The sequence below is a fragment of the Saccostrea cucullata genome, unplaced genomic scaffold (assembly GCF_032062105.1).
Source record: "Saccostrea cucullata isolate Sc308-1 unplaced genomic scaffold, CSIRO_AGI_Scuc_v1 ctg344, whole genome shotgun sequence".
In the NCBI taxonomy this organism is placed as follows: domain Eukaryota; kingdom Metazoa; phylum Mollusca; class Bivalvia; order Ostreida; family Ostreidae; genus Saccostrea; species Saccostrea cuccullata.
Genome location: NW_026933830.1, coordinates 1 through 66,450, shown reverse-complemented (window position 1 = coordinate 66,450; position 66,450 = coordinate 1). Strand labels below are relative to the sequence as shown.

At 33.1% G+C, this 66,450-nt stretch overlaps 4 protein-coding genes across 8 annotated transcripts; 2 read left to right on the top strand and 2 right to left on the bottom strand.

The window, feature by feature from the left end:
* Positions 1-8,337: 8,337 nt before the first annotated feature.
* Positions 8,338-18,495, bottom strand: LOC134239430 (uncharacterized). 2 transcript variants are annotated; one of them, XM_062721615.1, is made up of 3 exons: positions 18,416-18,495; positions 18,232-18,277; positions 8,338-10,927 (listed from the first exon to the last, which is right to left on the bottom strand). In XM_062721615.1, exon 3 carries the CDS (start codon positions 10,875-10,877, stop codon positions 9,216-9,218), a length of 1,662 nt encoding a protein of 553 aa, XP_062577599.1. In that variant the 5' UTR covers positions 10,878-10,927; positions 18,232-18,277; positions 18,416-18,495; the 3' UTR covers positions 8,338-9,215. The 2 variants fall into 2 exon arrangements, with proteins under 2 accessions (XP_062577599.1, XP_062577598.1); XM_062721614.1 differs by having other exon boundaries at positions 8,338-10,924.
* A 7,783-nt stretch (positions 18,496-26,278) lies between these two features.
* On the bottom strand, positions 26,279-30,666 carry LOC134239401 (out at first protein-like). The gene is made up of 4 exons (XM_062721573.1): positions 30,434-30,666; positions 29,857-29,997; positions 29,017-29,194; positions 26,279-28,868 (listed from the first exon to the last, which is right to left on the bottom strand). The coding sequence occupies exons 1-4, from the start codon at positions 30,632-30,634 to the stop codon at positions 28,591-28,593; spliced, it is 798 nt and encodes a 265-aa protein (XP_062577557.1). The 5' UTR covers positions 30,635-30,666; the 3' UTR covers positions 26,279-28,590.
* Positions 30,667-37,945: 7,279 nt separating this feature from the next.
* On the top strand, positions 37,946-49,156 carry LOC134239400 (tetraspanin-1-like). Of its 4 annotated transcripts, none has more exons than XM_062721568.1 (9): positions 37,946-38,060; positions 42,680-42,764; positions 43,449-43,679; positions 43,844-43,918; positions 44,234-44,347; positions 44,474-44,677; positions 46,367-46,450; positions 46,619-46,683; positions 48,348-49,156. In XM_062721568.1, the coding sequence occupies exons 2-8, from the start codon at positions 42,699-42,701 to the stop codon at positions 46,679-46,681; spliced, it is 837 nt and encodes a 278-aa protein (XP_062577552.1). In that variant the 5' UTR covers positions 37,946-38,060; positions 42,680-42,698; the 3' UTR covers positions 46,682-46,683; positions 48,348-49,156. The 4 variants fall into 4 exon arrangements, with proteins under 4 accessions (XP_062577552.1, XP_062577556.1, XP_062577555.1 ...); XM_062721572.1 differs by lacking the exon at positions 37,946-38,060 and adding an exon at positions 39,984-40,008; XM_062721571.1 differs by lacking the exon at positions 37,946-38,060 and adding an exon at positions 40,133-40,180.
* A 3,406-nt stretch (positions 49,157-52,562) lies between these two features.
* Positions 52,563-61,042, top strand: LOC134239399 (uncharacterized). Its single transcript, XM_062721567.1, has 8 exons — positions 52,563-52,627; positions 54,394-54,464; positions 54,881-55,117; positions 55,214-55,285; positions 57,020-57,139; positions 59,949-60,149; positions 60,263-60,346; positions 60,760-61,042. Exons 2-8 carry the CDS (start codon positions 54,408-54,410, stop codon positions 60,922-60,924), a joined length of 936 nt encoding a protein of 311 aa, XP_062577551.1. The 5' UTR covers positions 52,563-52,627; positions 54,394-54,407; the 3' UTR covers positions 60,925-61,042.
* The last annotated feature ends 5,408 nt before the right edge of the window (positions 61,043-66,450 follow it).

Genomic DNA, 66,450 nt, shown 5'->3' with positions numbered 1-66,450 from the left:
GAAAATCAGGCATTGAGTAATTGAAAATGCTCACAAAGATGTCTTTAAATCCTCAAAGTAAAATGTATTTACCCACGGTGTTTCTTGAAACTTCATCTTTAAAGTTAATCATAATATATAGGGAAAATTAGTAAATCTCAAAAAAATTTTCAGGAAATGCGATTAGAACTACCTACTGCATATTTTCTAATTGATCAAGAAATACATTTTAGGAATAAAAATCATAGGTATCCAGGCTTTAAAAGAAAATTGCATAATTTTTTTTTACTTATTCGGTACTTTCCTTTCTCCTACTTACTTCCATCGTTTCATAATGCATAGTGTATGAAGTGTTTCCTTTCCAAGAAAACACCGTAAATCACTTCTAATTTCAAACCATGCTTATAAACATTGGTAGCTAAGGCTTAATTAAAAGAACTTTGATTTTTTTTTAAATATGCAAATTTTACTTAGTTTTATGAGATACAAATGTCAACTTTTTAAATACTGTTTGTTAAAACTTTAAAGAACATTGGATCATACTTAGAGGCATAAATGAAAATTGTTGCATGAAAAAATTCCAAGCTTTATTTTTAAGACTTTTTGAATTAAATTATAAATTAAAGAGTTATCCTTCCTGGCTGAGGATCGGATATCCTTAAAAAACTTTATTTGTTTATTTGATTCTTCAAAGGTTCTTTGCGTAAGCAGAATGTGTAGAAATCCAGTTGCAATAAAACTGAAAATGCCAATCTTTAGTTCATTAATAGCAACAAAAGACGGTATTTATTCAAATCAAATTCCGATATGAGTATAATCAGATGAAAGTGCAAGATGAAAAGTAATCAGTTAAAATGAATTATCGTTAAGTTCTGTTTGAAGAGAAACATTTATTCACAAATAAAAGAAGCTCATTTTGTTATAATCAGGAAATTCCAACGGTAGAGCGACATCATTTATTTGAGCTATCTAAATTTTTAATAATGACAATGATAATAAAATGACAATAATTTTTATTCGAAAGATGTAAAAATCATTTATCTTTACATTCCGATTATTTACAGACGTAATTTTATGTCTTTCCCTTAGTGACAATCATACACTATTTTGTTATCATTATGTCGCGTTACTTGTGTAATCAATTGTCGTAATTAGTTCTTTGAGCTATCCTAATACCCTTTTAAAGTTCAAAAATAATAAAGAAAATGCTTTTTCAACTAAATTAGATTCATCGTTCGCAAAGTAGACCAAAAATCTGAATACAATAGAAATAAGAGCCCCATGGACAACAAACCTCAGCTGATAGACTCTGGTCTTGCAGACTCTGGAACTTTTCAAATCTCCCAATGGAGAAAATAAGGATTGAATGAAAAAAAAAATTAGTTCTTAAAAAAAGAGAGAGAGAAATCTCGCTTGACCTTCTTGCTCAAGTGAGCTAAAAATATCTAAATTGAAAATCAGCCAAACTACATGTACTGGAGAGTGACTGATTCCTAAAGACCGATTTCTTTTGTTTTCGGTATTTATGGGTATTTACGACCCCAAATTCTCTACATGCAATTAATTGAAGACTTATATATTTCTCATTTATAATTTGTAATAATATTTCGAACATCAAACGTTAATGTTTCTTTTCTTGGAGAACAAAATAAATGTCCTGATCAAAGACTTCTTTTTCTGCACTTCCATGTCTCGGTTGAGGATTCTGTCACAGATGTGATGTAGATTCAGATTTTTAATCAACAGATGACGGCTGCTTTTATTGAAAGGAAAGTCAGTCACGAAAGAAAGAAGCCAATTAAGTTATCCACTGGAGATTAAAAGGGAAGAAGGAGATTAGTTATGAAGAATAAGACTCGAGAAATAGCTAGGCTTTCCTTGATCTGGATTTTATAAATATAGAAATGGATATTTCCTGAAGCAATATTTCATCTGAAATTAACAAAGAGGAATAGGAAATTTTCGGCAACTTACCTTAATTATAAGGCAATATACAGTACCCTTATCACCTTCATTTTGGTTTAATATCTTTCACTTGATTTGATATGAAAGAGTATGCTCAACATTCGAACAAGTTTTAAAAGGAAGCAAGCTATTGACAAACAAATTGATGAAAGAAGAATATGAGCAGTTTCGTTTAAAATCATTATTTATTAAGTTCTGTGGTCAATAAATCTATTATTAGGTCCTATGGTGACTGATATTTCTTTATTCTAATTTTTAGGTCATTATTTACACTTTGAATTGTCTTCATTATTTTTACGTTTTCACGTCCATGATTAGGAGCACATGGCGGATGGGATCGGTCACAAGGGATACTCACTCCTCCATGGCAGTTGATCCCGCCTCTCATGTTTTTAGAGGTCCCGTGTTAGCTCTGCCCCCTATTTGTATTATTTGAATGGACTTTGAGCTTGATTACTGTTTATTTTTTCTATACATCATATAGTTCAAAGATTTAATGCAAAAGCAAAGATTTGGGCAAATTTTAATCCTTGTTAAAATTCAGGTCCAGTTCTCTTTTTTCTACATCTTTAAGATAAGCTTCTAACTAAGTTAATACCTTGAATCTGTTTCTCTTACATACTTCAGTACATGTCTTAGGTACATCAATTTATACACTAAAGAATAAAGATCATTAATTTTTCTATTGAAATCGTAGATCAATCCATATCTGGGTAGAAATCTTATAACGAAAATTAAAACAAGTCACGTTGACTAAATAATCGTGCTGATTTTCCCAGGAAACATATTTTGAATTCTTTATCGGTTTCTTCAACAATATATTCAGTCGTATTCAGTTCTTGGGAAAGAACGTCAGTTACAGAGTCTGACACATCTATTTCATATTTAGATATTTTACATTAAAAGGACGTTAATGGTAGTCTAACAAACAAGCTCTACGAAGGCTGTTCAATAAATAATGTCCTCGGTGCTCAGAAAGATGCAAAAGATGCTTTTCAATGATTTAGTCTTAATAATTTAACTTAAATGTTCTCTTTCAATTAAAACACATGTCGATAAAATTTTTTATCCAACTTCTGATTGTTTTTAGAACTCTTTTGGGTATGACCCTTAGTATACTGGAAAATGGCAGATCTCATGATTTCCTGGACTAGTTTCTTCATTCTGAAAGGTGTTTTTTCAAGTTTGGAAAATGAAACAAGTCAAAAGGTGAAAGATATAGCGAATATTGTTAATGTGAAAAAATCACTTTCTGTTTATCCCCAAAACTCCTTTACTCTTCATGGCGTGCGGGTTTGGACGCTGTCATGAAGAAATTTAATGTAGTGGATTTCTGATTCTGGTTCCTTCCTCTCAATAACCTTTCGATTTTTTTGCAAAAAAATTGCTTACTTGACTCTGCCAGAAATTAAATTGCCTCCCCGAATACGAATTTTAACAAACAAGAGCACATATATTTAAGAAAATTGCATAGAAATATGTCTTTGTGCTCTTGCAATTCTTTGCTTTTCTCAGACCTTTGCTGTTTTTGTCAAGTACACTTATTGTAAATTTTGTTTCGATGGTTTTAAGCAATAGATTCAAGTTTCATTATTTGTCTGAATTTCAAACAAACTTGGATACCTACTTTTTTCATTTTTTAAAGTAATTGTTTAGATATTCTTACATGCTGTCGTTTTCACTCATTTTTCAAAACATAGGGTGACCTTTGAATACTAAGCTTTTTTACTGTCAAACATTTCTTTAAAACAGTGTGAACTACTCCCGAAATGATGTCTATTAAATTTGCTATGTGTCTTAAAGTCAATCATACTTCATCAGTGATTATTTGTTGAAAATTGACAAACAGTATCATGAGTTGTTATAATTTTTGTTGGCAAGGACGGTACCCATTTTTGATGCCCATTATATAATTTTTTTTTATCATTTAAATCCGCCTGCTCATTTGTCAATAAAACAGACATTGATTGCTGTAAATGTTATATATTTCAGTGAATATTTCTTTGGCATTCTTAACGAGTTTTACAGCAGCTTAAATGAAGTGTTTAATTTCACACTAGTTTCCTGATTCTTTACCATTCATTTTACATGCAGTGTCTCGAATAGCCCTTGTTTTCCAGCTTCTCACAATGAAACTATGTGATGAAAAGTGGTCACATAATTTGTTATAAATTCATTAAAGATTGAATAATGCGAAAAAGTCAAGCTTAATGTCATATGATATCTGTATTGTATGTCATACAGTTCAGGACATTATTTATTGAACAGCCATCGGATGACAAACGTGATGACTTTAACTTTTCTACCGTCAACTTCCCTTATTTATGCAGCAATATACCTTCATCACCTGCAAACGGATTTTTTTATTTCTCAGTTGATTCGATACGCAAGAGCATGTTTTGAACATTTAAAAAAAAAACTAGTTAAGATATTGAAAAAGACATTAATGGTAATCTAACAACCAAGCTCTACGATAAAAGTGATCAGTATACCTTTATTGCCTGTATACGGAGTTATATTTCTTAGTAGAGCTTGCTCTACGTATGAACAAATTCTAAAACGAGTAAATTATTGACAAAAAAGTTGATGAAACAATATTATTAGCAATCACGTTTAAAGATATCATTCCGTAAGTTCTATGGTCGATACAATGACCTTGTCAGGAAATACAGTTTATCATTGAGTCAAACGCTGACTGACATTTTTCATACGTTTTGTTAGTCCATTAGTTATACCTTGAATTAACGAATTTCTGTTATTTTCCAATCATGACAAGGAGCGCACGGCGGGTGTGACCAGTCGGCAGGGGATGCTTACTCCTCCATGGCACCTGATCCTACCTCTTATGTTTAAATGGTTGTTGTTTGCTCTGCTCCTATATTGTATTGTTTAATAGACTTGCTTGAATACTGTTCGTTAACGCTTGCTCTTGTTTGAATGATCTACCACTGTTTGACCGTTCATTGGTACGGCATAAAGCACACCTCCAAGTACTACATGTAAATACCCACAGTATTGATAAAATTGTATAGAATGGTTTTGAGCCATCTTTTCGCCCTTAAATCTATCACTAGTATTTTTTAAATACTAGTATAGTATTCCATTTGTATAAGTGATGGTGCATTTTGGATTTTTCATTCATTTATTTTTGATTTTCAGGAAGAAAGTGACGTCACAAATAACAAACGGTGACGGAGATTGTACATTTCACTCCAGAGCAAGTGTTCGCATGAAAAAGCGGAGTTTTTGCAAAAATTGCTAACTGCAGTCAAAAGTTAAACTTTATTGTAGAGAAGGTTCAATAGCCGTTCATCATACTTATTCTGTTGTTTGATTTTGTGATGCAAAAACGATAAATGTATTAGCTTGTTTTGGTATCTTTTTTATCACCATGTATTATTGATAAAATACAGAGAAATAATCAAACCTCTCGTCTTTCATTCTCAAGAGTGATATTAAAAAAGTTAGAAATGTAAATTTAAATGCTCTATGGAGATTCATAAAAACATCTATCGAATCATTAGAGTGGGTTTATGTAGCGCTTTGTACTTTGATAGGAAATTGATATGCAGCGCTATTTGAAGGGCTCATTTCTCAGTTTTGGCAAATATATTATTCACTTAAATAGATAAATGTAATAATATAGTCTATTAATACATCTCTATTAGTTGAAATTTAAATTACAGTAAAACATGGTAAAAAATACAGTTTGTAGATGTAAATCAAAACCAATAATGGTAATTCCTCTATTTTATAAATATGCAAATAAAAAATAAAAAATAAATAAAACTTTCAACGATATATTGTTTAACGTTTTGCATGCTACATGTACATGCATATGCAAGGTGATTATGGCATGTTGATTAAGCGATTAACATATCTTTCTATCCCGCGAATCAAAGAAAAAAATTCATATATAAATTTACTATTTTTAAGCATATGTCATATTTTTAATATATCGAACTTTAACAAAAGTTTGTTATTCCGACGACAAGGCAGGGTTAAAGTAATTTTTTAACTTTTATTGTATATTTCTTTATTTGCTTTGTATAAATTTTATTTGTATTTTATATACTTTTAAATTATATAAAGGTTTTTTGATAATTTTTTCCAATATGTATTCTTTTTAATTTTCTTCGCGTCATTTGTATTGTTTAATTTTTCAATATTTTTTCATGAATGCAAATAAAAAAATTACTTGTATATTGATTTTTCATATACAAAATCGCTATTTCATTTACAAATAAATTTCAATGCAACAAAGGATCTTTTAAATATATTATTTCAAATCAGTAGAATCGAATGCTATTAACGACATCTAAAAAATAGGCTATTTATATGCCAGTTTGTTCTGCACTTAAATTTTAAACTCACGGATTTGTAATTTTTTCTGCATAAATTAAAATTTTATATACTTTGGAAACTGAAATATTTTAATACACTTTCGCTGCTTTTCCTGAAATTTTATGTGGGTCATTTATTTGAGTTTAACAGTCATTTTTTTTATTAATTTGATTTTTTGTGTGTGTGGGGCGGTTGGGGGGGGGGGGTTTTTTTTCTTAATTATTTAACGTTGGAGTTGAATCTTTAGAAAAAATATATATTTTAGATGAAGATATGTATTACATTAAATTCTAGCATTTGAAATAAAAGAAAAAAATTTATTTAAACATTTGAATTTTATTTCGCTAAAGGTATGGCTATAGACATTACTACGGAAGCCCTGGAGGGACATTGACTTACTTGTTATGACTTATTTGTTATAACTTTTTTGTTTTGACTTATTTGCTTTGAGATTTTTTTTTGTTAGTACTAACTAAGTGTAAGTAAGCTATTGAGAACGATTAATTGTAGTTTTGTAGTTAAACGTGCAAAACTGATTTGATTACTATATATTGTTATCTGTTAATTATTACATACGCCCTTTTGTCAGGGATATTGACTTATTTCTTATGACTGTGTTTTTATTTTGATTTCTTATGTGTTTTGATTTATTCTTATGTGTTTTGACTTTCAAAGCATTTCATCCAATATTTAAAAAGTTACGGCTAAATTTGTATTCTTGTTTTTTTTTTTTTTTTTTTGAATTTATTATGACAGGTTTAGTTTACAAAAAGTGGCGTGAAAAAAAGTGGAGAACAACAAAAAATTTCAGAAAAAGTAAAAAATGTCCCAAACTTGAATTTATTTATCTTTAACGAAATAAAAATAAAAAAATAAATAAAAACTTTTGATTCCTTGCCTAATGTATTATGCCTTTAAACTGGAAGTTACATATAAGAATTTACAATTTGTAATAATTTTTTAAAAATCTCTATTGTATATTTCTTTATTTGTTTTGTATAAATTTTATTTGTATTTTATAATTTTCTATTTATATTGTATAATTTTCCATATGTATTCTTTAATTTTCTATTTGTATTCTTTAATTTTTCATTTGAATCGTAAAAAAATTACTTGTTATTGTTCTTTCATTTACATTTACAAATGCACGGCTCTTTTACATATATTTTTTCTTGTAATCATAAAAGTTTGTTTTAAGGTTTCCAACTGCAAACAAAATTTTACTAGGTTGCTCAATAGCTTTCTCATTTTTTTTTAAACTTTTTTTTTTTTTTTTGCTTTTTTAATAACTAGTCTTTAGAAAAATATATCTTTTACAACAAATGTTTACAAAAAAGTTTATAAACAAAAAAATTTATTTAAACATTTAAATTTTATTTCGCTAAAGGTATAGACATTATAAAGTGTATAATTAGTAAACAACCAAATTTTGACCCTGGTCCGTGACCCCATTCTGGCCATCTTAAATCTTTGATAATCAATATATTCCAATTTGTTCGAATCCGTTGCAAAACACGTGTTCCAAATTGGGTAATGATATGATGTTAACAAACTTTTTGAATGGCCCTCGTACATACAAATTACGCGTCGGATTATTTTTTCCTTGGTCGAATGAAATGTTTTGATTTTTTTTATTGGATAAAAAATTGAATTTTAGTTATGTTAATTTGCCTAAAAAGCCTACATACTTTATATTTTTATTCTGTGACGATAATCCTACAAGGACATATTTCGCAACTGTTATTGTAAGTATCCATGACAACACTACATAAAAGAATTCAAAATTTAATGGGGAATTTGATCCACAGAACTAATGTTTTCCCAATCGATAAACAAAATTGTTTTTACTCATTTGTCACACGCTTTTACTTTCCTGTTTTAATGAATGTTCTATCTCTTTACCTTCGTTTTTTATGATTCTTGAAAAAGGCCATTCTGCGTCTTTAAAACAACGTTTTTCTTTATTATTTCAAAGACAAAGAAAACGTTTTCAAGTCACAATTTATTAACAGTAATAACAATATCACAATTAAATATATTTATCTTTGCGCACATCTAGATATTGGGAAATCTTTCTTAAATGGAAAATTTAATAAGTTTACTTTCCCGTTTAACGACAAGAGAATCTTGGTGACATGGACTCAAACATATCATTATATACGAATTTGTCGACATGAATACGACATGACAAAAACTTCATTATTTGTTATATGTGTATATCAGTCGACTGCCCATTGTGTCTCGCATTCGCTTGGCAATTGCCATACCCTGAGCAGAATCGGGGGTCTTTCATACAAATGTTTTAAATTCCATCTTTGATCAATTTGACAATATTAAACAGAACTGTTTTTTTTCTTTTAATTAAAATAGGTAGCACATGAATGTGTGGATTTGTGTAGACCTATTGTTGACAAGCTGCAATAAATTTTGATTAACTACTAATGAGAATAAAATTTCAACAATCCCCGCGTGTCAGATCTGTTCTGATGATTCTATTGAGAGGGAAAGGGAATGTTAATTAGTCTTAATTCTGGAGAAAATCTGCAATGAGACCTTGTCTTGGCACAGAACGTTACTCACTTTCAGTTTATTAATGAATCTCACAGAGATTTTCTTTTACAAGATATAAGCACCATTGTAACTCTCAGTTCAAACACACAATAAAAACTGTTTATATCATAGACTGAGCTGGCAAGAGTTTTTCAAATCGTGCTTGAGTTGATGTATATGATCAACAATTACAACACTGATCTGCTTAATTATATATATATAAAAAAGTTTTCAGAGCACTTGGAATGAAAAGCGTAAAATAAAATAAATGCATTGTCTCCACGGACAAAGAATTCAGCACAATTGTTAAAAGAAACGTACAGCAGTACTGTCTGCAGCACAAAAAAATATAAAGTGATGAAAGATTTCTGTTTATTTCAGAAATGCATGTTATCAAATTTTACTAACACTGGTTTCAGTTTTCTGGGAGGTGAGTTAGGGGCCTTGACTTCTAACAATGGTGGTTTTTCCGTCTGCGGGCGAATCTTCGGCAGGCTCAGTTGCTTTCCTGTTCTCAAATAAGGGTGCCTGTATTTCCCAATGACAGGAGAATTCTGAAGTCTGTCCGCTTTAACTTCTGATGAGTTATTTTCCTTCGTCATCACACTGTTTATATCCTCGGAAAGAGGTCTCCTGGTTGCATTATGATCACGTGACTTAATCTGATTATGGACTTCCGGTGCTTTAGGCCTAAAGAGAGGTTGCTGGTTCGTTACATTTGATTTGTGTTTTGTCAGAATCGAATGACTATCCAGCGTACGCCCTGACGGAGTCCATTTCTCACTGAACTTGTGACTCTTCTGGTTGTCATGGAACTTTACTGATTGTTTTCCGCTCACCGGAGATCTTTCAATGTTCAATTCCGAGGGCTTTTTTGATACACTGTAATTAGGCGAGTTATGGGAATACTCTCGTAATCTGTTATAAGAACACTTTTCGCGAGACTTTAAGCGACTATTTGAGTCGTCCCCAGTCAGATGATTATCCAAATCGCGAGTAATCACGCTGTTTGTTCTGTTCTCCTGATCTCTATCAACTACTTCAAACTTTGAATTAGACAATCCTGATTTCACCAATGTATCATTTTGTTTTCTTTTAGCGCCAAGGTAATTGATTTTAGGGTTGGAGAAGGTGTCTCCGCGCTTGTTTGGCGCCTTTGTTTGCTCTGTTTGAAAGTCGTGCGACCTTAATGATGAATTGTTTGCTAATGAACCCATCTTTGTTATTTTCTGTTTCGGTTCAAACAAATCCCTGCGATATTCGATATTTTGAACAGGTGGAGTGCTATCATGTTTAGGTATTGCTTTCTTAAACTTGGGATTTGCAATAGGGACGGGGAGACGACTGCGAGGGGGAAAGGGATTTGCTTTTAATGAAAAATCACTCACGGGTTTGGGGGTTTTAGGATCCGTGCTTCCCGTCTCATTTGTTGTCTTGGAAGACAAAAAGTTATCATTTTGATTTTCTTTGGTTTCAAAATCTCCTTTTGAGGGATATATATTAGAATATTTCTTTGGTGTCTGAATTGTTTTTGACTGATTTTTCAGTATGTAGCCATAAGGATACAAATCGAACACTGGGCTGTAGAAGTATTCGATTGGGTCCATATCCAGGTAATACTCCTCGTCGTCTCGGATATTACCGGTAAACTTCTCAAACTCGTACCCAGGACTGTGGTTGTAATAACTGTTTATCAGGGTCGGAGCATGTGTCGGGTTTGCTCCTTGTATATTTTTCATATTTCTTTCCAAAGTATGATATGACGTGTTATTTGAACCACTTTCATCCGTCGTGACGAATGTTCGACTTCTTCTCGATATGGGTCTAGCGGTCATTGGCCTCTGCAGGATACTGGACCTTTCTGTGGCCATAGATTCCTGATCGGTCCAATCTGCTAGGTCACGTGGTGTTATGGACGGCTGATCCGTTTTTGGTCTAGAGGTACTAAGCGCGAGGCTGTACCGTTTTGATGTCGGGCGTGACATTCCGTGCTGGTTAATCACGTGACCGCTTTGCGGTTGGCATACTTCACTTGCCATCTCTCTCGAATTAGTTCTGTGGGTCTCTTTTCTTCATGTCATACAGTCTACTTAAAAGAAAACATGAGAATAATCCAGGTTATTATCATAACAACTGACTAATTACATTCATACGCAAAAAATTAAAATGCATGCTTTCTGCATTCCTCATGCATAAATGGAATTTTACAAATTAGGATTACAAGGTTCTACCTAGCAATCGATGTCAGTGAACGCGTTAGATGGTGATTAAACTGAGCTGAGCCGATACTGACATTTAAATAGGAATTTTCATTTCGTTTATGTTTTGTCTTAATGTTACTTCCTCTTGACCTGTGAAGTGAAGGGAGTTAAACAATGATTGTTTTCTTGCTAGAATTGACAGTTGCAGCATCATCCTGCAAATCCATACAACAATGACTCCTTAATAACATTTCTGTGTTCTCCTTTATTGCACAAGTACATTAGAGAAAGGACACAATCACTGATTCACAATACAGAATTGCTTTGCATCAGTCGTCCATTAGCGTGTTAAATTTGTCTTTTGCTTTAAAGTAATGGAACAGTCGACGTGTGGGACCCCGGGATCTTTTGTTATTGAAATGTCTTACGTAACATAGCTTAAGTTTGACAACTTCATTTTCTAACACAGTATTCAAATACATTTTTGCTATTTTAGATCTTTTTTGTTGCTTTGAACCTTAACCTTCGAGGACATAAATAAAGCGTACTCGCTGAAGTAAGTTAATTAATATATCAAATTTTCTTCCGTAAATTTCTAAACATCAATGGTGTAAATATTCCCCTTACATTTCAGTCAATAAGTATAGGGGGTAAGCAAGAACACTGAACTGGACATGAAAGCTCACCTTAACCCCCTCCCCCCTTTTCTGACATACTTTTGGATAATTGAAAAACAATAGCCTTTCCTCTTGCTTAATGGACATTAAAATCATAAACTCTGGATAGGATTTTTATAACATTTGCTTCAATTTTTTAATTATAATTGTTTCTTGCTTTGGAACACTGATTGTTGCGCCAATGGGAATACGATCAGGACAAACCTGATGCTTGCATTCTTTGACTTTCTACAGTTTATAGCATTTCATAAACTTATATTGCTGGTTCTGATCAAAGTTATTTCAGTTTGACATTTACATGATATTGTTTGTGTTACTAGCATTTTACTCAAATATCCTAAACAATATACATGTTCACACTAAATTGTGGACGTTTTTCCCGTTATTTCCAAATCATGACAAGAAGCACCGGCGGGTGTGACCGGTCCGCAGGGGATGCTTTTCCTCCATGGCACCTGATCACACCTTTGATGTTTAAGAGGTCAGTGTTCGCTCTGTTCCTAGGGCTCGTTTTACAAAAGAACTTCCGACTAAGACCACAAACTCGAGATGATTGAAAAAGGAGATGGGTGAACTTAGCGTTCAGAAAGCCCATTAGCTTCAGACATATAAAAATCATATTCAAATTGTGAATTTTGTATTTAGAATTAAGTTCTAATAATTGATTTTTATGAAATCATGATAAACAAAAATTTTTGAGGAAAAATTTTCGTTAAAATTTATTCCAAAAACCTATGCAAGTTTGGTTCAATTTTGAAACGTGAGGAATTCGACCGACGGGTTGTTATCCATCACGTTAGAGGAAAAGAGAGAAAAAAAAAAGAAATAGAAAAAAAAGAAAGAGAAAAAAAATTATTCTTTTTAAAAAAAAAAAATAATGTGGTATCCATTGGGTTCGAACCATGGCAATAAAAATCCTGAATTGCATTCTCTATTGAGACTAGCACGCTAACCACTACGCTACACAAGTTCTGTAAAGTATAAGTCACATTATCCAACGATGGGGTGTACGATGAGAAACCGATGCGTTTTTTGATGAAAATGGCGTGGTTGCCGGCCGGGCACCACTAGTGATCGGACGGTGACTGAGTTTTTTTGCGAATCGGTGGGGTCATCGGTAGGAAATAATTCGTTGTTAAAATTCAGCGATGTCTCCAACGATGCCTCACATCGCTCCTCATCGGCAACCCATCATTAACACATCTTTCAAGGATAGGCCGATGTTTGGCCGAGCGTCGTCCAAGATCTGTTGAATCTGAGGTCATCGGGGAGTTTAGTGGTGTTCAACAGATAACGACCGATCATCGGTCGATGTTCGACCAAACATTGGCCCGTAGTCGAACCGATGTACAAACAATGTTCACCAATGTATAAGCGATGTAATATACATCGGCCGATTATCCTGGAACATCGTTTTATGATTAGCAATGCATCGCTAGGCCTTTGTAAGTCCGGCCAGCAACCACGCCATTTTTCTCATAAAACGCATTGGATGTCCATCGTATACCCCATCGCTGAATAATGTGACTGATACTTTAAGGACTATTGGCCGATGTGGACCGATGTTGAGGCATCGTTAACACCACGGATTACTACCGATTACCACCGGTCTACGGCTACCGGCCTGGAAATGTGACCTAGGCATTAGTTTGTGGCATTTAAATCATGTTTGTGATATGACCATTAACTTAAGGCACTTCAAATATTTCTCGAAAAGATACGAAATTTATGTCATAAAATTATATTTTTAAGGTATAGTGGGCCTTTGCTCCATAGTTTTGGAAACCAAAATATGTATGTATGCATACAAACTGTAAAGATTAACTTTCAAAAAAATGGAGAGAAGACCCACTCATATCGAAAAATAGTGTTATAGTGTGAAAAAATGACTCGTTTTGTCCTCTTTCGTGTGTGTATAATATTTCATAGCCAAATAACTTCAATCTTCATGAGATTTGTGCAAGTTGTAGAAATTTTACATAAAGTATACTTAAACGTTAGATGAAAAATCAAGGAAAATTTTGATATAATTGAGATTTAATTTTTCACCTTCATGTTTGTTGCACTATGGGCTTATCTCTCGTCATGTTCACCCATCTCCAAATTTGCAAAATTAATAATTCTCTGAGAAATTGTTTGTGTAAAAATATCTTACCACATTCCTTTTAAAAGGTTTAAAAAATTTTTGATATAATGTTAATCATTAAGTTATATGAACAATTAACTTTGGTCTTAGGTCGCAAGTCCTTTTGTGAAGCGGGCCCCTGATTTGTAATGATTGAATGAACTTTTGTTTGAACATTGTTCGTTATCTTTATATTTTATTGTATAAATCCTAGGCATTATTATTGTTTCCCCATCCTAGCTAAAAGTGGAAGGGGAGTCATGAGTTGGACGAATATGTATACGTACTATACGGAAGTTTCATTTTGTGAATTTTGCATTTACTTTAAAACAAAATAATAACATGCGCGGATCTAGAGGGGGTTGTTTGGGATGGGGTAGTTATAGTTCCGGAGACTGGAATCTGCAGAGTTATTTAATGTTCATATACTAAACCAGAAAAAAGTGATCTAACCCCCCCCCCCTCCCCCGAAAACGCGGACCCCTCCACGAAACCGCGGATCTACGTGAAATTGGTTTGAAAATTTCTAAGTATGAAGCTTTAAAAGTAATCCCCCCAAATACTTTTGTACTTCTAAGAAGTGATTTTACCTTCTTTTTTTCTTGCTTGTCAAGAAATTTCTGGGCTGGATTTTTTTTTGGAGTAGGGTGGACCCCCTGAAAAAAATTCCCGAATCCGCGCCTGAATAATACTGCTGTTCTAGAAAAGATTTTCAAAGATTTTCTAAAGAATCTTTATTTTCTACTTTCATTTGCAAAGGAAAGAAGTTTCAGTATTTTCCTACAGACGGAGAAGCAGCATACCGCTCTGTCACATCCAAAGATGTTTTAGTTAATAAAATTTATTAATAACAACAGGGCGGTTCCCTAGATCATAAATTTATTTGGGAAAACAAGAAAATTGATTTCCCAATTGATCTTGTTATAATTTAGCACCTTATCAGTAATTTTTAATTATCCTCACTATCTTTGCTGATGATGGCGTTTATGCTTCATCTCCAATCAAGAATGTAACAAATGGATGAAATACCTCGGCTCTAGATAGCTGGTATGTAATAAGATATTTGGTTATTAGAAAAACATTTGTAGCCAGCTTTTAAAAAAAAAGTCCGCTACAATTTACCATATAAATGACAGTAATTAATTAATTTTTGGGAACGCATCAATACCCTTCGGCAATATATTATCATATCTTTCACAAATCGATGTAAATTGTCCAATAATCGAATAAAAATTTCGGAATAATTGTTTAGCAATGTTTCTGCAGTACCGACATGATTTATGGCCGGCTGTCGGGTATGTAGCCCTTATCTATGTCGGAATATTTTATCCGCCTTTAGGCGTTAATCGGTCAACATCCTCATAATGCTGTCAATGAGATGAGCACCTAATATACTAATATTAGTCCCAGAAAAAAATTAGAAGAGAGGGGGTGAACTGTTTTAATGAATTCCATATAACGGCAAGCACAACTCGGAAAGGGTGGGAATGATTACAAGAAACATTGCGCTCGTGACCGGTCGAGATGCTTACGCCTCCATGGCACCTAATCCCATCTCAGAGGTTTTTAAGAGATAAATATGCACTTGGAAAGTCCGTACCTGTTCCACTGCAACGTGTTGATTGACTGGAGCGGATATAAGGGGGGAGGGAGTCCGGAATTAGCAGTTTTTAAATGTTTAAATGTATATTGTAATCCAAGTAAAACTGACCTAGGAACCCCCTTAAAAACGCAGACCCCACCTAGAAAACGCAGATTTATGTGAAATTGGTAGGGAAAGTCATAAGTATGAAGTTTTATAAGTGAACGGGACTACCCCAATTTTCGTAAAGGAGTCAGTACTTGTGTTACAGTCATGCTAACAGTTTGACTGCTTGATGCCAAGGATTGTAGCTTTGTATTTATTATTCTTTAAAATAGTTTTAGACCCGCTTTCCTGCCCAATGAGTGCAGGGTACATGAATGTCAATTTATTTCTGCTATAAAGTTCGGTGAAATTCATACAGGTATTTAGTACTTGTTTGAATTTCACCTAACTTAGCACCATTAAAAAGTACTTATTCTGGAAAAATAAAGAAATTTATACGGACAACGCATATGTAACAAGTATATCTCATTTTAGCCTCACCCTAAGTTGAGCTCGACACCTTTTTATTTACATTTCAATTTACCTGAAAATCACTATGTGTAGAGAATTAACCCTTCTGACTGACTACTTAGCGCAGTAAAACGCTGTCGTGTGATGGTAATGAGAAAGCAAATATTTAAGTACTAGTAATAAAAAAATGTTTGTAGAAACGTTTTAAATTTTAATATTCTGTTCGCTTAAACCCGGGCTTAAAATCGATCGCATCAACTTCAACAATATCGCTCTACACACTGAAAGTACTGATGCCAAAAACAATACAAAAAAATCAAAGCTTCCCTCCCACCTCTCTTCACCTTCAATACTCAGCTTTTCTGTTTAAACTCGCTTTTATATTTAAAATTTACTTATTTTATCGACCATAATCTCCTTCAAGAACCTAACAGTTTTAGTTTAATATCTACGTTTATCCTTGTATGTCTCCTCACATAGGCGTGTGAACAGAAAATTAACCCTCCCCAACCCCCTTCTTTCTCCTCGATCAACAATATCTCTTTTGCGAAAAAAAAAAATTCATTATAAGATAATAATTTAAAAGTTTTAAAAGAGTCCTTGAACTGATTTCATCCTAATATGTACATTAAAGTATTCTGAAACGCATGTTTTAAAGCGATTGCAATGAATTATTTTTGTACAAATTTTCGAATTTTAAATTTTTTTTGTAAATAAATGCAGCACGATTTACTGAAAATGCCAAGGCTAAAATTTTTGTACAGAACATTTTTCTGCTTAACAGAAATCTCTTACCAGATTTGAAATTTTCCATTCACTTTATCTGATCCTTTATTTTCAAATAAAATTCTTCTTTACACAATTTTTAAGAATATTGTTTCTTCCTCCCTCCCCCTCTCTCTCTCCATATACACTAAATTCATGCATATGATAAGCTAATATTGAGATGTATTATTTGCAATAAAGTCATGACACATTAATGTATTTATTAATGTAATATAGAAGAATTTAAGAATATTGGTATGCATTTTTTTTTTTTAATTTTTCAAAGATTTTATTAGACACATTTTTTCTATATGTATGATATTAGCTTCTTGTATCATATGTTTAATTGCTTATAAAATCTTTTTTTGATTGAAATAAACAAATTATTTCTTTGCAAATAAGAAATTTATTCAAAAGAGTTGTTCATATGTTTTAAGAAAAATATGTTATTGGTGTTAATTATTATTTATTTCATAAATTTATATTTAACTTATTTATTTTATATATCAAACCCCAAATGTTAAATAAACCAAGAAAATTAGAGGTCTTTTACAAATTTCCTATATGATTTTATTTATATATCACGATATATTATATGTTTTTTATATATGTTCTATTTTATGTTTTTTGAATAATCAGAATATCGCCATTTGAATAGAATTAAAAATTGGCTAATTGGAGAATAACTCACTATTTTTACTGGATTATTACAATATTTTGACTGAATCATCAAACCAAATTTAAATGTCATTAATTTTAAAGCAAAAGCAAAATACTCAGAATGAGTTGACATCCTCATATTTTGGGAACATTTTTCTTGAATTTTTTCCTAGAATTTCTTCAAATAAAATAGGCCTAATATCAACGAATTGTTCCTGAAATGTTTGTGGAAAGAAAAACATGCCAATCTGCATGCCTTTATGTCTTACCTTTTATAAACGAGATTAAATTCGTTAAAATTAAATCCATCACAAAGTTTTATGCACCTGAAATCTAAACACAACTCCGGGAGACCAGCGTGTATCTAGTCTATAGTTTATAGTATACAATGGACTGATCAGGCCACACTGATCTATTACACAATCAGTGGTCCCAGATGACAAAATCAGCAAACATATAAATTGTGTTTCACCAGACAAGAAGGTGTTTTAATCCTTTTATCTCCCACTTTCACCTTTAATCCAATATTGGCATTAAGTGTATGGTTAATCCGTTGCGTCTCGCCAGTGGGGGATTAGTTTATGAGTGTGCTTATGTTTTCTTTAAACATGTGGTTTAATTTCTAATTTACGGCCATTCTGAATCTCTTTAACGCTTTTATTCGTCCATTATTCTCTACTCCGAAGGAGCAACGCTGCACGTCAGTTAGATTTAAATTCCAACAATGCACACTTCAATATTTCTATAGATTAACTCAATAAGTAAAACTGATTATTAAATATGAATCCATCTCAATAAGTAAATATTATCAAGATGAAATATTGATTGAAAAGATAGATATCCAATTTTTGTGTAGATGTGACTTACCTTATTAGCAGGGTAATTTCACATCCGCAATATTCAACGCTGTCATCTGAAATGATGGAAAAAATATTTAATTGCACAATAAGCCTTCAGATCAATATTCAAAGAACGACATAGAAGTGATGGTACCGCGAACAGATACACTGTAATCAATACGGACCCGCCACAAAGATCTGTCAAAACTTACCCGTATGTGTTTTCTATTTTTTAAATACGATACATGAATCCCATATAGTATTCAGATGTCCAAAGTAATCTATCCCCTCACTGTCTGTATATCATTGATGTGACCGCAGTCGTCTGAACTTATGTTGAAATTTGGTCCAGATGTCTTTTACAGATCCGATACTCTGTATTAATCAGACAGTTTTAATTCTCATCTTTGTTGTATTTAGCAGATGTCAAATCTGAAGTAGAATTCTGAATTTAAAGATTCATTCAAACACAAAAAGTGAAATTAGTCTGAAAATTAAACAAAGACAGAATATGACACGATGGAATTTTTGCAATGAAACATTTGTTTCGTTTTCCTGTCAAATATATATTAAACCTTTTCGTAAATATTTGTTCAGTATTTTAACAGGTAATTATACTCTGTATTCATGTTTTTAGATCTGCAAGGAGATGAGTGTTTGCCTAATGCAGTGTGCACGTGCGTGCTATTGTTAATCCTTTAATCGGATCTATTGATGGTTACGTCACAATCAAATGACAAACTTAAAAGTAATTCCACATGCCTACGGTGCAGTCCGATAAGTCGTCGTTAGAGAGAGAGAGAGAGAGAGAGAGAGAGAGAGAGAGAGAGAGAGAGAGAGAGAGAGAGAGAATGTTGCAATGTAAGCTTTTGGTATATCAGTGAAGTTGATTTAAACGATATATATTTTCCTGGAGCACTGCATTAATCAATGACTGCGGCACGCTTGGCTGTGAACATTGTCATTCAATTTCATTTACAAACTATCGACTTATCTTCTCAATATATTGTTTTCTCGGCTTAAATTAACATCTCTCAATAAATACAATTAATGAAGTTAATCTAACCTGGAGTGCCCTCTCGTACTTTTGTGTTTCTCTATTCAAAGCTTTTGATTTTTAAGCTCTCGATATAATTAAACATGCCTCTTACCTTTGCGTTGGCTTTAATTCTACATTTGGATATTTGACAGTCTCTTGCAAGCTTCGTGGATGTCACAACAAAGACGACAGTTTCTGACAATGACGGTTAAGCTGGCCGGAAGTTCTATCTAGGTTAGTGAAGTTAATTCTTCTTGTTGACAAGGGAGGCTGGGGGCTTCGACCAAGTATTTATAGAAATGTCACAGATTTAGGGCGATTTAATTGAGGTGCTTCTTGAATAAGAATACTTGGTATTCTGAAGATAAACAACAGCTTATGGAGAGATTGACGCGCATGAATTGTTTGATGTATAGTGGATCTAATTTACAAAAAAATCCCAATGCCAGGTGATTAGTAGAAAAGAGACGTTGCTACAGCAACAAATATAAACAAAACAGTTTAATCCGCGGCAGAGGACACTGTGGCGGAAGAGAGAAGAGACTTAGATCGATAGACAACGCTCATAAAAACATACAAGTCGCAGTCAAGCCTTGTAATTTGTATAATTTTCACCTGAACTGGCCGTAATCGGCATTAATGTCAAAGATAGCGGCCCCGGGTGCGGAAGTATTTTACTATCAATTCCAGAATATCAAACACGTCCATGTCTTGTAGAGTCACGGAGCGCTGTGTTATACAGGCGGACGTCATTTACGATTTATTTGAAGCTGAAAAAGTCAAAGAGACTCCAAGCAATTTGAATAATTGTCAGTATAGAGATAAACATGCTTATCACTCTATTATTTTCAGAAATCCAGAAATATACGGTTAAAAGATAAGTAAATAATATAATAAAATAAATAAATAAAAAATAAACTACACCGAATGCAGCAGTGGGAGAGGCTTAATTTATTTATATGGATGTGGCCGGTCGGCAGGGGATGCTCATTCCTCCATGACACCTGATCCCACCTCTGATGATTTGGATGTCTGTGTTTGCTCTGCTCCAAATTTGTATGTTTAATGGACTTTTGAGGTTGAATACTGTACGTTATCTCCATATATTTCATTTCTATACCCTCCATTTTGATCTTCGTCCAATTTCCAGTCTTTCTGCCCAGACCCTTCTTTCCCTCTTTCCTATCAATTTTTTTTACCCCAGCCGACTGCCATACGTGATTTTATTATATTATTTTTAAGATTTCCTTTGACTCACGTTTATCAGTAATGGTTTCCACTGTGCTGTATATAAAAGCAAACCACCCAGAAAGATGTAAACTGCCGGATGTATGCATGGCAACATCTCAATATTTAGTTCTATCTCCAGATAAAGGACACTTACTTTTATCTGCATATTCCGCCTTATCTTTTAGATTTACTTCTTTAAATGCAGCGTAACATCATTGTTTGGGTTGCTTATTTTTCTGAAGAATCGAGTTTACAAATTAAGGGAGATCAAATATTACGTCTAACAGAGAATGTTTTCGTTTCAAACACTACAACTGATCTAAGGCCAGCAGGAGCCTGGCTTGGTCTTTGTTCTTTATTTTATTATTTCTAGACCAAAACAAGAATGAAATCATCTGTCATCACAATCTTCTGTTTAAGCTAAAACTTTTAAACCGAGTAAAGTATGCTAGTACGCATTTGTTATTATTGTAGACCAATGACCTGACGGACTGTGAAAGTGTGTCCAAACATTCACCAAAGGTCAATAAGATATAGTCAGGACATGAACAGGTTCCAGTAACTCAAGTAACATACAGAAACTCTAGGTTTTACATGACCAATGGAAATAGAGCTAGGGAAGGGTGGATTTAAGTCAGATATAGAGGTGATCTTATAAAAAAAATCATGAATTTTTAGAGCACTTGATGAAAAAAAAATTATGTGACAAAGAACACTGTCTGTTTGAGTCTTGCAGAATCCATAAAAAATGGTTAAGGTGTCCCTCAAGGCTCCTAACTTCTTTTTAAAAGATATCAGAATTTCTTCAAACATATAGTCATCAGAATCTGTAACACTATGAAATTAGACGTGACTGCCTATGGTAGTCCGACTTAACTTACACTTCCCAAATTATACAATAGCACCTTTCTGTTTAAAAGTTGTAAAAAAAAATTACATTCCACACTTAACGGATATAGTTCATTTTACCCTTACTTTACTATAAAATACCTAGAAAAATGCTCTACCTGAAACCCCTCTATGATTAAATACTGTTACATAAAAAATTTTGATATCAGAGAATTTAAAATTATAACAATCGGTTTAAATCAAATATGAATTTTTAAAAACTTAAATCCTATGTATTTGATCACTTACAAAGTTTAATTTGTTACAAAGCTCTTTGATTTACAAAGTGTATTTGAGGGTAGCAGTGTTTCTCGTACACAGTATCTTGCAATGTATGGTGTACAGGAATTACGATACGCACTAACTGTGCCCCTTTAAACATACACATGTACACATCGAAATTTTATCAAGTACCACTAGCTAGTTTCATTTGTATGTCTACTCGGAACTTGAATGAAACATATGGAGATAACGAACAGTATATATTCAAGCTCAAAAGTCCATAAAACAAAACAAACCAGGACCAGAGCAAACACGGACCTCCAAAACATCAGAGGTGGGATCAGGTGCCATGGAGGAGCAGGTGTTCCACTGACCGGCCTTGTCCTCCTTGTCATGGTCGGGGAATAACAAAATATCCTTCGTCAATTTAGTGTATAAATAATTTATTTGACTCAATGATAAATTTATTTGCTGACTTTAAACGAGATGCTTAAATTCTTTTTTCATCAACTTGTTTGTCTATAATTTACCTCGTTTAAGAAATTGTTCATAACAAATAGAACATAAATATTAATATCATATATTTTTTTTTTCAAGAAATTCTTTAATTAAACAAATAACATTATATCTGCATCACTAAACTAAGCTGAAAAAAAAAGACAGACGAACAGACAGACAGACGGATCGCCGGATGAAAAGTCGATCCCATTGTCATTCTGCTCTGCGTGTAACCATTTTTGAAAAATGTAATTAATTAAGTGCTGGTCCTGTCTATTTCACAGATCAGATTTTCAAAGAAGGACAGTTCTCGATAATGTTTTGATATACTTTAATTAGCAATGTTAAAGGAAATTAAACCTTATCAATTTAATATTCATCTCTGAAATATTTTTTACAAGCCTGTCATTTCTCTTTGATTGGCACACCCAGAATCGAAAAAGTCACTTTAGTCTAATTACTTTTTATCATTTAATGCAATCCTGTCGGCAAAGTGATCAATAAAATATAAGTACTTATTCCGCTCCATTGTTTTGGAATCATCAAAACTAATAGAAGAGTAACTACCGGCTATGACGGACCAGCGGTGTGTTCGATTTAACGGCGTCGTCAGCCATTAACGATGAATGGATTACCCTCTGCTAGGTCTTGCTTTTTTAATCTTTAATTTGTGAATGTCATTAATACACAGCTTCAAATCAACATCCAGCTGAGAAGTCAATAATTAATTATATTTTATACGCCCGCAAAGGGCGGGGCAGATATAAATTGCAATGCTAAGAAATATCGATAAAATAAAACAATGACATCTCGATGTCCCTATGTGAACCTAGCGTCACATAGACGCAAATTCATAAATTTACAGCCGATAATTTAATAGTATATATTCATGTTTTCATGGGTCTTCTCTAGCCACAGGGAGTTGTTATGTAAAATTTCATTGCGATAGCTTAATATGTTCTAGAGATATCTTGATTATGATTTCTTTTTCCTATTTCATGGCTTTCCATGGAATATTCTATTTCACCTTGGCATCAAAGAAATAACATCTTTAGTCCATATATGCTAAATTTCATTGCAAAAGCATCACTAAACTAAAAAAAAAAAAAAACGGACGGACAAAAATATCCCCCACTTTTCAAGCGGGGGACAAAAAACAAGAGGCCCATGGGCCTTATAGGTCACCTGAGTATCATGCAACAACTTTCCAACAATTGAATTTGATTCATGTTTTAAACTAGAGGCCATGAAATTCACAATTTTGAAAGAGACACCATTGCTTATCATAATTATACACTCAGCATGCTTAGTTTGGTTACTTTATACCCAGAGGTAGATCAGAGTAACAAAGAGAATATGCATCTCCACTTTTACTGAATTTCAGGGCCCCTAGTCAGGGCTTCTTGCGTTAGGACGGGTCCACAGTTGAGCTCCCCATCCCACAGGAACCACTGACCCTGGGGCCACATCTTTAAAATTTTGGAAATTTGTTGAAATTTTATTTCATCATGCTGTTGATTAATAAGTGCAGATTTCAAAGCATTAAATTATTTCAGACTATGTCCCCCCCCCTCCCAAAGTACCTCTGTCCTAAGGGCCAGGAAATTAACCAGGAAATTCACCGTTTTTGTAAGAAGTTTTTTGTCATAAATATATATTATGATCATTAGCATTACTGTGTATACCCAACAACAAAGGAAAAGATTTTCAAAGAATTCATGCATTTTCATTATTTAAACATTAGAGTTACGCCCTAACACAAGAATTTAAGCCCTAACCCAGGGACCCTGAAATTCAAAAATCTCAAAGAGGCATCCTTCCTCCTCATAACTATGTACACAGTTCATTGGTTGAATACTCAGGTGCAGAAAAGAAGAGTTTTAAAGAATTTATGCATTTTCACTATATAATCAATAAAGCCCCGCTCTAATACCAGAACCCCCAACCTAGGGGCAAAGAAATTCACAATTTTGGAAGAGGTAGCCTTATTCAACATAACTATGTACTTGGTTAGTTTATTTAACACTCAGAAGCAAAGAAGAAGATTTTCAAAAAAATAATTCCTTTTTTACTATATAATCTATATAGCCCCGCCCTAGCACACTGACCCTGGGGCCATGAAATTCACAATTTTGGAAGATGCAGCCTTATTTAACATAGCTATGCACTTGGTTAGTTTATTTAATGCCCAGGAACAGAGAAGAAGAATTTCAAAGAATTTTTGCATTTTCACTATATAATCTATATAGCCCCACCCTACCACTAGAACCCCTGACCCTGGGGACATTAAATTCCCAATATGAGAAGAAGCAGTCTTATTCAAAATAACTATGCACTTGGTTAGTTTATTTAATGCCCAGGAGCAGAAAAGAAGAATTTCAAAGAAATAATGCATTTTCACTATATAACCTATTTAGCCCCACCCTAGCACTAGAACCCCTGACCCTGATTTCACAATTTTGGTAGAGGACTCAATGCTGATTACAATCATATCAACAGTTTGACTGCTTGATGTCCAGAAGTAAAGAAGAAGATTTTTAAAGATTGCACTAATTTTGGTGATCTTTGCCCAACCCCCTAGGCCCAAGGGGGGCAGGGACCATGAAATTCAAAATATTTGTTCCCCCTTCACCTATAGATGCTATATGTCAAATTTGGTTGAAATTGGTTGAGTGGTTTCAGAGAAGAAGCTAAAAATGTTCAAATGTTAACACACAACGCACGACGACTGACAAAAACAGATAGCAATAGGTCACCGGAGTTTACTCAGGTGACCTAAAAATTGGCAGTGCATTTATCATCCTTGTAAAATTACAGTCCCTAAACGTTGTACCCATGTATTTGTATGTGTACTTGAGAGATGGTTTGTACCAAAATGAATATATTAGACAAAATATTGAATATCTGATTGGTCGATTTGTTTAGATATTACTGAATCTAAAACACAGCAACGTACTGAAGCTTTTGTAAGCTTAAACAACAGGAGGCCCAGGGGCCACATCACTCACCTAAGCAATTTGCTAGGAAAAAGCACATATCAGATCAGAACTGAAAGTTTACCCAGTTTGGGGGGGGGGGGGAGGGGGCTTGAATTTTAATCTCCCAGAGGGTCAGGGTTTGAACAAACTAGAATCTACACTACCTGAGAATGATTCCATATAAATATCACCTAGCATGGATTTGAAGTACTTGAAAAGAGGATTTTAAAAGGTTTCCCTATATATTCTATGTAAAACTTTGATTGGCCATTTTGGCCCCACCCTAGCCCTGAGGGTCATGATTTGAACAAACTTGAATCTACACTACCTGAGGATGATTCCACTTGAGTTTCATCTTTCCTGGCCCAGTGGTTCTTGACAAGTAGATTTTTCCTATATATTCCTATGTAAAACTTTGATCGGCCATTTTGGCCCCACCCTAGCCCCAGGGGTCATGAGTTGAACAAACTTGAATCTACACTTTCTGAGGATGATTCCACATGAGTTTCATTTTTCCTGGCCCAGTGGTTCTTGAGAAGAAGATTTTTTAAAAGATTTTTCCTATATATTCCTATGTAAAACTTTGATGGCCATTTTGGCCCCACCCTAGCCCCGGGGGTCATGATTTGTACAGACTTGAATCTACACTACCTGAGGATGATTCCACATGAGTTTCATCTTTCCTGGCCAAGTGGTTCTTGAGAAGAAGATTTTTTAAAAATGCCATTATTTTTTCTCTAATTCATAATTATCTCCCCTTGGAAAAGGGCGTGGCCATTCATTTGAACAAACTTGAATCCCCTTTACCCAAGGATACTTTGTAGCAAGTTTGGTTGAAATTGGCCCAGTGGTTCTTGAGAAGAAGATGAAAATGTGAAAAGTTTACAACGACGACCACAGACAACGGACAAATTTTGATCAGAAAAGCTCACTTGAGCCTTTGGCTCAGGTGAGCAAAAAAACTACAGAAAAAGCCGTTTTCCTATAGTACATGTACAGGTGGTCAAACTTGGTTTCAAGACTGTCAACCTATCAAAAGTAAAGGACAACTATAAATATTCGACTCTCAAACATGTCAACATATCCAGCTAAATGAAATATGTATTCAGAATTAGTTTGGGCCCCATAATTTAAATTAACTTTGATTTTGATATAACCAAAAGGTCAAGTTGCCAAAGTTCAAATATAATAATTGTTTGTTAGAAGCAATAAACATGGAGTTCTCTGCAATATTTTAATACTTTGTGCATATAAAAAGTATAATATACATGTAATTCATAAATCATTGCATAAATATTTACATATACAACCAGTTAGGCAATATTTGGCACATATATTATAGATCAACATGATACATTTTAAGTAATGATAAGATCATACCAAGTAAAATTTTGGTATTAAGAAGGAGCTGATGCAGTGAAATGATCAAACTCCTTCTTAGATGCTAACATTTTACTTACTATGAACTTAAATAGAACATACAGTAAAACTCGGTTACTAGTATAACGAAGTCACAGGGACTTATGAAATTACTTTGCTATATCAATAATTTGTTATATCTGTACAAGGAACTCAATGAATTCATTTAGTTGGGGATCCAAGATAACTTTGCTATACATGTATCTGTGTATTCGTAATATCTGTGTTTGTACTAAACGAGTTTTACTGTATCCCATTTGCTAATCCTAATAAATTTCTGTGCAAATTCAATTTTTCTCTTATTTGTCTTCATTTATCAAAGTTGTCAATTAAAATTTAATGGCACTGAAAACATAGAAAATTCCTAAAGATTAAGTGCCTTACTAAACAGAAAGTCTAGCAAATGGTAATTGGATGGAGAAATGGGTTATGTTCTAAAACTTTTTAGATTTCTCTCATAATGTTAAGTCCTTTTGTATAGCCTAAAATTACTAACATGCATAATCATCTATATAAAAAAAATTACAATAACTACACTGTCAAGTGTGTTTTCCTTTGGTTTTCAAGTGGTTTGAAATGTAAAACTAATTCATCAAACTACAGTGCCCAAAACTAAAATATAAAAGTGTTATTTAAAAAAAAATCAATTTCAAAATACAAGTAGCACCATGAATATAAATTACAAAAATGTGTTCAAAACATATTTCTACATTATTCTTCAAGAGCAAAAGCTGATCATTTAAAAATAAAATAATGGGTGAAGTGAGAATTTTGAGAATACGAAATACATGTACAGAAAATTATCACATTCTGTATTTGGGGAATTACTTTTACAGAATTATCAAGAAAACTACATGCAACTTTAACTTTTATTTTGTGAATGAGTCTCACATAGGATGGTCTCTTTTTTTCACAAAATCATATAAATCAGTCTTCATTCCCATTCATCAAAGTAAAACATAGACTGTGTATACATATTATCAAAAATTAATAATTATGTAAAAATCAATAATAAAACCAGTTAACTGTAGAGGAACTCAATTTAAAACAAAAGTTTTCACAATTTATAAGGCATTAAACAGAGTGTAAAATAAATTGTGGATACAGGAGCAGCCATTAAAGTATACATGACTTCTAGCATCAAATATTTACCTGACAATCCTATCAGAAATGGAAGCATATAAAATTTTAAATAAATATACAAAATCCATTTTATCTCATACGTGTTGGTGATACAGGCCGTTGGATAAACTTATGCTTTATCAACGGGTAGATGCTTTATCAATAGCACTTCCGGTTTTGACACGAACCCTCGCTTCAAGATTTTATTTTATTGAAACTTTTATTTGTGAAAATTGTTGCCCTTATAAAATGAATGATAAAGGGTAGCAATATCGTTAAAAGCAAGATGTCAAAGAAGTGTCTTATTTTATCAAGGAACCTGTTGGCTATTTGAAGACAGATGTTACCCCCCCCCCCCTCTTAGATCGTTTTCGGAGAAAGTAAAGCCTACATGTACCAGTTAAGTTGTTGTTATAAGACTCCTTTGACATCTTTAACAATGCTTTCTTATATTATACTACGTATGCCTACCTAGTAATGTAGGTGCAACTTACCATGGATCAGCAAACAATCTAGACAAAGTCTAGGCCCCTAGCCTTGCCTAGCACGATTTGTACTGCCATCGTAAAAAGAGTTGATTTTCACGATCCCCATAGTCCTAACAACTTTCAGTCAGAAGTTCGTTTGATGTAAAGCTCCAGCAATTTTCACATGATGTTTTCAAAGACACAGATAGCAAATATTCTAAATTTTGAACTCGATCTACTTTCTCTCGACGCATGTAAACATCAACGGTGCTACGTCATCAAGTTATACGTCATCAATTTGATTTTGGCAGTCATTCATGTAGTTTCGCAGGGGAAGTCTCAAAGTTTTGTTAAAACGAAAGTCGTATGAGATAAATAGAACATCTATAATTGTGTGATTTGATATTGGCTTTATCCAACTCGTTGAAATGGTGAATATTCGCAAGCCTCGCGAATATATACACCATTTCAACTCGTTGGATAAAGCCAATATCAAATCACACAATATAGATATCCTCTATATATCACACATCATCCCATAAGCAGTTATATTTCTTCTCAGCCACAAAATCATAGGATATAAATCTACGACAGGTCTTGATCCCACAGCGATAACTGACGTATCGACCCGTGGAGTCTTTTCCTCGGCAGTACTTCAGTCCACACGGATACCAGCCGACACAGATGTGATAGTGACACAGACAAGGCAACGTCAGGTTAGCCATGTCCTTACAGTTAGCAAACTTCCCAGGGTGGGTCTGCTTAGAGGTGGACATCAGTAAATCAAAGTCCTGACCCAGTGCTACAAATACCAAATCCTACAATTCTTACCCAGGAAAGACAATTCAATTTCATTTAGAATGAATAGATTTTTTCAAGGTTTTGAATTTCCTCCCTTTCTTTAAGCACACACTTTTGTCATTCAGTGATTTTCATTTTAGAATAATTACCTTGTGACCACATTCTGATGTCTGATTCCTTGGTGTAGGTGGTCAGATTGGCATCCTGGCAGACTTTGTGTATGTATGGACTGAGGACATTTGTTTTTCTCAGGTCCATCCGTAGATCCATGATGTGCATCTCAGGAACTTTCTCCTCCTCCGGGCTACGAATCGTGCTCGGATTTTTCTTTAATTAAAAAAAAACCACATAATAAATAGAAACATGTACAAATCAACATTAATAAAATTAATTATCAATTCTATGTTCATTTAAGGATATTTTGAAATTTGGTCCCAGAATTTGTGTACTTTTTCATAAACTATTGAACAAGTAAATTTTTTTTATTGTAATGCTAAATTTTACTTGACAGAAAAGATTCACTTATAATTACATGTATTACAGTCATAATACTTAAGTCTACACATTTACTTGAATTCTTTTTGCCTTCATTTCAAATCTAGTATTCTCCTTTTAAAACATTGCAATAATATGACAATATCCAAAGAGAAGTGGTCATGGAATGATTTTAGAAATCAATTTTATAAAGGCTGTGTTTCTAACTAATTCAGAGGAGAGGGTTTTATAAGTTTCCAGAATTTGTGCCCAATCCCTTCATAATTAAATTACAATAAAATACATTGTGTACGTTCAAATCAACTAATTTAAAGAGATGTGTGAGTGAACTGAGAAAAAGATAACCCATCTGCCTGAGTTTTGACATAACATGAGACATATTTTTACACCATGCATAGGGAAGTAGTGGTAATACAATCAATTTTATAAAGAGTGTTTCTAACTAATTCTAAGATGCATTAGTGTGTGAATAAATTGTGAAACAGATAACCCACCTGCCGGAGTTTTGACATCGCGTCAGAAGAAATGAACTCATTTTTGTTAAATCTGGACACAAAGCATAAAGTAATGGGTTTATTTCTGGAGAATCCAAGTTCCTCCTCTCTCAGCACAAAGGCACGGAAAATCTGCACTTCCTGCAGGGTAGAAATAGGTCATTAGAATCCATTTACTTTTTAAATATGTATTTACATTAGTAATTATTAAATTTTAAATTCATTGCTGTATAGTGATGTAAAATGGAATAAGCAGCAATAGAAACTGACAATGCATCACCACAGAAAAACAATCAGGTCCAGGAAAATCACTATATTTAGCTTTAGAGCTTTCCTTACCTGCATAATATAGCTTTATTTAGCTATTTCAGAATAAGTTTCTGTTATGAAAAGCATACAAAGAGTGGCATAATGAAGCAGTATTAGTTTTCAGCTATATAGGTAGATTTAGCTAAGAGCTAAACATATATAGTGGACCTGACAATGGTGACCTGAATTCAACCAAAACAGTGCTATTCATCTTCTTTCCTTTAAAGATAAAAATCCAACTACCTGACCCCAGTCAAAATAATCTCACCGATTTGAAGTCGATGAACTGATTGATGAGTGTGCCGTCTGTATTCTGAAATTGCAGCTCCACTACATCGGATGTCGTGTTGCCCGAAATAACTTCTCTTATTACATCGCCCCCTTTGTTTTTAACATTTACGACCAGTTGTGAAAATGTAACTGGTAATGAGATAACTAATGCCACAAAACTCACGGGGTTTAGCAACATCTTTACGATATTTTAAGTTTTTAATCAATCATGTCCCATGTTGGTCTACATTCACCATTTTTGTTGATAATCAAGGTGAAATAAATGTTTGAATCTTCGCACTCAAACGCTTAACAAAACGTACATAAGATGTTTCGTTTTTATTGTACAATTTAAATATGTAATAATATATGAAGTAACTAAGCTCATAAAAGCTGCGGAATCGCTGCATTAAATAGAATTATGAGGAAAAAATAAAATATTTTCATAGAATATTCAATTTGAAGCAATATTGTTGATATTTTCTGCTGTCTGATAAGGGAAAAAACCTCCCATATCTGTATTATATATTTTTTATTTTCTTTTTTATTATTAAAAAAGTTTAAAACATGTTTAAATTACTTTAAAATACGTGTTTGTTGAGTTAATCCAAAAATCACACTTTAAGACAAGAGCCGTAAGCAGTAGATATTTAGGATAGTACCTACATGTAGTTGGGATTCTCCTTACAAAAATGTATTTCTTGTATTAAAAAAAAATCATAAGATTTTCACAGAACCAAGAAGACAATGTGTGATGATATCAGTTTAGTGGCACGCCAAATTCACAAAAATGAGCTAAACATAGTTTCACAATCGATAAACTAGGTTTATCGGTTGTAAACTATAGTTTACGGACTGTAAACCATAGTTAACAACGTTAATCAATATTTTACATCTGTAAACCATAGTTAACGCGATAATCTATGTTTCACAACCGTAAACTATACTTAACACCGAAAACAATCATTTGCGATTGCAAAACATAGATTAATTGATAAATACAGTTTCACGATTTGTAAACTTTAGTTTACAAACCGTTAACTATAGTTAACGATCTGATAAATATAGTTTCACGATTTGTGAAAACTATATTTAACGGTTGTTAACTATAGTTTACGAATGATAATCTAAGTTTATCTGTCTGTAATAAGCGTTAACAATAGATTTTGTTGATAAACATACATTCACGTTTGTAAACTATAGTTTACAATCGTAAACTATAGTTCAGAGTTGTTAATCATAGTTTCACAAATCGTGAAACTATATTTATCAGATCGTTAACTATAGTTAACGGTTTGTAAACTATAGTTTACAAATCGTGAAACTGTATTTATCAGATAATCTATGTTTTACAATCGCAAATGATTGTTTTCAGTGTTAAGTATAGTTTACGGTTGTGAAACATAGATTATCGCGTTAACTATGGTTTACGGATGTAAAATATAGATTAACGTAGTTAACTATAGTTTACAGTCCGTAAAGTATAGTTTACAACCGATAAACTATATTTATCTCATTTTTGTGAATTTGGCGTTCCATATTTATGATTGTAAACCATAGTTTACACACGTGAATCTATGTTTATCAACAAAATCTATTGTTAACGCTTATTACAGACAGATAAATATGGCACGCCAAATTCACAAAAATGAGATAATCATAGTTTCACAATTGATAAACTAGGTTTATCGACTGTAAACTATAGTTTACAAACCGTAAACTATAGTTAACGATTCGTTAAGTATAGTTTTCATCTGTAAAACTATATTTAACGGTTGTTAACTATAGTTTACGAATGTTAATTTAAGTTTATCTGTCTGTAATAAAGCGTTAACAATAGATTTTGTTGATAAACATAGATTCAGGTTTGTAATCTATAGTTTACAATCGTAAACTATAGTTAAGAGTTGTTAATCATAGTTTCACAAATTGTGAAACTATATTTATCAGATCGTTAACTATAGTTAACGATTTGTAAAACAAATTGTGAAACTATATTTGTCAGATCGTTCACTATAGTTAACGATTTGTAAACTATAGTTTACAAATCGTGAAACTGTATTTATCAGATAATCTATGTTTTGCAATCGCAAATGATTGTTTTCGGTGTTAAGTATAGTTTACGGCTGTGAAACATAGATTATCGCGTTAACTATGGTTTACAGATGTGAAATATAGATTAACGTAGTTAACTATAGTTTACGGTTTGTAAACTATAGTTTACAACCGATAAACCTAGTTTATCGATTGTGAAACTATGATTATCTCATTTTTGTGAATTTGGCGTGCCATAATTATCATTCGTAAACTATAGTTAACAACCGTTAAATATAGTTTTACAGATGAAAACTATACTTAACGAATCGTTAACTATAGTTTACGGTTTGTAAACCAAAGTTTACAGTCGATAAACCTAGTTTATCAATTGTGAAACTAGGTTTAGCTCATTTTTGTGAATTTGGCGTGCCATACTATGAGTTTAGATTAGTTTTAACCGTTTTGTACTAGAGATAAGGTGAGGTCAAGGTCATTACCTTTTCGATATAAAATTACTGCATACAAACACGCGATTTTATAATACCTTCTTCTATATCAAAATTTTAATTTTTTTTTTTGATTAAAGGATATGACCATATTGGGTATATAAGATGATATAACCAGGTTGACATTAAAAGTTTAACAAAAATGGATTTTGGTTATTCCATTTTTTTCTATTTTTCTTATTTTTTAGGATATATTATTTTTACACGCATCCAAATGCTGACTGACGTTTTTCACACTAATAGCTAGTCCATTATTTACACACTGAATGGACGACGGATATATTCCGTTATTTCCCGATCATGACAAGGAGCACATGGCGGGTATGACTGGTCGGAGGGGATGCTCACTCCTCCATGGCACCTGATCCCATCTCTGCTGTTTTGGAGGTCCGTATTTGCTCGGCTCCCATTTGATAAATGGATTTTTGAGCTTGAATACTGTTCGTTATCTGCATATGTTTCTTTTCATCCTAGATATTTTTTAATTTTCAAATATGGTAAAAAAGTCATATAGAGATATAAAATGGTACAAAAATGAAACGTTTTGATCGTTTACTAAAAGAGGAAAACTCTTTCTACCGATTTTTGGCTCATATCTGTGCTTACAGTAGAGGCTTTTAAAAGCTAGACTAGTATAGTTGTAATTTATCTCGAAAATCACATCACACAGAACTTTGATATATTTTATAACGTTATTCTCTTAATATTATTAATTTAACTACCATTTGAAAAATTCTTCAAGTCTAAAACTTTGATAAGTCAAAATTAAAAATAAATTCATTGTTCTGAAATATTATTGAGAATTGGAAAAGAAGATATTTTCATACGATATTTATTTCCGCCAAAAATATACTAGTAGTTCCTTCTAGATTTCAATTAACCATTATGATATATACATGTAATTAAAGTTGTACTATTATGATAAGATGAGAAAAAAAATACGATCTTTTGAATATCTTACATCTAATTATAAGAGTTATAAGAAAATGCATTGAATATTTCATCTAGTCAGGAACCAGAACAGAATCCTACCTTATAAGACTTATTCTAGGGACCATTAATTATTTAGTCTTGCAAGAAATCCAAACAAGATTTATTCTTTAATCGGTTATCCAATAGAAAAGAAAGACTTGTTTTCATCATATTTCATAAAAATATTGAAAAAAGTTCTAACGGAAGCATATTAAAACATAGGTCTAATAATACAGTGTACAGCTTTCAAAGGTTATTTCTACTCAGTTTTAGGGAGGCATGTCGACCGCCATGGAATATTGAATCTAATCTCCTGTTGCACACATCTACATTAATATTCAAGTGCTTTGTTATACAGGACGGCTGATGAACCACTATGTTATTGATCCAGTCAATCTGATGTATGTTATACAGGGCTTCATTAACTCTCACTTGAGTATTTTGAATCTTATACTTACGCATAAAAATGTCAACAAAAGATAAATCCGCGTAACGCGTACAGGAACCCTTTACATGTTTTTTTTTTTTTTTTTTTTTTTTTTTTTGTAAAGCAGAATATCTAAACTTAAAACTCTTATTACATTATTTACACACCTTCCGTGATCCGTGTGTGTTGATAAGATAGACGGAACAATCCGTCTGTACAAAACAAGGACATAGTGAAACATATGGAGATAACGAACAGTATTCAAGATCATTTAACAATACAACATAGGAGCAGAGCAAACACTGCCCTCCAAAACATCAAAGGTGTGATCAGGTGCCATGGAGGCATAAAACATGTCAGCAAAAGAGAAAAAAAAACTTTGATAAGTTACATTTGCTTAAAACGTCATTATATCGACCAAAGAATTTATTAATTAAATGCTAATTTTAAATGAGGTTGAAATCCCTGTCAAATAGATTTACGCAAGAGCATTCTCTACGTATGAACAATTTCTAAAACGAGGTAAATTATTGACAAACAAGTTGATGAAACAAGAATATCAGCAGTCTTGTTTAAAGGAATCATTTTGTAGGATCTATGTTCGAAACAATGACCTTGTCAGCAAATACAATTTATCATTGAGTCAAATGCTGACTGACGTTTTTCGTAATAATTGTTAGTCCATTATTTATGCACTGAATTGACGTCGGATTTTCCCGATATTTCTCGTTGATGACAAGGAGCACACGGCGGGTGTGACCGGTCGACAGGGGATGCTCACCCCTCCATGGCACCTGATCCCACCTCTGATGTTTTGAAGGTCCGTGTTCGTCCCGCTCCTATTTCGTATTGTTGTATGGACTTTGATCTTGAATATTGTTCATTATCTCCATATCCCTCATATATTCGTAGCCTGCCTCGATCGGTGTAAAGACTTATTTTACTCGGAGTAAGTTCTTTGGTAATGAATAAGTTGGGAGACATAAACATGATATGCAGGTGATAGCGGAATGTCACTGTATATGCATATAAATAAGGAGAGTTAACGAGGAAGATATGCAGGCATCTCATTTGTTGTTAACATTCCCAACACCAAAATAAATTTGAATTACTGTAGCTATACTGGATTCCAAAACTTAATAAAAATCATTATTTAAGAAAGAGGAAAAGAAACCAAGCAAGTTTTAGGAATTGTTCTGCCAAATCTCTTTCTTTACTTCTTCCAAGGATATTATTAGCGATGAGGGAGAAAATTTAGGAGTACTGCGCAACAATATTTTAGCATCACAAAATTTTACCAAAATCAAAAACATAAATACGAGCTAGGGCCGTTCAAAAATTACGCGGACTTGTTCCACAGAAAAAAATATTTGACGACATAATCGGGCAAAATGTCACACATAATATAAAAAAAATCTTTACTTATATGGTCTTCAAAATTTCATATTAAAATGTTGTATATTGGTATCAATTTTGAGTGATTTTTCAGGACATATCATTAAGTCATGGAGCAGCAAAATCTTCGACGTCACAGGCATTATAAAAGAATATGTGATTGAGCTTTCATTTTCTCAACATTTTCCAAAGAGTACCTGTACAGTTTGAGTTACCTTATCTACTCAACATCCAAGCACCATTTCTTGTCAAGTTAAAAATCTATTTAACAAGAAAAGAATATTCGTTTTTTTGTTTTAAAACCAAAAACTGCAGGTATTTATGAGATATAGTGTGATATTGGTACTTCCAATTTTTCAGCTTTACATACAATCATTCCCCACGATAAATTTAAATCCAGGTATTCTAACATCATTGGCAGTTGCATTTTCTATAAAAAGGGAACTCTTAAATTTACCTTGTCACTGGTCATTTGCAAAATTATTTTGTTTAAAACAATTCTGAATGTACAAACAAGTTCCCTGAAGTTAATATTAAAAAGATGCTTGAGTTTCTGATTCACAATAAAAATGCTTTTGGAGACATATAGAGATGCCCCCACTTGAGGTGTTTAAAGATGTCCTTTACTTGAGTTGTATAGGGATGCCCTCCACTTGAGCTGTATACAGATGCCCTCCACTTGAACTGTATACTGGCTGCTTACATATGGATATGCCTTTCACTTGAGCAGCTCAGATGTCCTCCACATGGGCTTTATAGAGATACGCCAACTACAACTGTATTAAGATGAACTCCATTTGAGTTGTATGAAGGATATGGAGATAACGAATAGTGTTCAATCTCAAATTCCATAAAACAATACAGATTAGGAGCAGAGCAAACACGGACCCCCGAAACACCAGAGGTGCGATCAGGTGCCATGGAGGAGTGAGGATCCTGTGCTGACCGGTCACACCCGCCGTATGCTCTTGTCATAATCGGGAAATAACGGAAAAATCCGTCGTCAAATCAGTGTTTAAATCATAGACTAACAATTAGAATGAAAAACGTCAGTTAGCATTTGACTCAATGATAAATTGTAAGTGCTAAAAAGGTCATTGTATCGACCATAGAACTTACGAAATGATGACTTTAAACGAAACTGCTGAAATTCTTGTTTCATCAACTTGCTTGTCAATAATTTACCTCGTTTTAGATTGTTCAAATGTAGAGCATGCTCTTGCGTATCGAATCAACTGAGACACATAAACTCCGTATGCAGGTGAAGGTATATTGCTGCATATGTAAATGAAGTTGACGATATATAAGTTAAAGTCATCACGTTTACCATGGAGCTTGCTTGTTAGATTACCATTAACTTTTTTCAATTTCATTTTTTTTATGAAACAGACTTTGTAAAATACTTTATCTCAAGCTCAACAGGATATATCGTATCGACATAGGAATGGAAATATCCATTGTTAATTGACATTACGTCGTTGATTTATCTAAATGTCGAGTTGAAGGCCAAAGCAAGTGTTTTTTCTTCTTTTCACGCATAAGATTTTGCACAAATTCTGCTTCATATGAATATAAAAATAGATCTGCTAATAACGGAGCGCAATTGGTACCCATGGAAATTCCAATAGATTGTTGGAATACCTGGTCTCCAAAAACCACATAGATATTGTCTATCAGAAACTCAAGCATCTCTTTGGTGTCAACTGCAGAGCACTTGTGTGTGCAATCAGAATGTGTTTTAACAAAATAATTTTGCAAATGACCAATGACCAGGTAAGTAAATTTACAAGTTCCATTTTTATTGATCATGAAAAAGCAGCTGTCAATAATATCAAAAAACCTGGACTTTAATTTGTCGTTGGGAATGGTTGTGTATACAGTTGATAAGTTGTGAGTTTTTAAGCTGTTGATTTTGGTAAAATCTTGCGATGACCTCCACTTGAGCAGTTTACAGATGACATCCACATGCATGAGATGTATAGAGATGTCCTTCACTTGAACTGTATAGAGAAGACCTCTACTAGACTTGTTTAGAGATGACCTCCACTTGACCTGTTTAGAGATGACCTTCACAGATTGTATGTTGAAGAAGAATTTTCTTAACATTGGCTCAAAGCCAGAAAAATATTATTGTCAGATGCCGATCAATACATGGCAATACTGCGTACAAATCATCAATCGGAAGTACAGCTGTATGTATGTATGGTGATACAACTATTTTTTTGATAAATGATATCAAAGTGATAAAGACGAGTCAGGACAACATCAAATTCTAAATATCTTGACATGTAAGTAACTATGTGTATAAAGCTTCTGATCTCATTATATGAATGTAATGATTCTGAGGATAGGATAAGACGTTCACGTTTTTGATCAATATTGTTTCCCTTATGTTACTGTTCTCACTTTAGAAAGATCAAATATGATCTCATGATAAAACATAACACAAACAATTGATTATTTTATTTTAGCAATATATACATGTATGTACATTGCATGTGAACTTTCTAGTTCCATAATTTATAGAAGGAATCGTTTTGAAGTGCATATGTATACAATGAAACACGAGAAACACACAGGATAGCCAGTTAGACGAAAGCACATCGGTCTAATATGCAACAAAATTACATCTACGTGTTCTAGTTTTGATTGCATCGCTAATTATTCACTGATTTGGTACATGTACTAACTTTACAGTTCTTAATACTAAAAGAAATAAAAAAAAAAAACTAAGTGCATACAGCTATTATTACTGAGTGTGGAATTGTATTTGTAATGCAACAACAGGTAAGATCAAAACCTTTCTAGTCTAAATTGTATGGGCCCGGAGCCATATATCTTTATCAGGGACATAAGGCTTTAAAAGTTTGAATTCAGTCATGATATTTGTGAAATATCATTCAGGTTTGATGAATTTGCATTTCATTAAATAATGAAATGAAATAAGTTTTTATTTCAGTGACACATACGCACAGGGCATATACAACATCTCATTAAAATATCTGTTTGTTGAGGGATATAAATTCTGACTAAACTAGTAATAAAATATATTTACAAAACAGTATAAAATGATTGGATGTCTACGTCTCTTATGTGGCACGTGTAAATATTGCGTCAACATATTCTTTGTCCTAGATAGAGCTTAAGGGGATCTGCACAGTTTGAAAAAAATCGATACCAAGTTGACAAATCGCATTTAACTGCAAGATAACGATGACAAACTCTGCTTTTTCTGTTCATTTCCATGGAAACAAACTGTTGGATGTCATTTGTGATATTAATATCATTGGTATTGTTTGAAATTCAGTGGAGTGAATAAAAAGATAGATCTATTTTTTAACGTACAAGATACAGAAAAATGCAAACATTTTATGCTTAATATACAGTCATTGTAAATCTTTTATAGATTTCGGGTCCGTGTTTTCTGTGCTACTTTTTGTATTGTTTTATGGACTTTTTATCTTGAATACTGTTATCTCCATATGTTTCACTACAAATATGTCATATAAAACCCTTGATTACCTAATGTGAAAACGTTTGGAAATTTATACCAATACCATGGAACTTTGACATACTATTGATAATCATAGTTCAGTATCAAAATGTACATTTATTTACTATAATTAATATATGATTAATCATTGTATAGGAGACATTTTATGACCAATTACTCCTACAGTACATATTTTACTAACTACTCAGTATACTGGGGTAAATAATAAACTGTCTCTTGCTAATTTTCACTAGTATACCTTTTTTTCTTGGAGCGGGTTTGCTATTATTTGTAATCATTGTTCTCTTTACTGGCCTGAGGTCGACTCTTTAGCCTAAATCAATGAACGATGTTTTTATTATCATTGTTGATAAATGTTGAGGAGGAATATTCCAGAAGATTCCAGAAGATATTCAGATCGATACCGATGTGCTAGGATCCTGTATTTTATAGTTACCTTTTTTACTTATACATCACAAATAATTCTGCCCCACCCTCTCCAACATTTCTGTCCCATGCTCGTTGACCACTGAATGACCGGGTTAATTTTTCCGGTAGGTGGTCATTGACATATTTATGTTTTATTTTCTCTATATGAATGTGTGGTATTTGCACCAATACGTTCCCCTACTGTCCTAGGTCACACATGTACTGATATAGAATAGATCACTTACCATATAACGTATACATTGATATTAAGGCCGTGGAGTGGAATCGAGAAAACACTGGCAATTCTGTAAAAGGTAGGGTTTTCTATTATAAATTAATTTCCTGTACTCATTAATCAATGTTATCGATACCTCTACAATTTTTTCAATACCCAATGCAGAAATTATTCACCTGTAAATTTATTTTTCCCCCCACATTGTTAAATCCTTAACGCAGGTATCAGTCATTTTTCGGCAGAGCACAAAGGTATACGTGAGTTATTTAAGATCAATACTAGGGAGTCTTTAATTTTTTTTTTATCTTAGAAAGTTCGTAAATATTTTTTTATTGTTTTTTTTTAAGTTGAGATATTTTATCTTTAATATGCTAGCATAATGATGATACGGCGATGAACCGTCCATAATACAGTTTGAACAAAGACAGTAACACCCTTAATGTTTTTCTGTACGCTGCGTAATAAGGATGGAATGTTATACCTTTGCTCATGCGTATTGATTTGTTACTTAATTGTGAGCTTGGTACTAATATAACCACTATATTGTGTTAATTATGGAGCAGATTGGTCGACGATAGATGTACTGATGTTCTATAAGAGCTGGAGGGCATGCACTAACTTTCCACCCACTGTTCTTAACATGTCACAAGATACACAAATTTTACATTTCCGCCGAATACCTCAAACCTTATCACCTAACATTATTTTTAGAAACTAGTTTGTCTTTCAGTAACAACATCACCTATCTAATCTTAAAGACAGCGGATAATTTTTAAGAGTTTTTTTTTAAGGTAGTGAAAATAACGAAGAGGTATCGATCTCTTTAACTACAAACAAGCTTGCGAAGGTGCTATTTTATATCCACAACTCAGGACCAGATTCAAAAAGTAAAAACGAACACTTGCTTGTGTTGATACAACCAAAGTAGATCTCAATTTGCAATACATGAATTTAGTTTGTTGGAGTATTTTTTATCCTAATCTAGAAAAGAACCCATAAAATTTTGTAACAATGTAATTGAAATATTTCCATCCTGACTTTAAGTTAAAAGATCTTGAGCATTAAGTAAACTAAGTGAACGAGAAAGTTTCTCTTTTTTGTGTTTGTTATTTGATATATTGACGAACTACGCCTAATAATAACCTGTTCCTTATATCCTATGATTGCCCTATACTTCAGAATATTGTGTTTATAAACATCACAGACCGATCATAGATTGACAGTGCCACCTTGCCCCTGGGCAGGAACATAACCTGTGAAGCAGTAAGTGTATGTTACTGGGCTAATATCATCACCGTGTGGGACATTGTTTTATACGTAGTTCGGATTCTTGAGATTATTTCTTCTTAATTCACTGGAAAAAGAAACTCTCAAATTACTTTTGTCCCGAAAGATTTTTTCTTCCTTTGTATAGGAATAAATATCATCCTTTTAAATGCGCTTTTTTGTTATGTCTAAACAGAATGAAAACGAAGCTATCATTATGCGTAATATGAAGTATTTTCCCCCAAGGCATCCTAAAGGAGACGTATGATTTAAATCTTCGAAAAGGCAATGTTGCTATTGAAGTCAACATGAAAATTATTGATTTTCTTTTCATCCAAATTTCTAAAAGTACAACCAACAAAATTTAATTTTTAAAAAGTTTTTATTGCATGTAATGTTTGACTTGAGTTTAATGGCACCGTTGCAAGCTCCATACACAACATAACATCTTTTTACATGTACATGCATTGATATTTTTGTGCTTGATTGCTCAATTGTACAACATTTGTAAGTTTGCACTTACATTTTTAGGTACATATATTCCAGAACTACAAGTACAGTTGTATAGGCTAATTTGTGGAATGGAAGCACAGAGCAGATTAAGATAGTATAAACTCAATAAAAGCAGAGAAATATACAACCATATGTCTGATTTTTAGGCGCTTTATGTTTGTCATTGTCTCTGTTGACGTTATTGATTCCGCCATTTTGTCCGAATAATTACGGTTAATTTCCCCCTTGGTGTCCCCTGATCCTCTGTGTCTGCCACATATTGTCAGCTTCTTCAGTACTCTGTCCCCAGAGTTTATTTTATTTTATTAATGTCATCTGAAACATACCCTCTGTTGTATCTACCATTTTCCCGTTCGGAGTGTTTTTATATTGTTTGACTTTTTAAAATCATCAATCATAAATGAAGCTTTTTTGTTATAACCTAACAGCAAATTTGTTTTTCGGCCGAGTTTTACAGCCCCTTTCTTCAAATACTAGTATATACAGTGGAGCCTCATTTACCCGGACGCTTTGGTTCCTAGTCAATTTGTCCGGATATGTGAAGCGTCCGGATACCTGAACTACCAGTTAAACAAGACAAAATAACGTTAAAAAATTCTGTTCCGATGAAAAATCGCCCGAATACTGAAGATTCCGGATATCTGGCGCTCGGATATCTGAAGGTCCACTGTAATTGTTTTCAGCCTCTTTTAAGTCAAAGACTGATAGGATACATGTATTTCTTTCCCTATGTAATATTAACATGTAAGAGTCTTACATCGAAAAGGTAATATTTTAGATCACTTAAAATAAAAAAAAAAACAAGTTTCTTTCTATAGCTTTCCCAGTGTAATTCAAACAGCCTTTCTCATGCTTAGTTTTTTTTTTATCGTACCAATTCTAGATCCTATTTATTTTTCAGGTTTCACCGAAGGAAACTCATTTACATTCATTCAAAGTCATAAACTCAGACCTTATTTGTCTATTTTTAGCTGCCCTTGACCTTCTAAAATGGGTTTAAGTTGTGGAGGAACTCTGGGGAAAATTTTCCTGATCGTCATCAACATCTTATTTTTTGTGAGTAATAACTTATCATATAAAACCATTTCGAAATACAGAAGAGACAATACTTTTGCTAATGACTGGATAAAGACTTGAATTCGCCTCTTGTGTTTCATTAATTGATGCATGTATAATTGTCGTAACATTTTTAGAATCGTAGATCGTAGTAACCAGAAGAAATATCAGAGACAAAGCATGAAGTTTTAAAAAAAATGGATTGTACCTGAATATGACTGATGTTTTTCATTTCTTAAAGTTAGACAATTCACATAAAGTGAAAGTTGAATATCCTTTAATGACATATGATACAAACAAACTTTTGTTTGAAAACTTGAAATAGAAAACTAAACCATGTTCAAAGGAGTACACTTGGTAATTTGAAGCACATACTTTTCTTATTTTCATTCAAACTTTCACAGTAATGAAATTTAAAGGGGCATATAAAGTTTAATAAATTTATAAGGATGGTTGCAGAAAGGTTGAATTTTGAACGTCATAGAAAGTTTACAATTTCATCATGAACAGCTGTATAATTTGTGGAATGGAAGCAAAGAGCAGATTAATATTTTAGAGATTTATTATTTGCATCATTCACAATAAAAACAAGGTCCAAAAATAAATACCTTTTCAAGCCTCCATGTTTCTTTGATATCAAACTAATGAAGAAGTCCTTTCTGAAATTCGAATTTTTATTTTCAGCTGCTCGGTCTTGGGTTACTGATAGTAGGAGCTTTAATGAAAACCAATGTAAAGATCATTAAGGATGAGGTGAAGCCGGCCCTGAACACAATCACTGTCAGCTCCTACAAACTCGGGAACCTGACAGACAACCTCTCTATACTCCTCATCATCATCGGCGTCTTCATCTTCTTGGTCGCTGGTCTGGGTCTTTTCGGTGCTTGTTGTCAGAACAGATGCATGTTGGTCACAGTAAGGATTCTTTAAAAAAAATAAAATAATGTTCTCTGTTAAGAAATATTGAGTGTAGAACTGTCGCTAGGAATTTCCTCTCGCCTGAACAGCTCTGAATTTTTAAATGTTTTTTTTTTTAAAGAAATTAATTTTAATTACTAAAACGTATATTTGTATTTTAGTATGCAGTTTTGGTTCTGATATTGTTCATCATGAAAATTGTCGCCATTGCGCTTTGGTTCTCAATGAAGTCAGAGGTAATCCTATTTAATGTCACACAGTCAACGTGATAAATCTTAAACTTTAATATTTGTCAATCATGATTAATTATCTTTTTAATTTTTTATACAGTTTAACTGATTATACTGTAACAAATGAAACTCTTCCTTACCACGAATGCACGGCAAATGCACGGGTAATAAAATGGTTACCAAACAAGAGGATTTCAAAATTATTTTACTTTTGAATGCGATGGTATCTTTGAATGTGTTAGTTAAAAGCTTAGTTGACTTTTATTAATTTGTTAACTTGATATCCGAATTCAATGAAGCTTATCTAAATGATACTTTAAGGTTGAAGGCACAGTTAAAGAAGGAATGCTGACGTCAATTAAAACGGACTATGTGGACCACCGTCTTAATAGTACCAATGAGATATCAAATTCATGGAATTACATGTTTATGACGGTATTTATTTTAATTGATGTTTTTGAAATGCAGATTTATTTCATATGTTATGTGCAGTTATTAAAAAGGCATTTAAACTTAAAACGAGGCGAACTAAATCGACTAAAACTAATGCTATATCAACAGTTGGACTGCTGTGGTGTAAATGCTGTCACCGGACCGGACGAAGCTAAGAACGATCTTAGGAAGTCCCCGTGGTGCACTACCTCTGGAGCTTGCGCATCCACTCAGTTCTATGTCCCTCCCGCTTGCTGTCAAGGTGTGGACTCCAGTAACTACCTGTCAGCGCCCTCTGCCTGCAAGGATGGTACTAGCGGCATCAACTCTAAGGTAACGGGTTTTCATTATTTAAAACATATTTATAAGAGAAAATATCGAATATCACATTAATAGAGAAAAACGTTTTGGTATAAAATTTGAATTAAAATTGTTTCTTTTCTAAAATCCCGCCTCTTTTCTATGATACTCTGTCTATGTTATTGTTTTCTGTAAAGAACATATGATCAATTATACAAGGACTGTTCAATAAATGATGTCTTCGGTGCTCGGAAAGAAGCAAAAGACACTTTCAATGATTAAATTTTAATGATTTAACTCAATATTCTCTTTTAATTAAAACACATGTCCGTAATTTTTTTTTTATCCAATCTTGGATTGTTTTTAGAACTCGTTTTTGGGTATGACCCTTAAGATACTGGAAAATAGCAGATCTTATGATTTTCTGAACTCGTTTCTTCCTTTTAAAAGGTATGTTTTCAAATTTGGAAAATGAAGCAAGTCAAAAGGTGAAGGATCTGGCGAATATATATTGTTAATGTGAAAAAAATAACTTTCTGTTTATCAAAAAAAAAAACTCCCTTACTCAGGGCGTGCGGGATTGGACGAGGTCATGAAGAAATTTAATGAAGTGGATTCCTGATTCTGGTGCCTTTCTCTCATTAACCTTTCGATTTTTTCCCCCCAAAATTACCTTTTTTTACTCTTCCAGAAATTAAACTGCCTTCCCGAATACGATTTTGAACAACAAGACCACTTATATTTAAGAAAATTGATAAAAATCTGTCTTTATGCTCTTGCAATTCTTTGCTCTTCTCAGACCTTTGCTCTTTTTGTCAAGTACACCTTATTGTAAATTTTGTTTTGAGGGTTTTAAGCAATAGATTCGGAGGTCCGTGTTTGCTCTGTTCCTATTTTGTATTGTTTTATGGACATTGATATTGAATACTGTTCGTTATCTCCATATCCTTCATTCAAGTTTCATTATTTGTTTGAATTTCAAACAAACGTGGATAACTACAGTCACTGATATTTTAAAATAAGTGTTTAGATATTCTTACAGGCTGTCGTTTTCACTCATTTTTCAAATGACTTTGAGTACTAAGCTTTTTTTTTTACTGTCAAACGTTTCTTTAAAACAGTGTGAACTACTGCCGAAAAGATGTCTATCAAATTTGCTATGTGTCTTAAAGTGAACCATTCATCATCTGTGATTATTTGTTGAAATATGGCAAACAGTACATTAGTTGTTATAATTTTTTGTTGGCAAGGACGGTACCCATTGGTGATGCCCTTTATATAATTTTTTCATCTTTGAAATTCACCTGCTCATTTGTCTCTTAAACAGACATTGGTTGCCATAAATTTGACATATTTCAGTGGGTATTTCTTTGGGATTCTTAATGAGTTTTACAGCAGCTTTAATGAAGCCTTTAATTTCACTCCAGTTTACCGATTCTTTACCATTCATTTTTAATGCAGTGTCTCGAAAAGCCCTTGTTTTCCAGCTTCTTACAATGAAACTATGTGATGAAAAGTAGTAACATAAATTATTATAAATTCATTAAAGTTTCAATAATGCGAAAAAGTCAAGCTTAATGTCCATTTGATATCTGTATTGTATGCCATACAGTTCAGGACAATATTAATTGAACATCCCTCGTATACAAATCAAAATGTCTGAAAAAAAGAAGACATTTGAAATATCATGAAACGTTAAAAATTATGCAATGTAACTTTCAGGGATGTTACGAGGCAGTGAAAGACGAGATCGAATCTCACTCTAATCAAGTTATTGGGGTTGGAGTCACAATCCTAGTTATTGAGGTAAGCGAAAAAAAATACCTCAAATCTGAATGAGTACATTGTTCCAGTAACATGCGATAATTTATAAAACAGGGCATTGTTAAAACATATGTTATTAAATACATATTTCTTATACAACAGGCATTATTTTAAGACGTGTTAAATACGTATTTTTCTATTATTTTTCAGCTTCTTGCTGTTATATTTTCTTTCATAATTTGTAAACAAAGTGCTGACGAGAAGGTGGTTTAGAGGTAATGTATTCTTTACTACTTTTAACATCATGAAAATAACTCCTATTATCAAGGTAGAGCACAACGACTGAATTTTATATAAACTGTATAAATATTGAGTTGTAATGCACATATGTAAATCTTGAAGATCTTGTCACTAGTAATGTTATGGAAAGATTCAAACTTTTAAGTTTTATTCATTACTAAGCAATTCCATCTACGTGTTGACGTGACACTAAATGACAATAAACATTCCAAGAGGAAGTAATCATCAGGGTGTTATTTGGTCAATGTTTACATCCCTCCCGGTTACATTTGTACTTTGTTGAATGGCTAATTGGGCTCATTTTGTAGATAATTCACATTCAATATTATTTTTGATTAAACTGATGAGCATTTAATAACTGGATAACCAAGGAATTTAAAAATAAAGATCAATTGCCAAAATACTGATATTTGAGCTGATGACAGTTTGTGTTTTTAGCTCACCTGAGCCGAAGGCTCAAGTGAGCTTTTCTGATCAAAATTTGTCCGTCGTCTGTCGTCGTCGTCGTTGTTGTCGTCGTTGTTGTCGTTGTCGTAAACTTTTCACATTTTCATCTTCTTCTCAAGAACCACTGGGCCAATTTCAACCAAACTTGGCACAGAGTATCCTTGGGTAAAGGGGATTCAAGTTTGTTCAAATGAAGGGCCACACCCTTTTCCAAGGGGAGATAATCATGAATTTGTTAAAGATTAATGGCATTTTTAAAAAATCTTCTTCTCCAGAACCGCTGGGCCAGGAAAGATGAAACTCATGTGGAAGCATCCTCAGGTAGTGTAAATTCAAGTTTGTTCAAATCATGACCCCCGGGGCAAGGGTGGGGCCAAAATGGCCGACACAAGTTTTACATAGGAATATATAGGAAAAATCTTTAAAAATCTTCTTCTCCAGAACCACTGGGCCTGGAAAGATGAAACACATGTGGAATCATCCTCAGGTAGTGTAGATTCAAGTTTGTTCAAATCATGACCCCCGGGGCAAGGGTGGGGCCAAAATGGCCGACCCAAGTTTTACATAGGAATATATAAGAAAAATCTTTAAAAATCTTCTTCTCCAGAACCACTGGGCCTGGAAAGATAAAATTCATGTGGAATCATCCTCAGGTAGTGTAGATTCAAGTTTGTTCAAATCATGACCCCTGGGGCTAGGGTGGGGCCAAAATGGCCGACCCAAGTTTTACATAGGCATATATAGGGAAACCTTTTAAAATCTTCTTTTCAAGTACTTCAAAGCTATGATTAGTGATATTTATATGGAATCATCCTCAGGTAGTGTAGATTCTAATTTGTTCAAATGATGAACGCCTGGAGGGGGGGATAAATTCAAGCGTGATGTGCTCAGGTGAGCGCTGTGGCCCCTGGGCCTCTTGTTCTTCTTGTGGTGTGGTATTACGTAATATCAACGATTATAATTATAAACTCGGAGAATTAGCTTTCAATATTGTCAGCGAGAAATAATACAATAATACAATACCCCTTTAAAAAATGGTACTAGTATATAGAAAGAAATACGTGTGTTAAAGAATTTTTGTTTTTGTGTGTATGTGTATGAAAGAGTTTTGTAATACTGATTTTACAAGAGTTTAGATTAATATAACTACATGAATATATTCAATTAAACCATTTTTTCTTTTTTTATACAGATGTCTGTTGATTCTGGCCTTTTGTTATCCAACAGCCTGTCATCCATTGAGCGGAATAAAATTATAATGAAGCCAAGGAACGTGGCGACCAAAAAATCAACTTGAATCTTTATCATATACAATCAAAATTTAAATATTCTACATGGGATTTTACTATTTTTCAATCCATCCAATGTTTACCACTACATGGATGTCACTCATTGGATATTTTTTGACTCACTGCTGTGACATCACACTAGGTTTTGCGTGAGAGTGAAGTAAAATAAAACGAAATTCATATAAAGGTGTGTAAATCACTGATAGCTATGTACAAAACACAGAATAAAAAGAATCTCCAGTGATTTGTGGTTGGATATGATTTTTACCAAACTCGTTTGATTTTGTCCCTTTGACTAAGCTCAGGGATTAAAAAAAAACCCAAATCACTGGAGATCCTATATTGATTGATTTATTCATTTAATATTGTATGATATTTAATCTACACCACTCTTTTTAAAGTCACTCGTTTGAAAGACAAGTTTTTAAAATATGCATTTATTTTCTATCCTCAGTCACTGACAATTATATCTCACTTTTATCATATTAATCGAGTAATTGCTTTTTTATATGTACGCTTGTTGTCAGCAGTAAAAGTGAATAATCACCGATTAAGTTGCTGAAGAAATACTCTTGGACATCATTATGAAGGCTAAATTGATTCGATTACTGTGTATTTCGTGTATGTATTTTCATAATGTTTCATATTGTTTTGCTAATGTTGTGTCTAGACATTCATTATCTTCTTTTTACATTAAATTTTTTACAATGTTCTTGACTTGAATTACTTAATTTATTACATAGCCTATAGTGTGCTGTTACTGGGAAAGGTCATGATTTTTAGTACTCTATCTTCTATTTCCAACAAGACTTTCATTATCTTTACTGAGACTTATTGAAATATGGAGAGGGACAGTATTCAAGCTTAAAAAATCACTTAAACAATACAAATCAGGAGCAAATAAAACACGGACCTCTGCAACATCAGGTGTTGGATAAGGTACCGTGAAGGAGTGAGAATCCCCTGCCAACTGGTCACACCCATCGTGTGCTCCATGACATGATAAAAAAATGTTAAAATCGGCTCTAATTCAGTGTGTAAATACCGGGGGTATTGACATTAAAATGAGTGTCAAAAACGTCATGATTGTATTTTCTAGAGGGTCATTATATCGAGCATAGAACTTGTAAAATAATGACTTTTAACGGTTCTCTTAATATTCTTGATTCATCAACTTGTCGGTCAACTGTTCTAGAAATTGTTCGTACAAAGAGTATGTTCTTGGAAATCGACTTAATTAAGAGATATAAAACCCATATTCAGGTGATGGTATATTGCTTAATGCCCCCGGTAAGTAAATGTTCTCTAATACACTATAACTTTTCCTGTCGTATGCAACTTCTTATGCAATTATTTCACACGATAAATAAAACAAATCAAGGCTAAAATATTATAACCAACAGCTTCTACAGAAAATGGAATGAATGAAACATATAACGATAACAAACAGTATTAAAGATCAAAAGTCCATAAAACAATACAAAATAGAATCAGAACAAACAAAGACCTCCAAAACATCAGAGGTTGGATCAGGTGCCATGGAGGAGTGAGCATCTAATTGCAACCGGTGTCACATATTTGGTACGCCTCGTTTAAAGGTCTGGGGGTACTTAATGCAATAACATATAAGTTCCGCCTTGTATATGAGAAGGTCTGCCTACATTTTAAGGTCCAGGTGTTACAAAATGTTTTAATCTAGACATAAAATATGAAATTGACGACGGATTTTCCGTTATTTCCTGATCATGACAAGGAGCACACGGCGGGTGTGACCGGTCAGCAGGGAATGCTCACTCCTCCATGGCACCTGATCCCACCTCTGATGTTTCAGATGTCCGTGTTTGCTCTGCTCCTATTTTGTATTGTTTTATGGACTTTGAGATTAAAGCAAGTTTGTTTACATCATAAGATGAAAGAAAGGGGATTTACCCTGTTGTTTTTACTTTTTATACATTATTTCATTAAGACAATAATCTTCTTTTAGTTTAATGTGCTTCATGCAATTCCGTTTAGAGTAATGATTTTCAAAAAAATGCCATATTTATTGTGCAAGTGTTTGTTTTCCCCCAGAATATGTTTTGTGTAAATTAGTACGATTAAAGGTGTGAAGTCCGTCGGTGTGTACAGCTAAATAAACATTGGGGGTGTGACGTAATTGTATGCCTGACAAGTACCCGCAGGTCTCGAGGCAGATGGCACTGTCCATGTAATGGATATGTGCCAGTTTTATATATGAATAGGTCAGAATTTTTTTTATTAATGTAAATAATGCTATGGTGTAAGGGACAAAATATAATTCATGTACTGTAATTATGATATTCATGCGTATAATTCAAAATTGTGAGTTTTATAATAAATATGATTATATATAGTCTTTATATGAATATTTAAAATACTTTCGTATCCAAGTGTAAGACTGATAAAATAGCTTTTTTCGAACTTTGTTGCCGCCGGGCGCATAGTGTCTCTCAAACCATCTTGTTTTCATGATACAACACCCGCCGTGTGCTCTCTGTCATGATCGGGACATAACGGGAAAATCCGCTGTCAATTCAGTGTATAAATAATGAACTAACAATTAGTATGAAAAACGTCGGTCATCATTTGACTCAATGGTAAATTGTATTTGATGACAAGGTCATTGTATCGACCAAAGAACTTACGAAATGATGACTTTAAACAAGACTGCTGATATTCTTCTTTCATCAACTTGTTTGTCAATAATTTACCTCGTTTTAGAAATTGTTCATACGAAGTGCATGTTCTTGCGTATCAAATCAACTAAGAGATAACTCCGTATTCGGGTGATGAAGGTATATTGCTGCATAAGTAATGGGAGCTGACGATTTTAAAGTTAATGTCATCACGTTTATCATAGAGCTTTGTTGCTAGATTACCATTAACGTATTTTTGAAGTAAAGTATCGAAATATGAATTAGATGTGTCAGACTCTGTAGTATCTTTTATCCCAAGCTCACCAGGATATATCGTATCGACATAAGAATGGATATAACCATTGTCAATTGACAATACATCTTCGATATTTCCAAATGTCGAATTGAAAGCCATGCACAGCGAGTGTTTTCTCCTTTTCATGAATAAAATTTAGGACAAATTCTGCTTCATATAAATACAGAAATGGGTTTACTAATAACGTGGCGCAATGGTACCTATGGAAATTCCAAAAGAGTGTTGAAAGACCTGATCTTCAAACACCACATAAATATTGTCAATCAAAAACTCAAGCATCTTCTTGATGTCAACTTCAAAGTACTTGTGTGTACAACCAGACTGTTTTTAACAAATTTATTTTGCAGCTGACCAATGACAAAGTACGTAAATTTACCAGTTCCATTTTTAAGAAGTACTCCGTTGAAGCATTCTGATTCTACATAGAAATACTGTGAAATTGATATTAAATTTTCTCAAGTTTCTCGAGCTCGTTGTCAAAATGAATGTTTGCTTTGAGGAACAGCTATTCCATAAAAGCTCCTGTAAATTCTAATGTCCCCCTAATTGTGGTTGTTTATTTATGTACTTGTATTCTGAAACATAATTAATTAAAAAACTCGCATTTACATTAAAATCTTCGAACATATCACAGTTTTTTGTGTTTTGTTTGACAATAAGTTGACATGTTTTTCTGATATTAAATCGATTATGTTAGCCCTATGAAACAAGTGCTTCGCCTTAATAATATTGACTTTAACAGAAGTAAAAGATAACTCCATCTATTTCAGTGACGCTGACTAACATTTTCCTCGTTAATAATTCAGTATCTGAATCAAGACAACACAAAGTTTTTTTTTTAAATGCGAAGTTTAAACTAAATTTGGCTATCAAATTCTATCCTGTCCTAAAAATATCTTAAGGTAATGTATTGATCCAATTACATGTATGTACAAAGAGTCCTCCTTCGTTTCTGTTAATTAATCACAAATTCTGCATGAAACCTGAAAAAAACTAGAAGTAAACAAATGAAATGTACTAGGTAAGCATTGGAATAGCCTGTTCTTTCCTCTTTGAATACTTTTGCATTTCAGACTAATTAATGTCGATAAATCAATATTATGCAGAATGGTTCGACATTGGTTGTAGTCGAAACCGAAAGTACGAATATTTTTGTTCCCTACAAGTCAGGTAAAAACCAATTCTATTTATGAGTAGCCTGCCTGAGATCACGGTATGTATTTATCATTAATCTAATTGAGAATAAAATTTCTCTTTGTTTTTGTTTGCACTTCAAACTAACAAGCAAGTTTACTTGAAATTTTAAATGTGAAGCTCTTTGTCATAATGCTAGCATTATATAGTAATGTTTTACAAAAGAAAAACATTCATGGCACATTTTATAAGATCTAGATCAAACAGAAAGTAAATGTGCAATCGTACGTTCAAATATATAATTATCAGTAGTATACATATTAAAGTGGCTACGGGAAAGATTTAAAACGACAATTAGAAATATCCTTTTAAAAAAAACACGGTTTGTTAATTAAGAAAATAGCGAAATGTTAATTTTTATAAAGGACTTTTTAAAACAAGGAAACAATAGATCTACATCTGTTTCCGTAAGGAAATATAAGACTTAAACTGTGTAATTCTAATTAAGATTCTCTCCTCTGATAAAGAAATAGAAATAGTTTTTTACGATATATTTTTAGCTCACCTGAGCCGAAGGCTCAAGTGAGCTTTTCTGATCACATTTTGTCCGTCGTCCGTCCGTCTGTCTGTCTGTCTGTCCGTCCGTCTTTAAACTTTTCACATTTTGACTTCTTCTCAAGAACCACTGGGCCAATTTTGACCAAACTTGGTACAAAGCATCCTTGGGTTAAGGGGAATTTAAATTCTTAAGATAAAGGGCCAAGTCGCCTCAAAAGGGGAGATAATCAAGAAAAGACAAAATAGGGTGGGGTCATTAAAAAATCTTCTTCTCAAGAACCACTGGGCCAGAAAAGCTGAAACTTATTTGGAAGAATCCTGGGGTAGTGTAGATTCTAAATTGTTCAAATCATGGCCCCCGGGGGAAGGGCGGGGCCACAATGGGGAATCAAAGTTTTACATAGAAATATATAGGAAAAATCTTTGAAAATCTTCTTCTCAAGAACCACTGGGCCAGAAAAGCTGAAACTTACGTGGAAGCATCCTGGTATAGTGTAGATTCTAAATTGTTCAAATCATGACCCCCGGGAGAATGGCAGGGCAACAATGGGGAATCAAAGTTCTACATGAAAATATATAGGTAAACCTTTGAAAATCTTCTTCTCAAGAACCACTGGGCCAGAAAAGCTGAAACTTATGTGGAAGCACGTGGTATAGTGTAGATTCTAAATTGTTCAAATCATGGCCCCCCGGGGAAGGGCGGGGCTACAATGGAGAATCAAAGTTTTACGTAGAAATATATAGGTAAAATCTTTGAAAATCTTCTTCTCAAGAACCATTGGACCAGAAAAGCTGAAACTTATGTGGAAGCATCATGGGGTAGTGTAGATTCTAAATTGTTCAAATCATGACCCCCCGGGGGAAGGGCGGGACCACAATTGGGAATCAAAGTTTTACATTGAAATATATAGGAAAAATCTTTGAAAATCTTATTCTCAATAACCACTGGGCCAGAAAAGCTGAAGCTTATGTGCACATGGAAGGATCCTGGGGTAGTGTAGATTTCAAAATGTCTTAATTATGATCAGTGGGGTAGGGTGGGGAATGCATTATGTATTATAAGGGGAAATCTGGTAAAGAACAGAATGGTCAAAGCTTCTCAGGTGAGCGATGTGGCCCATGGGCCTCTTGTTTTCTTTTGAAATTATACTTGTAGCGTCACAAGTCATTTAAGGAATTATCGAACATTTCTTTGTAAGATATTTAATATAATACACATATACAATCGCATTTCATATCAACATACTCATTAACAGAAATTATACAACATTCTTTTTCAATTTTCAGTTTTAGACTTCACCATGCCAGACTGGAGGAAATTCGGAACTATTTCATTGATGACCATTAGTATTTGTTTGGTTTGTACAACTTCCTGATTTTTTTTTTATCCATACTAATGATGAACTTTACATGTAGCTTAAAACAAAGTAATGCTTCATATAGATCTACACTGAAATTTCAAAGAAGATCGTCTGATATGGAAATTTATCAGAAAGAAGACGGTGTTTTGAGATGCAATACGTATAAACCATTTTTTAAAAAGTCCTTAATTTATACCTTAAGCAGTTAAATAAGAAAACATCAATAAAAGTTGATTCAAAATATTGGTAAAAGCATGATACTGTTGATATAAATCTGTTTTGTAATATCTTTCTTTTCTGGAATTCAATAAAATGTCAATTAATTATTATTTCAAACTGAAATCTTAAAACTCATGTAATTGCATTCTGTTCTTCAACAAAATTTTTGAACGCCATTCAATGTTTTCATTCAGTTTTTACTTGGAATCATCTCTTTGGTACTTGGGATATTATTATTTGGCGGAACCCTAGCAAGTCGTGAAATAAGACCAGTCATTAACAGCATCAGCGCTGGTTCAGACAGACTCGGAGACCAAATCAGTATCCTTCCAATCTTACTTATTGTCATTGGAGTGGTTACGTTCCCAGGAGCTGTTTTGGGTATACTGACAGCAATCAGAGTAAAGAGGAGGAAAGTTTTCTTAATTTTGGTAGGTATTTTTTGTACATTTTGTAAATATGGAATTTGTCTATTTGAAGATATTCATATTCCCGATACTTATACTAAATTTCCTTTATCTTTTCAGTTGTCTGTTGTGAGTTTCCTTGTTTGTGTCGGTACCATAATCATTCTTGTTGTGTTTATCCCTAAAATTCAGGTACAAGCTTATTCTGCAATATAAAACAGTTAAATGTTACTGCTGTATTTGATCTCGATATGATGGTTTAGCTACCCGATGAATACAATATCCACCAAGCAAGAACATGAAGATGGGGAAGTGAAAGTTGCTATGAATATTCGATATTGTATTTCTAGCGTTGGTAAGTCATTGCATTTGCCATTGTGCACTGTTTAGGTCAATGTGATGACTGGTCAGCTTTTTAAAGGCATAATGCCATTGTATGATTCAATCATAAAATGATACAAGATAATAAAGCAAATCTGGTCATTCCTAAATTTAACTCTTTACATTTGTTGAACCCCTACTGTTGAATATTTGCAAAAATTGAAGATAACAAACTGCAATGAATCTTTAAAAATCCAGACAAAGATCATGTGGCCAAGAATCACAAGCGTCACCTACTGACCGGTTACACTCATTGTGATCCCGATGAATTGATCAAGGATACATTGCATATATAGTGAAATCTTCAATAAAATGAACAAATGGAGATAACGAACAGTATTGAAGATTCATAAAACAATAAAAAATAAGAGCAGAGCAAACACGAACCTCCGAAATATCAGAGGTGGGATCAGGTGCCATGGAGGAGTGAGCATCCCGTGCCGACCGGTCACACCCGCCGTGAGCTCCTTGACATGATCGGGAAAAATGTGTCCTCAATTTAGTGTATAGATAATGGACTGACATTAAGTAAGAAAAATGTTAGTCAGCATTGATAATTGATAAAATGAATTTGTTGATAAGGTTATTGTATCGACCATAGAACACACGAATTGATTACTTTAAACGAGACTGCTGATATTCTTGTTTTATCAACTTGTTTGTCAATAATTAACCTCATTTTAGAATTTGTTAATACGTAAACCATACTCTTGCGTATCGAATCAACTGAGATATATAAACTCCCTATGCAGGTGATGAATATATATGCTGCATCGGTAACGAAGTTGAATTGTAGTTAAAGTAATCACGTTTATCATAGAGTTTGTTTGTTAGATTACCATTAACGTCTTTTTTAAGTAAAATATCCAAATATGAAACAGATGTGTCAGACTCTGTTGTATCTTTAATTTAAGCTCACCTGGATATATCATATCGGAATAAGAATGGACATTTCCATTGTTAATTGACAGTACGTCGTCGATATATCTAAATGTCGAGTTGAAGGCCACAACAAGTGTTTTCTTCTTTTTACATACAAAGTTCTGGACAGACAAATTCTTGTTTATGTGAATACAAAAATAGGTCTGTTATTAACGGGGGGCCCATTGGTATTCCAATAGATTGTTGGAAGACATAGTCTTCAAAAACTACATAGATAATGTCAATCAGAAGCTCAAGCATCTATCATTTATTATGAAATAAGTCTGCAGGAAGTCGACCTAGTGGTAGGTTATAGTTGCTCACATGTCATGTATGGTCAATATAAGAACAATAGCATTTACACAATATTAAAAGTTTTCTGAAGCCATGAACACCAACTTATCAAAAGTAGCACGTCATGTTAAAACATGCTTATTCTCATAACTACCTCTTAAATAGATTTCCATCCTTATAAGTAAATATTTAATTAAAAAAATAAAAGAATTTATTTCTATGAAGAAAAAAAATCACTGAAGATATTAATCCAAAAAAGTCAATTTCCCAAATAGTTATCAATCTCTTAAATAGTTATGTAATATTAAGATGTCTAATGTATAATTTTAGATCAAGGAAATGAACAAGGATCAAATGCTTAAGAGTCTACAAGACAACTTTACTGATGTGTCAATCAACAGCGCAAATGAACTTTCAAATTCCTGGAATAAGATGTTTTTGAACATGAAAGTAAGTACATGTCTTGGAATTCTGAATTTGATTGTGAACATTAGATTGATTGATTGATTGAATGATTGATTGTATATTGTTTAACGTCTCTCTCGAGAATGTTTCACTCTTATGGAGACGTCACCGTATGTTGGTGAAAGGCTTCAAATTTAGACCTATACTCGGCACTCAGGGCCTTTGAGCAGTGAGGGTTCTTTATCGTGCCATCGCCTACCGTGAAACGGGACCTACATTTTTAAGGTCATATCCGAAAGACCCGTGACTTTCACTTTTAGTGAAAGCCAGGATTTCCTCTGATATTCTTGACAACATCAAAGAGTGCAAATACAGGGTGTTTCAACAAACATGTTCCGACTTTTTATGTCTATATTTTTGCACAATAATAAAATATTTAAAAACTTATTACTTTATTTAAAAGCCCATTTTCATGCAATATCATTGTGATATAAACAAAATAAATAAAGTCCTTACATTTTTTTCCACTGAAGTTTTGATTACATTCTTAAAAATTAGTTTGTGAGGTTTTTTTTTCTTCAAAAATGGATTTACAGATTTTTATAAACTAAACAATATAAACGTAAAATCTCCGAAAGTATCAATATTAGTGCATAAGTCAAATGAAAACCATCTTTCTAGGAAACATCAAAAATATCTGCCATTAAGGACTTCAGCGACAACATGATGATGGTTACTGAAAATATTGTGACTTCAAAATGACGCTGAATCAAAAACTGCTGCTGATGTTCTAACTTTAAAAATGTCTGTCTTAAAAGAAATTTGATACAGAATTACTTCACTTTTGATATTGATAAAATTGTTTGGTTATGTGGTTTTCATTTTTGCAAAAAAATATCTTTCCTTAATACTTTCTAACTTTATATTGAAACCGCAAAGTCGGGACATGTTTGATGAAACACCCTGTATAAGTAATAAACAACGATTATTCAGTGAACATGGCATTATGAATAGCAATAGCTCTGCTGGCATATTTTCCATGATGCACTAGCGCACATCATGGAATATGCCAGCAGAGCAATTGCTATTCATAACGCCATGTTGACTAAATAACGTTGTTTATTTCTTAAATGTTGTATGTTAATGTTTTTATTAATTTGCATACTTCAAGTAAATTATTGAATAACTAATCGATGCTTTTTTGCTAACCATATACAAAAAGTTAACTTACATTAGTCAAATGTGTGAGAAATTATTGCATGTGTTATAATTATAGCATTTATCCCATATTTACCCATTTATCCCTTGGATATAACTCATGTGATATCGTTTTTAGCTCTACTGGTCAGAGACCAGAAGAGCTTATGCGATAGTAATGCGTCCGGCGTCCGTCCGTCTGTCTGTCTGTAAACAATTTTTCAAAATGCTACTCCTCCTACAGTATTGATCTGATTTCAATATAACTTGGCATATAAGTAGACTACACTAAGATACATAATTCTGTGTATCGGTTTTTGATTTCGACGAATGGTGTTGGCGTTGTTACTAAAAATAGAAATTTCTGTGAAATTCTTTCAAAATGCTACTCCTCCTACAGTTTTGGTCTGATTTCAATGTAACTTGGCACACAAGTAGACTACACTAAGATACATAATTCTGTGTATTTGTTTTTGACTTCGACGAATGGTGTTGGCGTTGTTACTAAAAATAGAAATTTCTGTGAAATTCTTTCAAAATGCTACTCCTCCTACAGTTTTGGTCTGATTTCAATATAACTTGGCACACAAGTAGACTACACTAAGATACATAATTCTGTGTATCGGTTTTTGATTTCAACGAATGGTGTTGGTGTTGTTACTAAAAATAGAAATTTCTGTGAAATTCTTCAAAAATGGTACGCCTCCTACAGTTTTGGTCTGATTTCAATGTAACTTGGCACACAAGTAGACTACACTAAGATACATAATTCTGTATATCGGTTTTTGATTTCAACGAATGGTGTTGGTGTTGTTACTAAAAATAGAAATTTCTGTGAAATTCTTCAAAAATGGTACGCCTCCTACAGTTTTGGTCTGATTTCAATGTAACTTGGCACACAAGTAGACTACACTAAGATACATAATTCTGTGTATCGGTTTTTGATTTCGACGAATGGTGTAGGTGTTGTTACTAAAAATAGAAATTTCTGTGAAATTCTTTCAAAATGCTACTCCTCCTACAGTTTTGGTCTGATTTCAATATAACTTGGCACACAAGTAGACTACACTAAGGTAAATAATACTTTCTATCCGTTTTTGACTTTAATGAACATTATTACCTTGGTTAAAAAAGATAGCAATTTCTGTTACTCTCAAAATGCTTCTTCAAATACAGTTTTAGTCTGATTATAATATGTGGCATGCAAGTAGACTACACTAAGAACATAAAGAAACTTATTCAAGGATCATTATTCTCTTTCTTGCTAGTGTAAAGTTTCAATTCCCAACTGCTTAAGTACTTTCCTCTTCCTTTGCTCTAAGTACAAACCAGTAGAGCTTCAGTCTCAACAGAGACTTCTGGTTTTATCCCACAGTTGTGAGGTCACAATGGGCTTTGAGTCAACGTATTGAAGTCAAATAAAGCGGAGTCCTATATAAGAGCAGCGTAAAACATTGATTGTGGTGTATAAAACAAAATGTAAAACATGGGATAAAAAGAATCTCATATGATTTGTAGTTGGATATGATTTTTATCCAACTCGTTGTGTGTTTTTATTCCCTCGCCAACACACAACTCTTTGGATAAAAATCATATCCAATTACAAATTATGTGAAGATCCCATATATATGTAGTTAATTTTTACACTTTTTTACAGCTAGATTGTTGTGGAGTTGATCCTATAAGCGGTACCTCTAATGACTTTGATAAAACGCCTTGGTGTACAACTAAAGGTGATTGCCAGGAAACAAACGCAGAAATTCCAAAGACCTGCTGTCTCAAAGTCACAGAAAGAACGTACTCTATGGCCCCTGGCGAATGTTATTCACAAGTTTTGAGAGGAACGTATAAAACAAAGGTAAATTATCCTTATCAACTAAAAGGTCAGCTGAAAGTAAACGATATACATCCTTTTACACAGGAGTTAATTAATTTAGACTATTTTTTCTTTTACATCTTATTTTTCACCAGGGATGTTTCCATGCCATAGTCGTTCAGCTCGGTGCCTACTCTACACATATCCTCGCTGTAGTAATACCAATTTCAATTCTAGAGGTAGGAGGTTTATGACCATATTTTTTCACGAAAGATTTGTGAGCATTTAAGAAATGTCTAACATTGAGAAAAATATATAATTTATAAAATGCTCAAAGATTTTAAATACATGTTATTTAATAAAAACTGGCAAAAAATGGAAACAAGAAAAAAAATGAATAATCAGTTTATGGGCATGCAGTATTGAAGGTCTCAACAGTGTATCATTTATTTTCGTTTTCTTGAAAATAAGTTGTTTTTTGTAAAGGCAGGCGTATATCACACATTTTAAAGATTTCAGTTCTCTACAGATATCAGAAATCCTGCCGAAAATTAAAAGTTTTTGTCCTTATTTTTTGAGTGCGATTTTGATATAGACGGTATTATGTTTTTATTTGATTAAAAAGAAATAATTTATGAAAACTAATTTTTAGATGCTTTGTGGTATCCTGTCTGTCGTGTTACGTTTGAAAAAGCACTTCCTGACTCCAAAAGGCGCCAGTTTTAAAGAAATCTGCTGTTCAAGCTTTAAATGTAAACACAAGGACATTCAGGATAAGGCAGATGAGACAAGAGAAGAGAAAGTGCCACTTAACTAGGAAAAGGGCTTATATTTCAGTCAATGTCTGTGTTGCTTTACATGTCGCTTTACATGTCGATCTGTTTGTATATGAGATAAGGAGTAGAAGAGGACTCTGTACTCCGCACCCTTTTTGCCAGTTGTAAGCCAATGACAACTCTTGCGTCGATTTCAAAAGTTTATTAAATAATTTCAATTTACAATTTTCCGTGATCATATAGTTTTAGAAATATTCGTTCCTGAAATATGAACAGAAAAGACCAATACACTTTTGATATTGATGTCCAAAGGGCCCGTCCAAAATATAAAGAGTTTAAGACCGAACTCCAAATAAATAAATAAACCAAAGTCCAAAAGAATGATTCCCAAAATAAAATGCCAAAGAGATGTAGTAATCTGAGAATAAAACCGGGAATGAAAACGGGAATACTCTTTTCTGACCAAAACAAGGTATTTTGTGCTCAGTAGGTATCCATGATCCCGGATATAAAAATGCATTTCATTGGCTAATTCGCCATCAATAATCACCTACGCTTTGTCCGTAGCTCTGTCCGTTGACCTATGAACCCCAACATGGCACCACCCTTAAATACAGGTGAATACTCATTACTAATATTTATGGACTCAGTCCCCATCTCTGCACCACAGGAGTTCTAGCCTTAAGCTCTTTTACTTATTTACTTCAAAGTTCCCAATTTTATTGCTCTTAGTCAAAACTCTTAGTAATACCATTGTATTTCCGTTCAAATTTTATTACTTACTATCGATGGGCTTGATTGGTCTATTCGGATCAATTTCATTACAAGATGATCTAACAAATTATAGTGCATTTGAACAACACCAAAATCCAATTTGTTTTGACAAGATAATAATTGTTTACAAAATAAAGTCCTCTTTCCAATTATAAAGTCACCGAATTTGCGTCACTTATAATATACATGCTGATTTAATAAACTTTTATATCATTTTACTTTCACTGCTAATAACTAAAAATAATTATGATATTAATATTGTCTAAGTTTAAAATGTTCAAACAATATGTCTGTGCTAAACCCTATAGGTTTACATTCGTCCCCACACACTAAAAAATTTCTGTGGCCACTGGAAATTTCTCCGTCAGATCCGGGACATAATTTTAAACTTAGTCACAGTTGATTTCGTTCACAAGATAGGAAGTAATTCCGCAACACTGTTAACTTTTTATTAAACAAATTCCATAGTCCTCGAAAATAATTTAGTAACGATTTCTTAATTGTTAACTTCATACGGTAATCATTCGCGGACGTTTTCTTCTTGTTCCCGAAATAAAGTCCAATATATACGATTACATTGATTATATGGGTCCATTATATGTGTCCAATATATGTTTACCTAACAACTCTACGTGGATATACGGTTTTACTACTGTTCACTACTGTTCACTACTGGCGTCTTCACTACGTTTCACTAAACTTGTTCGCTTTGGAATCAATGTTCTCATTCCACACTTAGGTATAGATCAAAATTTAGTTATATTTCACACTAATATAAGTAACAAAAGTCACCGTGTTACTTTTGAAGTTCACGCAGCGGATACAGTCCTGGTGATTTAGTAGATGACGGAGTGCAATTATCACCACTCCAGACGGTAGCATCGTCCTTCAAATTAGAAGCCATCAGTGTATCACGTACCTTTAAATTTAAATTTGAGTCCAAAAGTTAAGTCCGAATAAAAAGAAGTTCTTGTTCTCCAACGTCAGAATTTGTTATTGACTTATTAATTGTTCGTGCATCCGTTCAAAAGTACAACAAAAATCAGTTAATATCATTAGTCTCCAACGTTTTCTTCATCTGTCAGCATCTCCAAATGACTGCTATCACCTGTCGTATTCCTCATTTTCACAACTTCTTGTGATATCCACAGTCGGTATACTCAAAAACATAAACACGGTACTATCCTTTTTACAATCGCATCCTCGCAGCGAATTCAACTCAGGATAAGTACAAACACTTATGACGGCCCATTAACACTGGGTCAGACGTAATCACCGTCCTTGGTATCAGACCAACGTCATATTTAAAAATAAATGCCTCAAATTTAGTCCACGATAAATTCCAACGTATTTTTTGATTCAGTGTTGCACTTTTCTCAAGATTTAAAAACTTCGAAACAAAAATAGTCAATTTTCAAATTCAATGTCTAAAATGGTGACAATAAATGTGACGTGAACTTCATTACCATTTTCTCTTGCCTGTCCATTACAAGTTATTGCTTAATAATTTCTCTTCTTTTTTAAACAACATTGATTACAAGCGAACTACTATCACTACATATATACAAATATGATTAAATGCATTCCTTGTGTTCAGAAATTCAATTTCAAGATAATGCTTTTTTTATATCTCAATCTTATGAAACCATTATAAAACTTTTATTTATACTAGGGCAAGGAATGCACGCAACATATTCAAAGTATTTATTTTAACAAAAAAATTTTAATTTTTTCTTCATTTTTTTCATAACTTTTGCTTTAAATTTATAAACATCCTTTAAAAGAAACCAAACCAATATCCCAAAAATATTTCCGAAAAATCAAATTTAAAAAATCAAAACATGGTCAGGCTATAGATACTTCTGGGTCAGAAATTTACGTCCTACCTTGCCACATTTTCCCTCTGCGTTTGACATTGTAGTTATACTTCGCATCGCCTTGGTAGTAAGTAGCGAATTGACTTTGTAATCTTTTTCCATTCCTGGTTCCGAGCATTAATTCAATTCACAGTACTTCGCAAATCCTGGTCACGGCACCAAATTGACTTGTACGATGTAAGCCAATGACAACTCTTGCGTCGATTTCAAAAGTTTATTAAATAATTTCAATTTACAATTTTCCGTGATCATATAGTTTTAGAAATATTCGTTCCTGAAATATGAACAGAAAAGACCAATACACTTTTGATATTGATGTCCAAAGGGCCCGTCCAAAATATAAAGAGTTTAAGACCGAACTCCAAATAAATAAATAAACCAAAGTCCAAAAGAATGATTCCCAAAATAAAATGCCAAAGAGATGTAGTAATCTGAGAATAAAACCGGGAATGAAAACGGGAATACTCTTTTCTGACCAAAACAAGGTATTTTGTGCTCAGTAGGTATCCATGATCCCGGATATAAAAATGCATTTCATTGGCTAATTCGCCATCAATAATCACCTACGCTTTGTCCGTAGCTCTGTCCGTTGACCTATGAACCCCAACATGGCACCACCCTTAAATACAGGTGAATACTCATTACTAATATTTATGGACTCAGTCCCCATCTCTGCACCACAGGAGTTCTAGCCTTAAGCTCTTTTACTTATTTACTTCAAAGTTCCCAATTTTATTGCTCTTAGTCAAAACTCTTAGTAATACCATTGTATTTCCGTTCAAATTTTATTACTTACTATCGATGGGCTTGATTGGTCTATTCGGATCAATTTCATTACAAGATGATCTAACAAATTATAGTGCATTTGAACAACACCAAAATCCAATTTGTTTTGACAAGATAATAATTGTTTACAAAATAAAGTCCTCTTTCCAATTATAAAGTCACCGAATTTGCGTCACTTATAATATACATGCTGATTTAATAAACTTTTATATCATTTTACTTTCACTGCTAATAACTAAAAATAATTATGATATTAATATTGTCTAAGTTTAAAATGTTCAAACAATATGTCTGTGCTAAACCCTATAGGTTTACACAGTTGAGAATGTTTCTTGGAAATGAGGAAGCTATAGAGTATGAGAAAAACAAGAAGGCTGTAAACTTTTTAAAGAACCCCTTAATATGCTATATTGAATATATGTAAAGTCAATTGATATTAAACATCATGTATAGCCTTAAAAAAATCTGCCTTCATGTAAATATATAAACTATATTAATATACTGTGGTATTTTTCAAAATCTTAACGCTTTAGCTTTGGTGAAAAACTAGTTCAAATTAGTGAACAAATTATTAGGCTGGGAAAGGAAATGTTACTTAGTTTCAGAGTTTGTTCGGAATATGAATTAGCTAAATGAACCCTTTAGAACATTAAATTCCCAGTCTGTCTAAGCAGATTGAACCGTGTTCATGGAAAACTGTATTAGTCTTTGTATTAGTCATTCCTAAAAACCATATATTTAGATGGATAAGTAATATAGTCACAGATATATGCTACAGGGATATCACTACTTCATTTAACCTTCATTTGGTCGTATTTTGGCTAACATGTTTCATTCCCACTGTAAGGTCTTTGTTTTTATACTGAGTTTAACTACTGAGTGTTCCAACTGCCTTTTCGTTACACAGAGCTCATAGCTCATGACGGTCGTGACCTGACAACAGGGTATGCTAACGCTTATTTTTTCTAGGCACCTGGTCCCACCTCTGGAATTTCCAGGGCTTCGTGTGTAACGCATCTTCCCATATGTGATTTGTTTACATATTTTATAAGATCGATCATTGTTTGTATCATAATCCATAGATCTTTAGAGTATCTGTAAAACAAAATATGGTTTTCTAATAATTTACCTGTTCCAAATTTGATTTGTGTTCAGTTTTTACATGCATACTTAATGAGACTATAGATGCTACTGCTCTTATAATGTAAAATGATAAACATGTAACTCAGTTAAGCAAAACATTACTTTAGCAATTCGTAATCAATGTATACTTTATTTATTTTTTATTAACGTTTGAATTTATCAAAATCATAGTAACATTCTGTGTTGTGTAGTATTGAGAATCTAGATGCCTTACTAACTCTACTGTGCATTAAGATAAATTTTGTATGTCTAAATAATAATGTTTTAATGTTCTTAATTGATAGAAATCAAATAAAATTTGTTGTTTATCATCAATTTTATCGACTGAATCTGAGGTAGAGAAATGTTTCGCCTGGAATACAAGTGAAAGGGGCAGGGGCAGAAAGAGTCCAGGACCAGGCTTATCTTACAATATGAAATATGTGGAAATAAACTCAGAAGTCCATTCAAAATTTCAAAACAGGAGCAGAGAAAAAGCGCACTTAAAAGGATCAGAGGGGATTCAGGTGCCTTGGAGGAGTGAGCACCCTTAGTGAGGTGAGTGAGATCGTAGCCACTAGAAGAAATATGATAGACAAAAAATGAAATTCAAACTGAATTGTACCTGAATATGACTGATGTTTTTTTATTTTGAAAAGTTAAACAATTCTGATAAAGTGAAAGTTCGATACTTTAATGACATATGATACAACAAACTGTGTTTCAAAACTTGATATAAACTAAACCATGTTCAAAGGAATACACTTAGTAATTTGAAGTACATACTTTTTTTTATTTTCATTCAAACTTTCACAGTAATAAAATTTAAAGGGGCATATAAAGTTACATAACTTCATAAGGATTGTTGAAGAAATGTTTATTTTTGAACGCCATCGAAATTTAAAATTTCATAATGTACAGCTGTATGATTTGTGTAATAGAAGCACAGAGCAGATTAATATTTCAACGATTTATTATTTGCATCATTTACAATCAAACAAGGTCCAA

What these genes read in the sequence shown, in the direction of transcription:
- LOC134239401 (XM_062721573.1), bottom strand. Translation starts at nt 30,634, where the DNA reads ATGTTGCTAAACCCCGTGAGTTTTGTGGCATTAGTTATCTCATTACCA. An exon ending in AGTTCATCGACTTCAAATCG is followed by an intron (nt 29,998 to 30,433) that starts GTGAGATTATTT and finishes TCTACCCTGCAG; the next exon opens with GAAGTGCAGATTTTCCGTGC. An exon ending in CGATGTCAAAACTCCGGCAG is followed by an intron (nt 29,195 to 29,856) that starts GTGGGTTATCTG and finishes TTTTAATTAAAG; the next exon opens with AAAAATCCGAGCACGATTCG.
- LOC134239399 (XM_062721567.1), top strand. Translation starts at nt 54,408, where the DNA reads ATGCCAGACTGGAGGAAATTCGGAACTATTTCATTGATGACCATTAGT. An exon ending in GGAAAGTTTTCTTAATTTTG is followed by an intron (nt 55,118 to 55,213) that starts GTAGGTATTTTT and finishes TTATCTTTTCAG; the next exon opens with TTGTCTGTTGTGAGTTTCCT. An exon ending in TGTTTATCCCTAAAATTCAG is followed by an intron (nt 55,286 to 57,019) that starts GTACAAGCTTAT and finishes GTATAATTTTAG; the next exon opens with ATCAAGGAAATGAACAAGGA.
- LOC134239430 (XM_062721615.1), bottom strand. Translation starts at nt 10,877, where the DNA reads ATGGCAAGTGAAGTATGCCAACCGCAAAGCGGTCACGTGATTAACCAG.
- LOC134239400 (XM_062721568.1), top strand. Translation starts at nt 42,699, where the DNA reads ATGGGTTTAAGTTGTGGAGGAACTCTGGGGAAAATTTTCCTGATCGTC. An exon ending in ACAGATGCATGTTGGTCACA is followed by an intron (nt 43,680 to 43,843) that starts GTAAGGATTCTT and finishes TTTGTATTTTAG; the next exon opens with TATGCAGTTTTGGTTCTGAT. An exon ending in GGAATTACATGTTTATGACG is followed by an intron (nt 44,348 to 44,473) that starts GTATTTATTTTA and finishes CTATATCAACAG; the next exon opens with TTGGACTGCTGTGGTGTAAA.